At 40.1% G+C, this 72,089-nt stretch overlaps 3 protein-coding genes across 4 annotated transcripts; 1 reads left to right on the top strand and 2 right to left on the bottom strand.

The window, feature by feature from the left end:
- The first annotated feature begins 13,835 nt into the window (after positions 1–13,835).
- Positions 13,836–34,487, top strand: wnt4 (wingless-type MMTV integration site family, member 4). Of its 2 annotated transcripts, XM_026307903.1 has the most exons (7): positions 13,836–14,414; positions 30,208–30,289; positions 30,736–30,889; positions 31,095–31,226; positions 31,539–31,681; positions 32,332–32,728; positions 32,867–34,487. In XM_026307903.1, the coding sequence occupies exons 1-7, from the start codon at positions 14,338–14,340 to the stop codon at positions 32,917–32,919; spliced, it is 1,038 nt and encodes a 345-aa protein (XP_026163688.1). In that variant the 5' UTR covers positions 13,836–14,337; the 3' UTR covers positions 32,920–34,487. The 2 variants fall into 2 exon arrangements, with proteins under 2 accessions (XP_026163688.1, XP_026163687.1); XM_026307902.1 differs by having other exon boundaries at positions 32,332–34,487.
- Positions 34,488–43,054: 8,567 nt separating this feature from the next.
- Positions 43,055–53,851, bottom strand: cdc42 (cell division cycle 42). The gene is made up of 6 exons (XM_026306170.1): positions 53,755–53,851; positions 48,624–48,762; positions 48,157–48,229; positions 47,710–47,819; positions 47,304–47,501; positions 43,055–44,889 (listed from the first exon to the last, which is right to left on the bottom strand). The coding sequence occupies exons 2-6, from the start codon at positions 48,726–48,728 to the stop codon at positions 44,800–44,802; spliced, it is 576 nt and encodes a 191-aa protein (XP_026161955.1). The 5' UTR covers positions 48,729–48,762; positions 53,755–53,851; the 3' UTR covers positions 43,055–44,799.
- Positions 53,852–54,565: 714 nt separating this feature from the next.
- Positions 54,566–57,566, bottom strand: snrpe (small nuclear ribonucleoprotein polypeptide E). Its single transcript, XM_026305831.1, has 5 exons — positions 57,393–57,566; positions 56,603–56,629; positions 56,435–56,497; positions 55,419–55,497; positions 54,566–54,787 (listed from the first exon to the last, which is right to left on the bottom strand). The coding sequence occupies exons 1-5, from the start codon at positions 57,444–57,446 to the stop codon at positions 54,732–54,734; spliced, it is 279 nt and encodes a 92-aa protein (XP_026161616.1). The 5' UTR covers positions 57,447–57,566; the 3' UTR covers positions 54,566–54,731.
- Positions 57,567–72,089: the final 14,523 nt, after the last annotated feature.

Here is a 72,089-nt window from a genome sequence, read left to right as displayed (position 1 = left end):
ATTAACAAAGAAAATACATTAAAAACATTCTAAAAGTAATTATGAAGCATATTTAATCTTGACAATGTCATCAGCTGTTATTTTTAAAGAAAAGTTTTAGAATTGCCAGATTTTAGTCAGTAGTGATATAGACCTTATCAAAGTACAATATGTGGCTGTACACACATTTTCAGCCTCTTTTAACTCATTTATAGTTTTTGACAGGGACAGTGAAGAATCATACCAAGCAAGCGGAGAGGACCTGATACACAGACGCACAGGTAGGCTGCCTGGCACTGCTGTTCCATGCAAACAGTGCTAAGCAGAGATAAGCAGAGGCAGCAAGTGAACAAAATCCAGGCAGGCCAAAACAGTCAGGGAAAAAACTTAGGTGAAGTCAGAATTATGGTCAGAGACATGAAAGCAGTCTGAGCCAAACAATAAGGGGAGCAGGTGAGAGGCAGAGTTCAATGCAAAGCAAACAGGGCAACAAAGGAAACAGGAACAAACAGGTGGTAAGAATACTTGGGCTAAAGGCCAACTTAGACTTTTACGCAACTCTGCATAGGCATCAATACCTACTGTATGAAGCGAAACGGTTTATGGGTAAGCATAGGTCACTGATGTTTGCAGACGGTCCAGTGCCCACCTCACACATTGACAGGAGGTGTGTTGATCCAACTTCGTGCAGGGATGGAGAAGAAAGCAGAAGGTGAATTCACATGATAATGACAATGACTTTTTATATGAAAATAACTTAAGAACTTAAGAAAATTCGCAATTATCACGACAATTATTCCCACAATTCGTTGGCTGCCCTTTCAGTGAGTTTTAGCCATAGAGAACAGGATCTGTACTGTTGGAATCTGATTGTAACTCAGTTGTGTTGACTTTTAGACTAACAGAGGTCACAGAGAAACTTTCTGTGCCAGCTGATATCTCATTGATTTGTAAAGTCTACTATCATTCCAATGAGATGGCAAATACGTATACTAAGAGCAAAGTGGACATGTCAGTCAAAGCCTGTCACTACCCAGCAGGTTCCAGAGAAGAGGACCAGATGAGCAGAACAGATGAACATCAAACATTTTGTGCTATCTTTGATGTGTGGATTAAAGTAATTGATGCTGAATTTTATGGAATGGACTGTGTTCAGTGTATGGAATATTTTCTCCGGCTGTGTGGGGCTTCGCCCATAAGAATCTGGATGACTCATTACGACCCCCTCACACCCCTCTTCAATTCCAGCTCCGCTCAGACACCACCAGTCCTACTCTGGCACCTCTCCTTCTGCCCTGCTCAGGGTGATAAGCCCCAATTATGACCGCCCTCGTCCAGAGTTCACTCACAGTCAAACACATGCAAAACTACATGCAAGCAAGAATGTGCACACACACACACACACACACACACACACACACACAGTGAGAGAGAGGTCTGATAGTCAGGTGCCCCAGACAGCATTCCCCTGTGTGATTAAGCTTAGTGAGCCATCTCTTCTCTCCAACCTGTCGCCAGTAGCTCTGCTTGGCTTTAACACCCAGCCAGCCAGACACACAACACCACTGCCTGTGTCTATGTGTGTGTGTGTAAGGATGTATCCACAAATCCAGGCAGTGTGTCAAATTTCTCTTTCATATAGATCTACACTGTGTGTGTGTGTGTGTGTCTGTCTGCAACCCCTAAAGCTGTGTGGATTAGTGACAGGACCCCACCAGAGCATGACAAGGCTTTTGTCTCCAGAGCTCGGTGATTTTATGGCTGAGCACGCTCTTCTGTGTGTCATGAGTGTGTGTCTCTGCTGCCATGTGTCATTGTATTTGAAGGCATGTACCGGGAAAGTTACAGTGGTGTGAAAAAGTGTTGGCCCCGTTCCTGATTTCTTATTTTTTTGCATGTTTGTCACACTGTAATGTTTCAGATCATCAAACAAATTGAAATATTAGTCAAAGATAACACAAGTAAACACATCCTGCAGTTTTTAAATGAAGGATTAAGGAAAAACAAAATCCAAAACTACGTTGCCCTGTGTGAAAAAGTGTTTGCCCCCCCCCGGCCCCTGTTAAAACATAACTTAACTGTGGTTTATCACACCTGAGTTCAATTCCTCTGGCCACACCCAGGCCTGATTACTGCAACACCTGTTTGCAATCAAGAAATCACTTAAATAGGACCTGCCTGACAAAGTGAAGTAGACCACAAGATCCTCAAAAGCTAGACATCATGCTGAGATCCAACGAAATTCATTATCTACAAATGGCGAAAACATGGAACAGTGGAGAACCTTCCCAGGAGTGGCCGGCTGACCAAAATTACTCCAAGAGCGCAGCAACAGCTCATCCAAGAGGTCACAAAAGACCCCACAACAACATCCAAAGAACTGCAGGCTGTCTACCAAAAAATCCTGAAGGAGAATGTCCAGCCATCTGTTCGTGACCTTAAGCTGAAGCGAACTTGGGTTCTGGAGCAGGACAATGATCCAAAACACACCAGCAAGTCCACCTCCGAATGGCTGAAGAAAAACAAAATGAAGACTTTGGAGTGGCCTAGTCAAAGTCCTGACCTGAATCCTATTGAGATGCTGTGGCATGATCTTATAAAGGCGGTTCATGCTCGAAAACCCTCCAGTGTGGCTGAATTACAACAATTCTGCAAAGATGGGTGGGCCAAAATTTCTCCACAGTGCTGTAACAGACTCATTGCAAGTTATCGCAAACGCTTGATTGCAGTTGTTGCTGCTTAGGGTGGCCGAACCAGTTATTAGGTTTAGGGGGCAAACACTTTTTCACACAGGGCCATGTAGTTTTGGATTTTGTTTTCCCTTAAACCTTCATTTAAAAACTGCATGATGTGTTTACTTGTGTTATCTTTGACTAATATTTAAATTTCTTTGATGATCTGAAACAATAAAGTCACAAACATGCAAAAAAATAAGAAATCAGGGAGGGGGCCAACACTTTTTCACACCACTGTATTTGTTGTCTCTATTTCCTGGCCTTAGTTTCTTAATCGTAGTGTAGAGATTGGTTAACTGAAAGGGGAAGAGGGTTGTAGCTTGAAAGCAAACCTGTTGTGTGTGAGTGTGTGTGTGTGTGTGTGTGTGTGTGTGTGTCAGACACTAAGATGTGTAGAACTGAGATCTGTAGAACCAGAGGCTGAAGGAAGCTGTTGTGTGACCAGCAGTCATGGCAAACAATCTAGGGGCAGTGTGTGTTGAAACCCATATGTGAATGAAAGTGGTGGAGGCAACGTTTCCAACAACAATCCATCAAAACTGTATTGACAAACTTGTTTTGTCCCATTAGGCAGACCAGTTCCTTATCAACTGTCAATATCTGCTCTGGACTTGTCTTTATTTCAAGTCAAACAAGGAAATGGTATACATTACAAATGATCTCTCAACTTCACTGAGGGTGAAAAGAGTCACATGAGTACAATCCAGGTGCACAGCCTCCCTTCACAACATATTCACATTCAAAATTTTGACCTCACACAGCAAAGATCCCCAGCCCTAAATCCCTGTCTGCCATCTGATAGTCCAACACAGAGACACACAGGTGTACAGAGGAAATCCACCAGGACCAGCAGTATGTAGGAGGACAGTCACCCAAATGACCTCAAAGAGGATACATGAAAACTCTCCAAAGAGCTTCACAACATGCACGCTCTAGTGTGGAGTACACTGCATGTAGCTGCTGAGCAATCTCAGTGGATTACTTCAATCAACACAACTGCTGCTGAGACAGTTTTGTGGTATCCTTCTTCTTGACCATCGCTACTCCACTTCTAACCACCAGTCTCCCTGGGCTGATGTAGTCATCCATGGTCAAAAGGCAAATCCAGCAGAAGCTACTGTTCTCCTCGGCATCAGCCCAGAGGCAATCATTGCTTCTTCGAGCCTATCCCTCTCCAACCATTTTGCCCCTCTGGGGCATTGCTAACATTTATCCAGTGGACTTTACAGCAGCTTTGCCACCCAACAAACTGCATCTGTTCTCCAGCCTGACCCAAATTTACAGTGCGAGGAAAATGCGCCCATGCCCTCTCCACTGAATCCTGATCTCTGACCAGCACTCAGAAAACTCAACAGGTGGGCAGGAGGTCTTTTTCCCATTGTAAACTTTTAAAAGACGCTGTGGGTAAATGGCCAGGAACTTTCGTGTGTGCAAAGTGTAAGATGAACATTTCTTCATTCTCACGGTGCTCTTCTGCTGAGATTTTTTTTGTCATACTACAACTCCTTTAATTCACATGCCAACATTGCTCCCTTTGTGTCTCTGCAGACGTCTTCTACTGTGGTCGCCTCTCCTGATCCAGCAAGATCAGCAACTTCCGCTACTGCCTTCACTCTGCCCTCTTTTCCAATTCCAATTTCCTTTCCTGTTTCCAACTTTCACCATCCACTTGTTTCCCGCTACCACCTTGGTTATCGAAGACTCTTCTTCTTCTATCTGTCACAATCACCACAATTGTGCTGCAAATCAGACTGAATGACATCTTCCACCAACAATCCATAGTCCTCCAAAATGCGTTTGTTTCCCTGACAGACCTGCGTTGGACTCTGGTAAACTGGTGCTCATTTTTATTTCAACATCAAATTTAAGCAATATGAAACAAGACTTTAGAGCAAAAACAACAAATTCAAAAAACAGAGCAAACATTATAGAGGGTATTAAATCAAGGTAATATACTTACCTTACCTTACTTACCTTACTCAGAGCAAGAGCTGAATTTGATATTCACAGGACCAAACAATGATTACTATAGTGGTACCATACTGTGTGCTTCATTCTTGTATTTTAGACACACACCTATCTTTGTGCATGTATGTGCATTGTATGAGTGTGCATGCACATTGCAGACTGGGCAGTTAAAGAGGAGCACATTTGTGTTAAATCTGTTGGCAGGTCAGTCATGGTGACGGTGAGAGGTAACAATGTTAAGTGCCCTCAGAAAACAGAGAAATGAACCAAATAAAGTTTAGGGGTAAATGGGTGTGTTTATGTGTGAGGCAAAATGATACAGGGCTGGACGTTGGAGGGAAACCCACAGCTGTTGTTGTTTTCACACTGATACTGGTGGTTAATGCCTGGAATACTTGGACTAACCTTCAGCTGAAGGCAACTATCTGATTTCCTGTCCTCTGCAGAAATGTCTATAGGTGAACATATCCCTGGACCTGTCAATATGTTGAGCCACACACTTCACATATTGCAATACACTCCTTATCACCTCAAGGATGGCACAGCTGGAAAACTTAAACTTTCAGCACAAAGAGGCAGTGAGAAAACTGTTCACGTTACATCATCAGTCAAATATGTTTACTCTTGCAGCACAATAGATCTTATTCTCATTTAGTACACATCAAGTTATGCTGTGTTCACTTAGTGGCCACTTTATTAGGTACACCTGGGGGAGGGCTGCAGAACATACTTACAAGCTAATATAATTGTTTTGCCATGAAGTCTGCTTTTATTAACTTCCCAACCCAACTCTTACTTCTCAACATACCATAGCCCAGTACAACACCATCTTCACCTTTTAATATTTAGCCTCTGTAAAATAAGTATATAATTGAATTCACACATTTCAAAAATTGTTACCAAAACATGAATCTGAACATGTAAAGACAGATGTTATGGCAAACATGATGTATTGAGTTGCATTACATTTTTGCCTAATGATGTACCTACCTTACTGAAGCCATCAAGAATACAGGTATTTATAATGCAGAACAACTGCTACATACTGTAGTATACTATTGGATTAATATTGCTAATATACTGTTGGTTAGCCAACTCTATAGTAATGCACCATATTCATATCATAACGTATTTTTGTAGTGTTGCTGTACTGTGAAAACCACATAGCTCTAAAAGGTCGTGTTTTTTTTTTTTTTCATTATTGTGACAGTAGATTTTCCAGCTAACCCTAGTTTATTTTTCTTTAATCAAATTCAAAACCACAAGATGACATGGTTTTCTCTGGCAGAAAGGGAATGAAAGATTGTGATTTGAAAAGTAACTAGTAGCTATCAGTGTCAGCTGACAATTATTCATGTTGACAACAGTGTAATATTTGCTTCTTAAGGAAAAAGCTGTGTGAAACTGTAATATTATATTTTAGGACATAGAAAACTTATTGTTATGGGAACTATTCCAGAAGTAAGAATGCCATCCACCATAACAGAGTAACAGAGCTGCAGCCCCCATACAGCGGGGTCCCTGACAGCAGCTTTTATCTTTAGAATTAAATCCTATTAGATGAGCAGGGGAACATATGGGATTCTCTAGGCAATATGTAGGCTTCTTAAGGTTGGTCAGCGTGATGGGAGTAATTCAATATCACTATAATATAGAGTATTTTGCCTGCTCTACAACTTGCATCAAGCAAGGCCTGGTTATGGAATATTGAGTGAAATGGAAAAGGTTGCAAATTGTAAATACAGGTTAGTGAAGTAGATGAGCTAATGTTGGAAAGCTGAAGGGATGCGTGGGAGAGTACTGTTTCAGTAATCACAGCCACTAAAAAGGCTAAATTTGTCATTGTATCACATTTTCTGACAAGATTGTCTCCAGACAAAGTCATTTCCAGTGTCTAATTAGAATTTGATCAGATTCCACCACCCAAGTATGCTGCACTGCTTTTTGATTATTTTTGTATCAGATGTCTGAGCAGAGACATCATTCCACTGTGGTGTGGGATAATTTTCTCTACATCTATAAAACCTGCAGTGAAAGTTGCCTCATCCTGCCTGCGATCATAACGTGAGTAGTAGTATGAGCAGTATGAGATTCAGGGGAGAGCTGTAGTGTCCCTTCATGACCAAAACCCTGTTGCAGTGGCATTTCCACCCTTGACAAGAGGAGCATTCTGTGGGTGCTGATTTTTCCATCCTTTATGCCAGCTTGAGTGTGTGTGCATGTCATGTTGACGTGTGTGGTCAGTGCTGGCTTTTTGCTGAAAGCCAAAGCTCTTCCAAAGCCACAGACAAAGCCACAGCAGGTGGATGGGTAGCAGTGTGGAGAGGAGGAGTGGAGGGAGGTAGGTAGGGGGGTTACAGAGGGCTCAATGCCTCTCCTCATCACGCTTCTCGACTCTGAAGAAAAGGCTGATTAATCAGAGCCTAATAGGATGAAGGGGCCACACTCATCCTTTTACTGAGACTGGGCTGGCCTGCAGGACTCCAGCTGACTGACAGAACAACAGATGAGAAAAACTTTGCAGGATTTCTGGCATTCGTGCTTTAAAGCAACCAGATGTTGTTGACAAATTTTTAGATTATTCTCAGCTCTGTTTTACTTCTGATTAATTTCAATTGTTTTGACAAGATAACTAGCACTGTTTTGTCAAGATGAGATTTTAAACCCAGCAACTTGATTTCTCAAACCCTGATCGTAAGTTTCTTCTTTTAACAAGAAGAAGCAAGACTGATGAGACTGATAAGCATAAACCAGAAAAGTAAATATGCTTGTTGCAAAACCAAAACAATGAGCTAAAAGACACTAATGAACTCTTTACACATTTTTGATCTTCCAACTTTCTGTTGGTTTGTCATCATAAGCAATCCCTTTCACATCACACACACTCACATTTGATCTATGGTTGACATAAAAAAAAAATACTGATTAGTGCAGTTTTAAGTGCAGGAGTCGACAAAATCTACATGACACCAGCCCCTGTGACTATACTGTTATGAAAAGTATAAATCTCCTTTAACACCTTGAGAGGACTTTGGTCCATATAATTTCATGCTACTGCTGTCTTTACATCCATTAATCCCATGCAATCAGTAAATGGAAACTTTCAGAAATGTTACACATCTAAATCTGGAAAAAATTGTTAAAAAAAAAAAAAAAGATAAATGTTTCCATTGATGTCACTTGAGTGAACATTGAGTCTTTGATCGAACTGTCAGTGTTGAGTTGCACTGTGCAAAACTAGGCAAAATGTTTTGGAAGAAGAATGAGTTCAATACAGTAATATATATATCTGGTTGGGCAGCTTCAAGTTCATCTAATTATTTATTGTTACTCCGAGTAGTATTAGTTTATATAAAAATGTAGGACTGCATAATTATTGTCTAATACACAACATGCCACTTTACATCAAAATCTTTCTTCATTGAAACATTATATTTTCTGATGAAGCATCTCTCTTCCCTCACTGGCTGAGGGTGCCTGTGAAGGGGCCCATGGGTGCCCAAGTCCTTTCAACCAAGCTCAGTCTGGACCCTGCACACTTGCAAGGCCTCTGAGCCTGGTGCTGACTCTCCATTGTTTGTGTAAGTGTGTGTGTTTGTCTGGTGTATGTATGTGTGTGTATCCAAAGGGGTCTTTGGGGGCCTCCTCGGGTCCAGTGTCTCCTCTTTGTCTCCGGTTGGCCTGCTGTCAGAGAGTCTTTGTTATGACAGTTGGGCTGCTTTTATACAGACTAAATCACCACTCTCAGCTGTTCATTTACTGGCCTAACCCCTGACAGCCCCTGTGACACCTAACACACACACTCACACACACACGCACACATTCATTTATCACCGACATCGTCTTTTTCTACTTCATTTCACACCTCTACCCCTTTTACCAGAAAATGTATCAACATCCACCCTGTGAGAATCTCCTTTCTAAGCAGAATGAGAATAGAGCTTGAAATGAAAAGGAGTTTGAGAAGTAAGGCTAACAAAGCTAGGGAGGGGAGGGGGGAGGCCAGAGGGTGTTTGGCCTCTGACCTCTGTGTTGTGGCTGGGGCACTGAAGGGTCAGAGGACACAACAACCCAGGCTAATCAGTAACCATACTCTAGATACAACAGAAATAGAGTGAAAGACAAAGAGAAGTGCAACAAACCTCAGCCCTGTTTAAAACTAATTTATCTGTGTGACAGGAAACGAACCTGTGTTGTCAAAGCTGTAAAGTAGAAAGTATAGTTCTATTGTAAGCACAGCAATTAAACACAAACGTAACAGATTCCCTCTGGGGCCATTTAGTCACTATGGCAGTGAAAGCTAAGTTGTTATTATTTGGAAAAATTGAGTTTACAGTAAGCACATAAACTTTTTAAATTAAACTAAGCGACTATAAAACAGTAAATCAACCAAAGAAAATAGAATCAAGAAATTTGAAATATTTTGCTTACAACTTACATTTTAGTGGCACAAAATTGCTCTGACTGGGAAATTAATTTCAACTGTTTTGAGGGAAATCAGGCTTGAATATTCATCAGCATAATAAATTACTTAAAAGAGTCAGTGTGCAGGGAGAGAGACAGTGTCATGTCAACACAGCTTTCTACAGTCAGTATTGACCAGCATTGATCTATGTTGTGTTTGAAGAGAGAGGATGGGAAATGTACACATTTTGGCCAAGCGGCATCTGTCTTAACCAAACCCACCCATTAAAGTGGCCTTGATCTGGCTGTATAGTGTGGACCAAAGTTTGACTGATCACATCTGACTACAAAAACCAAACCACATGGACAAGATGACCAGAGTTTGCAGAAAGCAGGTTATGTGTGAAAGTACTTACTCCATACCCCAGAAATTGGTCATTTCATTTGCAGCTGAGTTACCTCACAGTTAGTTTATTTTCTACATCAACAGCTTTTTCATTTCAGCATGCAAACCTTGATTATATAATTTCTCATCTTATATTTTATGTTGTTAACTAACTTCACTCAACACGATTTGAAGATGCACTTGTGTGCACATGTTGCTGAACAATGAGAAATCTAGATAAGGAGTTTTAACGCTACAGTGTCTTAGTTTCTACTGGGCTACAGCAAGAATTAATAATACTAACCTAACAATAATTCTAATAAGATCATATTTGGAGTTCTGAAAGCATGGTTTGATGTTTACATGTACAAACACAAACCCTGATCGTAACTGTGCTTCAGTTTCCTAAGTTGCTATCTGTAACATAGGTTTACCTTTTCCCTCCTTGCCCACTTTTTCAAACATTTCTTCTCTTGCTGCATCCAGGCAGCAGGATGTACTGTATGAGCTCCAACTAAGGAGAGAGATTAGGAAACAGTGGGAAACAGAGTGAGAGAGGAAGACACTTGTCAGACTTGTCATAACTCCTCCAGAGGTCACACACTGTCTGAGTGTGTGTCTGTATCACTTTGTGTGTGTGTGTGACTGTGTGTCATCCAAGAGTAAATGTTAGAGGGCCAAGCAGCATTAGTGTTACCAGGGTGATGGCACAAGTGTGTAAAGCCAGGGGCAATATAAAACCTGTACTCTCCCAGAATGCCTTTGTGCTGGGCATGTGTGCCAGCTCCTGTTGCTATGGGGACTGGAAGGGGGGTTGTTAGGGTAACAAGTCCTGATTCACAGCTTTTCTCTCATTACCCCCTTCCGCTGTATTTCATGTGTCCAGTGAGAACACACACCGTCTATGCCTGTCCATCTCTCTGTCACACACAGTTATGGGCAGGATGTGTGTGACTGTGTGTGCGGGGGGGGGGGGTCTGTGTATAACAAGCCCAGATGTCTGGGGCTCCCTGAGTGTTAATCGTTTCTTTCACAGGCAGCAGTGTGTGTGTGTGTATGTGTGAGCAGTGGCACATGCTTACAGCAAATTCAGTTCAACAAGCTGAATGGGAGTTAGCAGCATGCACACACACACACACACGGAGATGGAGAGGAAGCAGTGAGTTGAAGCTGCTGTGTGTTAGAGCGAGTGCTCACATGTTTGGGTGTTTTGTGTGAATTACAGTCGATCCTGTGAGTAGAAGAGGATACTTCAGGATACATTCAGTCAAAAACTCTGCCTTTGCACAGGCAGCAATGTGACTGCTCAACACTGCACACTGTGAAATACATTTTCAGTGTTCCCCTGGTGGAAGAGAACAAAATAGGATTTTAGACTTTAATACTAATATTAGGTTCAGACAGATCAGTCCTGGTTTGTTATTAAAAAATAAAAAAATTAACTTTTTTACTTTAACAGAGACATTTTGATACAGATTTTTTAAACTGCACTCATAGTAAAAATGGATGGTATGCATTATATTATTATTATTATTATTACTACTAATGTTAATAATAATAAGGCTGTTGGCATAATTTACCAAGCAAACTTTATTTTGAAATGAACCTAAATATGTTAAATATAACAATTATTTACACTTGCTGCAGCATCAGCTATATAGGATGGTGATATTTTTTAATTATATAAGGGTAGTCTTAAAATCTGTGATTTTCTGCAGATGATCAAGCTCTTCTACTCATTTCCCCCCTCTGTTGGCCAGTCAGCAGCAGAGCTGGTGCAGGTGGCCTGTGGGAGGCCATCCTGATGCACTCATGAGATGTACTTCACTTTATTTCACTTCCTTATTGGATGCTGGAGCCTACAAAGAGGCAGACTGTGTGGCGACAGCTCTCATACTCACTCTGTAATGCGTGATGAGTTTTACACACACTCTGAGTTTGGAGCAGGTGCCATCTGTCTCACTGTAAAGCAGAAGCAGGTTCAGAAGGAGCAGACATTTGGAAGAACCTAACAACACAGAATATAGGTCAGCAGGTTCCCACACCAGCCCTGATCTGTGGTCCAGGAGCTTCGCCACTGTGGCTTTTACTGACTTCCTGCTCAGATGAGAATAAAACATTAGAGCCCCTTGTCAGATACAGTTTTCAATGTTTAGTTGATTCACTGCTTTTGGGCTCATATCCCACTTTTTTCCACTGCTGAATTCATTTAGTTTGGCTGCTGCAGCAAACTCTCCACAGGGATCAATACACATTTATCTTATCTTTATGCATCCAAAATCAGATGACTTGTACTACTCAATGCTACAGTGTGTGTGTGTATGTGTCTGTGTGTGTATGTCTGTGTTTGTGTGTGCGTGTCTGGCAGCCCGGAGCCACTCTGCACACAACTGGTGGTGCGGCTGCAGCGTCTCATCCCGGCAGGGTGTATTCTTAGCTCCCTAAAGCCCAATAAGTGAAATGAGATTAGCCCACACACACACACATACAGTACACACACGCACACACACCGCACACACACGCGCACACACACATAACCTGAACCATAACCACCACCACCCACACATGAACACACATGACTGAGCCCATGTGTGAAGAGTGGCTGTTGCTGCTGAAGTCTCCTGTTCCACAGCTCTGTGTTGTGACTATAAGCAGTCCTGCAGTCGGTTCTAAATTATGATATTTTCACATCTTATTTATTTGTTTGTGCATGCACATTAAAATTCATAAAGCGTTACATCTAATGACGTTGTGTCATAATTTCCTCAGTCTGTGTGTACTGGTCATACTTTGTGCTCTTTACTGTATCTTGAAATATAAAGCAGCCACATACAGTGAATATTGAAAGCTGAATATTGTATATGCATAGTTCATATTTCATTATATTACCTCCTATAGTACATTATAATAAGCCCATGTGGGATTAAGTTATGTTTTATAAATGTTGATGTGTTATGTATATTATTCTGTGTATATTACAACACAAACCTATACTCTTATAGTCTGCTATGAATACAGCCAATCTTTAAAATAATTAATGCAATAAATGTCACATCAAAATATTAAATATTGTCCACTATTAAAGAAATGTGTATCATGTTACTAGTATGCTGACATACTTGAAATACTATTGAATAATACTGCACATGCAATATTATACATGCGGTATAATATATATGTCTATTAAAGTACATAGTAATTCTTTACATTGAGTCCCCTCATTTAGCATTTATAAACAACATGTAAAGACATTTGTTAATGAGAGATTAATAAACATTTACAACCACATTGCATTGAGTTATAAACCATTTATTCAGTGTTTCCATACTGCTTAATTTCCCTGTGAGATCAATAATGGCCTGATGGGATTGCATCTTAAAAACAGAAAAGATAAATACAGATAAACTTCTGTTTCTTGTGGAGAATGAACATTCAAACCAAAACCAGCGACATGTTTCTTATGGCGGCAGCATTTTCAAAAGAAATACTCTACATGTTTGTGCATGTTTTTTATACACCTTTTCCCATAATTCACTCTGACATATTTGGTATATTTGGAAACTCTGAGATCCTCGCTGCTGTTAAAAATAAATTCATGTGGCTTTGAGAAAAAAAAAGGATATTCTGCAGTGATGGACTCATTGCAGCGTTGATTTCTGTACAATAAATAATAACTTTAAAAAATATATTTTAGTTGCGTAAATATTTTCTTAAATATCATCTTACACTTTTCAGTCCTCCGCCTCGCGCTTTTTCCTTGCCAGGACCAGGTGAGTCAGAGTCCTCGGTGGTGTTACGTGAGGCCAGCATGGCCGCCTCACCTTATTATCCTCCAACACTGTTTTCATCAATCAGTGCTGCGAAGTTGACGTTTGTCATATTATTGGGATTTGCTGCTTTCAAATGCAGACATTTTGCAGCCAAGCTTTAAATAGCCCGTTGACCGCAGAATATTTGGTTGAGTGTGTGACAGAGAGAGTGAGTGTTGTGAGTGCTGCCAAGAAGTGTGTGCGGTTTGAGGGGTGTGTGTTTGTGTGAACGAGAGCGTGTTTATGTGTGTGTTGGAGAGGAGCAGAGGGTGACTGGGGAGGGCATTAGTGAATGGCTGTGCTATTGCATCCTCCCAGGAGAACTTTAAAACACACACACACACAGGCCCTTCTACACACACTCTCTCTCTCTCTCTCTTTGACACACATATACACACACGCACACATGCACACACACAGTACCTTAAGCAGCGCACTAAACCCGCCTCCTTCATCCCCAAAAAACCCATCCCGCTGCCATACCTCTACATCCTCGCACCGCCCCTCCACTAAAGTCAGCACTCACACGCTCTCCTCTGCCAGACTCACCGAGAGAGGGTGGTGTGTGAGAAGGGCCCGTGCGTATTTACGCTCAGCCTGTGTGTGCATGTGTCGGGAGCAGCCACTGACAGGACAGCCCGGGACCCGGCATCGGCTGATGATCTCTCTATACTGGCTTTTATTTGACTGGCTCTCCATGCGCTCTCCCGGCTGGCGTTAACGCGCAGCTTGAGAAGAAAAACAAACAAGCTGATAAAGAAAGAAGAGTTTGATTCAGCCCGAACGGCTCAAGAGTTTTTAGCTGTATTTTTTGCATCCAATTTTTCCCCCCAACTTCCTTGACCCTTCTGAGCGCGAAGTGACAGAGGGAGGGACGGGAGAACCGGGCGGAGGGAAAAGTGAAGCTGCGCGCTCCCCCGGTGGGTGATCCTCTGGATGCGGGACGATGGATTAACAGCTTTCTCCAGACCGTGCCGCCGCTTGTTTTCACAGCCGACCCCCTGTACGCCTCGGGATTATTTCAAATCGCACCGTCCTCCCCTGCCTCCTTCTCGAGATGACCGAGGAATATGTTTTGCGGTGCGTCCTGATGCTCTGCTGTGTGCTCCTCTCGGCCAACGCGAGTAACTGGCTGTAAGTTTTTCAAGAGAGTGGACCACAAATGTCACTCTTTTTCATCCGCGCTCTTACATTCACCTGTCCTTCTATTCCTCCTCATCTTCACATCATCTTCTGTCCTCTCCCTTCAGCTCAGTGGACGCCCAGGTTAATTGTTAACTATCCACACACACACACACACACACACACACACACACACACACACACACACACTTTCTCCCTCCCAGACTTAATAATTTACCACCGTCTCTACACCCCCCCTGCAAAGACCCTGTCAAAACCACCAACAAACGAAAAGGCACATGTTCTTTTTGGAAAGGTTTTCATCTGGATGAAACTTCATATTCTTCTTTTAAAAAATCCATCGTATATTGCGCGCAAAAATACTTCATGTATCAAACTAAATGTTTAATGGTAGGTGGAAATGCGACAATAATATTCTTTAAAGCCTGCATCAAAACAGTTTATGTCAGATGTAAAGTCTCCTCTGCCTTGATATTAAACCCAAAGAGGAGCTGTTCTGATCAGCCCTAAATCAGAAAAGCTTGGAAATGATGTAGTACACCCATATAATATAATTAAGATTTGTTTGACTAGAGCCTTTAGAGGTTAATGTGCAAGTTTTCTTGCAAATAGCAAAATAAATAAATAAATAAAATCAAATAAACTTTTCTTTTTGGAAACCCTAATGAAGCCTCTGACCTGTACCCTTAAGAAAACACCCTTTAAAAATATTTTTAATCAAGAACTTACAGATGCTGCAGCCAAATAATCAGAACCTGAATACCATATGCATACAATGATATTAAAACACTTTAACCTCATAAAAGAAAACTGAATAAGATCACTACTAACTTACCTCACGCACTCTGCAGACAAACACAAAATTTTACAAGGGCAAAGGCAAATGTCAGCCCATATAGGAATATTATATTATTCAGATATTCCTTTAATGATGGTCTTCGGACAGTCGTACCCAAGGACTGTAGTTAAATCCCTGTCGAGGATAACATGCAGCGTGAGTCTGCAGTGCCACCTCTTCCTGGGGCCGGTTGGTTGGCTCGCAAGTGTGTGCCTGCTCTCTCGGCAGCCTGTGGGAGGTGGTTAGGTGGGTTTCTGCATTCCTCCGCTCCATTTTCTGCTGCCATTCATTCCTCTTAGCAAATTTACTGGCTGTGCTCATCATTTAGGGAAGACTTTCCTTTTCTCTACCGCAGAACTGAAGCTCCAGCAGAGCTGATATTGATAGGTATTATTATCTGACACAGCTCCCTCCTCTTATAATCCTCCTACAGGGACTAAATAGTCGGTGCCAAATAGTGACTTAATGTTGACTTTCAGATTCGTCTTTTTATATCATTATTTACCTACATTAATACCTTTGCAAGATTAATAACAGGATGTTTGTTGTATGTCTACATATGAATAGTCCTTTCGATGGCCTAACCAATATTGGTGACAGATTTTTGCGAATAAGTCAAATTAAAGCCTTGCCAAACACCACTGCCTACCTTGAACTCTGTCACTGAATGCAGGGTAATTGTGCTGTTTGGGCCTGAAGGCGTGGTGACAGCAGCACAGATCAGGCATGTACAGGCAGGCTGCCGAGCTGCCAGTCTGCTCGACGGGATTACACTGTTGGGGAAAATCTATGTGGGGCTGTGTGGACTTCAACAACAAACATTCATGCTTTAGCCTGACCTCCACACAGCAGGAGGTGCACTCAGGGTAAAAGGGATGGGAAGCGGTTAGGATAGGTTAGAATATTGCTGTTGTTAACACGTGGTGGTAGCTCGGATCATAAAACATGAAACAGCTAGGGCCTAACCCACTGTACAGAGCAGTGTACCACAACAAGGCCTTGGGGCTGTTTGTTGTAACTGTTAATATGTTTTTATACTGTACAACAGTCAAATGTACATTCCCCCATATTACTGCTGTTTGATTGCCTTTGCTTCTCACATGTTGACTAATGAAAGTCAATAGAAGAACTGGCACATAAAGTATTTCTATTGTATTTTGTCTTATCCAATATTTCAGTAACATGATGTGAGTAGAGTGTCCATAAGCATGACTAAAGTCTAGTCCATATTTTCTCTGTGCATGGCTCCATACATATTCAGTTCATTACCTGCCCAAGTCTACGAAGGTCTGCTCAGAACATGTGCAGATGTTTGTGTGCACGAGGACCATGCGCACTGTAATCACGCTCACTGCACATGTGCTTGACAAGTAAACTGGATGATCTTTTCATGCATCACATGTATGTACTGGATATTTCTTGTCCTTGGTCCTATTTTTTATAACAATTGAGCACACTGTTTTCTTTTTTGACTTTGTTCATTATGTTTACTAGTGCACCTATGTGGACCACCTCTGTGTACGCATAATCCCTGATATGAATACAGCAGCTACTGTCTGTGATCATCTGTGGGCAAGCCCAAACAGTGAATGGACCCTAAAGCTCTTTTTAATCCATTTTTACTGGCAACCAGCATAACGTAATAACGATAATGCATTGATGCACAGTGTGAAGGATTGCCAGAGCTACGTAACACTGCTAATTAGACAAGTTCTTCTACATAGCTCTGGGATCAGGTGTTGGAATGTGACCAGAGTGTTTGGGTATTTGTGTTTATATAATGTTTATCTAACAATACAATGTGATAGAATAAGTTATCTGAGTGCAGCCTTTTGGAACCAGCATCCTCAAGCTGCTGATTGAAGTGTAAACGGTTAATGCTAAGCATAATGGTCCAGCAAAGATTGCTGTTTTAATCTGATTTCTGTGATGGATGTGGTGTTGGGTTATACATGTGGATGTGTGCTCTTGGCTTTGAAATGTGTAGCAGACTTTTTAAGCCATACTCATTACAGACAGCAGACAAAACTGAAGTTTTGATGTGACAAAGCAACAGAACATATAATGCAACTGTTTTCACAGGGTGAGTAGATCCCCGTAAGACTAGGAAACTAATCTTAACTCAATGGAGCACCACTTTAAAAAGGTTTATGGGGTTAAAACTTAAAACTTGTCAGGTAACCTTTGCTTAAATATTATTTCATACTGAAACAAGTATGGCATAAGTTTAAAATAATACCCACTGCTCTTAAATATTGTGGGCCTGTGATAGAACTGTAGTCATTGTGTTTGCTGAGTCATATTCCCAAACACAAATTCTCAAACGCACATACACACACACACACGCGCACACACACACTGGTTACAGCTCCATGGTTGCCACTTTGTTTATGATCTGTATGGAGTTGATGTATTTAATTTATATAGTGAATATATCAGTCAATGAATCAAACATTCATTCAGCAGAAAATTAATGAGCAGCGGTTTTGATCCATCAAAAAATTGCTTCAGCTTCACAAATGTGAACATTTCTTTGTTTTCTTTTATGGTACACTGAATAAGTGGACCGGTAATAGGACAAAGCAACACACTGAAAAATTTTGATTTTTACATTTCTGACATATATAGACCAAATAATTAATCTGTTAATTAAAAAAATCAGCAGAATAATTGATAGTGAAAATATTTGTGCCCTGCATTCAAAGTTCTATTCAAGAACCGAACTGTCCTCCAAAATTAAATTATGATTGGAGTTTAGCTGACACATTTCTAAAAATATTAATTCCCTGACTATGACTCACCACAGCTAAACAGTTTTGAAGGCCTCTCAGCTGCTCTTTTGTCACATTTAACCACAGCCTGACCTGGACTGTTTGTTTACCTCACCTGTAGCTCTCCCTGTCACTGCCACTTTAGCCCATGAGCCAGGATGTGATAACTTTGCCAAATCTCTGTGGCTGCTGAGTCACGCTTAGTACCCGCTGCCGACCATTGACTTCAGTGGTACTTTTCATTAGTTTGTCTGCCATCACCTTCATCCTCCTCCTCTTCCTCTTCTTGGCTCTTGCCCTGCACTAACTGGTTCTGCTGCACCTGCACACTTCTCTCTGTCTTCTGTGCGTGTGTGTTTTGTGTGTATGATTCTTTTTTTATGAGTATGCAAGCTGGCATTTCCCTCAACAATGGCACACACTCAGTAATTACCACAGTGACTGTAGAAGAATGGTAGCTAGTTACAGTGCACCACACATGCTCCAGTTCCCACAGAGATGCACATCACACACATACACAGCTGAATACAAAATTTATAAAGGAAGCAGGAAAGCTGTGCATGAATATTTTTCTACTAAATTAAAGAATTTAGAAATGAAAAAAATCAAACTCACTTTAATCAGTGGAAGAAATGTCATTCTCATCTTTTTGTGTTATCTATCACATTTACGAATGAATGTTTGAGTGCCTGTATTAGATGTATTCAAGAGCTGGTGAGATATTTCTCTTAAAACAAAAATATCAACTTCATGATGGCACTAGATGAAATTTGGGGAGCCCCATCATCCACTGGCCACCATAAATGTACAAATCTTCACCCTAATCCATCTAATAGTTCTTGAGATATTTCAGTATTGGACTTATTCATGACAACTGATGGAGGACTAGGTTCAGATATTTATTCCCAGTGGATGAATGATGATAACTTTGGTGGTCCTCTGACTTATGATACGTTTTGATTTATGACCAAACACCTGAGAAGCTACTGGTGTTTCCATTTCCATTTCTGTTTCAATTATTATTTATATTGAAAATGAACCAAGTGACTTTCTGTCCTGAGGCAGCAGGTGGTTTAGTGGTTAGCACTGTTGCCTCTCAGCAAAATGGTTCTTGGTTTGAAACCCGACAGGGACCTTTCTGTGTGGAGTTTGCATGTTCTCCCTGTGCTTGCGTGGGTTTACTCCAGCTACTCCGGTTTCCTCCCACAGTCCAAAAACATGCATGTTAGGTTGACTGGTGACTCTAAATTGCCCATAGGAGTGAGTGTATGTCTGTGTGGTTGTTCATCTCTATGCCCTAAAATGGACTGGTGACCTGTCCAGTGTGTACCCCTGCCTTTCACCCAAAGAGAGCTGGGATAGGCTCCAGCAGATCCCTGTGACCTTAAATAGGAATAAGTAATAATAAAAATGGCCTCAAGTTTGTACTACATGTGCTACTGTCAGCATGAAGCAATAGTAAAAAATCAATGGTTAATATGGCAGTTATTCAACCTTCATTTATATGTTTGTAAAATGTAGTATATAAGGCACACACACTGGCCTTTCATTCTGTGTGCCCCTCTCAGTGCCTTCCTGTTTCTTTGTGTAAGTACTGTATGTGAACCTAAGGTATATGCATAAGTCCTGGACAACATGGTGAAGTGCTGAAGAGATGGCAGCTGATGGGTGACCAGCAAAAAGCAGAGTCCATTTCCTTTCCATTGTGGTAAACATCACACTACTTTTACACACAGTCAGAAATGTAAATGTGGTAAAACTGTAGTATGTTATTTCTACCCATCTTTTCTTAAATGCATGCAGTTATCATGACATCTGGAGCAGTAGGGAATCACTCAGGATGACCTGATTACAGCCAGGACAGGTTGGGGCGGATGAGGAAACACTGGGGTCACTAAAGGACAAGAGAGAAATGGAATGTTTTAGTGATATACTGGTGACTCAGAATACCGGGGTGTAAACAACTGATTGCTGATCATTTCTGAATGTCTACAGTGGGTGACTGTTGCTCAGGAGGTACAGCAGATCAACCATAAACGCAGGGGTTGGTGGTTTGATCCTTGGCTTCACTAGTCCACATGTCAAAATGTCCTTGGGCAAGACCCTGGTCGCTGTGTGAATGGGTGAATGGTCAAATAGTGTAAAATGTGCACTTACTTAAGATTCTATAAGACACACTACTTCTCAAAACATATATACGCATATTAGGTTCAGTGTGACTTACTCTACTGCAAAATCAAAAAATTTTGTAGTGCTTCAGGACTTTCCTTAACATCTTTGTGTATGTAGGCTTTCTTCACTAGCACATTAAAGCAGTGATTTATGCTTGTAAATGTGTGGCATACTGCAAATAGGAACTGCTAACAGCCAAAGCAAGTCAGGCTTAAAAGTCGGGGCTCAACTTGTAACCCACAGCTAGCTCACTGAATCCCAGCAACATTATCGCTTGAGAGCGGCAGACTTTGACCATCTCTAAACTAAGGGTTCCTGTTATCAAGTCAAAAGCTTTTAAGAATCATGGAAATATCATCTTTTGGACCATTAGCAAAGTCTAAGCATATTTAAGATAATGTTCACTGGTTGACTTTAGGCTACTACACTACATTGCAAAAGTAAGGGATTCTGTTCAGTTGTGATGGTAAGGTACCAGATAGATAAGAATCATCTTGTTGCAGCCCAAAATAGATTTTACCGTGCACACAGCAAGTTCTTTATGCATACAAACCTGTGTATGAGACAGTTTACACACATGTGCTAACTATGTAAACAGTAAGAAAGAGCAGTAAATGGTTCAAGTCCAAACCTGCCCAATGTGCATGATTTTGACTTTAAAAACAAGCTTATCTTTTTATCCATCCAAACTGAATGTGGAAATAAAAATTCACCTTTGACAGTGTAGAAGAACACATTCTTTTCATTTTATAGTTACAGATTTATGAACTGTTGTAACAAACAGCATTTAGGTTGCAAACTGGAAACTGTTACACTAAATTTCCTCAGGGAACTGGGAACTTTCTGTCAGCACTCTCTTATTGCAGCCCATCAAATAGACCAATCCATTTCACATTTCTTTGCACCTTTTATATATTGTATATATTGTACAGTCTCTCCACTCTCTAAATTTTAGCAAGATGAATGTACCTGGATTGAAGTGGCCTGATGGACAAAAACACATCTTAAAACATACTGTTCTCCATAATTTGAAAAGTTACACATGTACATATGTACTATGATGTTCTTTTTTCACTGAAAAGCCATTTACTCTTATGACCTCGGGCTTAACAGACAGCGACATTCTTGGTCCCATGAGGATGATTCAGTATACTGTTGTGAGCTACTGACTTTTCTTTTAGTGCCACCATAAGGCTGATATTTATGGGTTCTACGGAAATGCCCTAACACTTTTTTGATAAATTGCCAATCAACATTGTTCATGTTTTGTTCATGTGGTTCCATAGTCAAGACAAAATTTCAGATTGTCCATTAACTTTTTAGATTGTCTAATACGTTTTAGCTGAAAAGTCACAATATGTTCAACTTTTTATTTAATGTTTTCATCTCTAGGGTGTAAAAACCAGCAGTTCACTTAGATAAATTCTTTTGTCTCTAGCTGGAGAAGACTTTAAAAAAAATGTGGCATAGCTGAATAATAAAATGCAATAGGTTTATCAAGCAGTACAAAACAACTTCCAAAAAACTATAAAAGCAGACGTGCACAGATGTTGACACACAGTGTTGCTCAAGCACCTGCATCAAATTTCAACTAAAAAAGTGTGCTGTCACAATGCCGACAACTGCATCTGAGTTCTAATTTTGCAGGATTGTATGATCGACTGTTATTTGTCGGTCTTTACCACAACAACAACAATCGCACACAGACAGAGCACCCTGCAGCCTGGCTGCAGACAGATAATGATACCTGAAAATCTTCACACTCTGTCCGTATCTTATTGCATATGATCCACTGTGGCTCTGTGCATCTTCACATCTGTCCACTATCTGCAGTTGGTTTAGAGCCAGTCAATCCTCATCCTTATGTATTTGCATTTTTATAAATATATAGTGGAAAAAAAGAAATTAATTTATTAAAATGTAAAATAAACAGCAGTAGGTAGCATCTACCTTAGTTATTAAAGTAGTCTTTGTTGGTATTTGTTAGAGACTTTGAGATTGAGGTTACTTTGTGTTGTAGACTATAATATAAAAAATAATAAACTGATAATAAAATATAAACTAAACTAGTAATAAAAAATAAAATAGTAATAAAATAATACAAGCTGCAATAGAGATGTGTAAGTAACCCTCAGATTGTAACATTGCTAAATTATATAAGCATTACTCAAGTGTACCTGTTTCTGTGTCATATATTGTTATACATCACATAAATATGGATTGCATTGTTAATAGTCCATGGGATTATATTTGAATATCAGAAACATTAGACTACCTGTCATCCCTTTGTTGTGGAACACTAACAGAGCTGCACCCATGGGCTGTTAAATGCTCTGACATGTCAAGCAAAAGATCCAGATTGATCCACATCTTCACTGACTGCTATGGATTATTATTAAAGGTGCGTTAGACTATTGATTTAGACCTGCTTAAAACAAGGAAATGCAATTATAGCATTCTTGCACTGTTTATAATAATACATGTTCATAAGTGTAGTGCATAACATAACAAACTTAACCATTCATCTAATCTTAATATAGTTACAATCTCAATTCTTATCACAGACTCACAATTTATGCTGTTATCCATAGATAACTTTTTTTTTTAATATAAATAACTGTTGGTGAGAGGGGGTGCATTCCCCCTCCCCACCCCCACCAAAAAAAAAAATGTCTGTGCACAGCCTGAAAAATCTGTCAGACTTAAATGCCTCTTAACCCCACTGCCTACGTGTCTAACCACAGAGGGACAGAGAGAGGATAACAGCTGAGCTTAGTAAGGCTCGGAGCTCCAAAACCTATAGAACAATAAACTCAGAAAACAGAGCTTCTCCTGTAAGTGTGTCATTTGATGGAGACGCACAGTGACACATGGCTTTATTGCCCCTTCAGACCGGTCGATTAACAAGTTGCATTGGTCGTCGGAGTCTGAGATTGACACTGAATGAGATGCTCTTCATCCATATTGTACCCTTTCTCAAACAAATGCAGTCAAACAGAGTGACAGGAAATGTACATGCTTAATACACTACAACTTGTACTGAGCATACAAGTCAGAGACTCCTGCACAGACACTAATAGAATAACAGGCATACTAACAATAATCATTGTTGCTAGGAGAGAACTACACTGTATTTTAGCTCAGACGCACAACTAAACAACTTGGAGCTACAGGTGTGTAAGCAAATTATGACCACATGTTTGTAGAGGCAGATCAAGACAACTAGTTCAGTAGAAGAACCCTCACCTGTTCCTGCTTCTGCGAGAATCCAGGGAACATCCTGAAGAACATCTGGCAGTCAATGGGATTTTTGACATTATGAATTTGCAGATATCTCTGATACCAATGGCACCTATAGTTTTTAAAGGGCTGTGATATAGCAAGGTGAGAAATGGGGTGATGGGCAACTAGTGGATCAGGACTTTTAACAATTGAAGAGGTTAAAAACTGGAGCGCTGACACTGGCATGTGACTTTAAAAATAATTCTTTATTCTCAATTCAGCCTGTTCTCCCACCTGGCCACACATTTCAGCATGTTTTAGACAGTAGACTTTCTCAGAATCTGATATGATCAACCATCTCACCACATTGGCATGACACATTCTGTAGCAGCTCAACCCCTCTGGTTAGCTTACTAACACTTTACCTAAACTCAGATATAGTCACAGGTACACAGGCCAGGAATCAGCTACACCCTAGTCCTGCTTTTAGAAACAATCAGCTGTTCACAGCTATATTGTTTCACAAGAGCTACAACCCTCCACCATGGCCACCAGAGTGTTTCTTACATCACCTGAAAGACATTACATTGGTGTTAAAACAAGCTGAAGACTTTTGGATGAGGCCTGTAGCCCTAGCCTTTGGGTGCCACAGCACTAACACCAGGCAGGAGGTTAATTTCATGGCTTTTACTGCCTCTTTTCTCAAATGTGTGTGAAAGTGTGTTTTTCTGTGTGTGTGTATGTGTGTGTGTGTGAGGGTTGTGGTGTTGACACAGCGTGTTATTTTTAGGGGGAAATGAGCTCTAGTGGAGCCAGCGGCATATAAATACACCCAGACACACGCGTGGGCACACACACACACACACACACACACAAACACATATACACACACACACACACACACATAGTGCAGTAGCATGAGCTGCTGGCTGCTCTGTAAACGTGTTAATCGAACTCTTTAGGTAGTTTTCATTTTCACCTCTGTCCTTTAACTCTTTCTCCTTTATCACTTTTCTGCCCCGCTTCTTTATCTGCCACTGAATTTATAAAAGCAAAGCTATTTTGAGTGTTATGACTCAAAATAAGAGCCACAAAGTCTAAGAATACAATAACCCTCATATCCACCCATTATTACTGCCACCACCACCACCACCCTAAGGTTCCTGAGCTGATGGCTGAACGTCAGCTGTGCTTTTTTATATTTTGTTTCATAAGCATTTGATTCATGCATTTTTGCTTGTTCAGAGCAGGACAGGTGTTCACTGGCATGGGATTTGTGATCAATATGAGGATTAGTGTATTTATTATTATTAGTATTTATTATTTTAGGTCACTGGTGTCAGCCTTACCTGACTTGTGCGACAGCTCATAAACAGCATGATGCACATGCATTTGAAGGCACTGCAAACCCAAATAGTTGATGTTTTAGGCTGTTGTCTTACCCACCTGCAGCTTTCTATAAAGACAGATCAAATTATACCATCTTATTATGTAACACTGTCACTTTAGACCAAACCCATAGTTGGTTTAAATCTATGAATATAGGTTTATTTATTTATTTTTTCTTTCTTCTATCTGTATTTTAGGAACTTAGCCAGATTAATGTGCAAGGAACAGAGGTATCCTTTCAGAAAACACACTGAACAGACATAAAAACAGAGACTCCCCAGTGAGGATCATTTTTATACCCCTGCACTGTCCATCTAGAGGGCATAAGGCTGTCAAGTCTAGTAAGGTGTCTTATAAGGTAAACTGAGAGAGCAGTGCCCTCTACAGGTCACTATATGTTCTGCATACTGTAGGTGTCCACTGCAGAAGGGGTGAGGTGGGTTAGCTCAGGTCACACTCACACTTGTCTTTATAACTGCATGTTGGCTCTCCACTAGCAGTACTGAATATAAGGTTTCATTGTTAGTGTTTGTGTAACTGGTTGTGTACATTGCACTTCACTTGTCAGTACATGAACTAAACAATTTAGCAGTAATAAGCTGTATCTTTTAGAGACCTGTGCACTGTGCCTCAGTAGAAAAGACATTTCTTAGACTCTTTCTTGCATTTCCCATCCATTCTATATTTACCTCTTACTGTGTACCTCTGCTGTGTGCTCAGTGCTGGAAAGGCAAATATAGGGATATTTTCATATAAATACACATTAGAGAGTGTGGTACAGTATGTGTGCATTTGTATCATTTTGTGTGCGTTCTGTGTATGCAGGAACACTAAAATGTTTACTGAAGCACTGTAGATACGTCCATCATCCTCCACCCAAACCCACCCTCACCGCAAATGTCTCTGCCTAAACTACAAAGGAAATATGACAGCTGTGGTTCAGAGATCTTACAGTTCTGTATCTTTTGCTTGTTAGCTAATTTACAGCTTAGATTTTAATGCAGGCCCATATGTCTCTTTAAATGATTTTGTAAAAAGCACATTTACCCCCTTTGCTTTCAAAAGACTGACAAGCAAAAGCAAAAGAAATGTATGACTTCATTGTTGTCTTGACCATGATAAAATGTACATACCATGCAAAGGATGACTTAAGACCTCTTTTAAGTCATTGGAAACCACTTTTCAGTTCAGCGTGCTAAATATTGAAGTGGGACAGCAAATAAAACTTATTTTCATTATATAATATTCAGTCAAGTTCAGAAAATATCAAGAAAAAAAAAATGTAATCAAAATAAAATCAAATAAAAGTCATAAAAGGTCAGAGCCCAAGGAGACGTCAATAAGATGCATGATTTGTCTGCCAAGAGCTCACAGTCAATTTAACACCATACAAAAGAAAAAAAAGAATCAGTTACTCTTCATGTTTAAGAAGCTGCAACGGGCAAAACCCTGTAGCATCTTAAGTTGATAAATGACTTTAGGAAACTGTTTGACATTTTGGGAAATATGCTTGTTGGCTTTCCTGCTGAGAGTTAGAGGAGACGACCTCATATCTCATTTCTGTCTGCTCAGTATGAACTGGAGGAAGTCACTGCTCCCCCGGAGACATAGTCCAGCACAAAAGCACAATTTGCACAGTCAGAGCCGAGCATGCTAAGCTAAACTAAAGCCATGGTATAAATGTACATACCAAAAACATCAAAGCATTCATTTAATGTTCATTCCGGTCCTTGAATACTAATACTAAAAACATTTAGGAGATTTTGGATCATTTATGAGTGGATATTTAAATGAACTCATACATGAATCTGCTCATCTGTTTAGTGCTGCAATGAAATGCTTATTTTGATATCTTTCATTTTTTTACTGAAATTGCATATTGATAATGAAAGTGGTTATTTTTTGGATTGTAGTCTTAACATTGGTCTTTATTTCCTGTTCACAGATAACAACCTGCGTCATATGTCCATGTTCTGTTTAGAGTTATCTTTTATTTTCAGTTCCAACCTCCCATAAGGTCGTGGGGGGTCTTCAGTGGGAGGTGCTGAGCATTCCACCTGGACTGTGGTGCGTTCACAGGCGGCTGCGTATTTGTGTTGCATTACACATTGCAGCCATCACAACACCACTGGCTCCACTGGGCTTAGGCCCCCGGGATTTAAGCACGCAACCACCAGAGGCATGAGAGACATGGGGAGGAATGAGGATGAGATGTACGATGGTGTGTGTGTGTGTGTGTGTGTGTGTGTGTCTGTGTGTGTGTTGCTGCATCCTTCTAAGGGTTGATTCCTCTGTCTTCTTGTTGAGGTGTTTTGTTAACCTCGACTGGGAAGTGAAGGGTATGTACAGCAGACTGAACAGATAAAGCAAGGCAGGGTGAAAATGCAAACTCACCCAAGGCCTGTGCTGGACTTTTCCCACACAATTACAGTCACATACACGAACACATATCCACAAAATCACCTGAATAACAGCTTATCCGATGTTTATTAAATGTTTCCAAGGTGCATTCGAGGCCAGTGGGATGCCATTCAGCTATTTGCCTCTTTGTGCGTGTGGTGCTGCCTGTCACAGGAGCAGCTTTCTCTTGTCGTCTTGTGTTTTCCCCACGAGTTGTTTTTATCACTGATGGGCTGATGGTCTCCCTGCTGGATATGCCTCCACCCAAATGTAGCACCCTTTCCAAGACTTGTGCTAAACAACAAAGAGAGATCAAACGCCGCACATGGCTTTGATGAAAGTCTCGCAACTGCAATGGAGCAGGGCAAAGCTGAGCTGGACTGGATCCACATGGCGAGGGTGGGTTCAGGACCTGTTGATACGGGAAGAGAAATATCTCACAGAGAGCAGGAGGACAAACAGTGGGGTCCAGGGTTACCCAAACAGTGTACTGCAACCCAATTCACCAAATAGTTCTCTACTAATGTCATGTAAATGTAGGCATGCTTACCGCTGTTATTATTCTACAGTTTCATATCAGTGTCCTTCGAGGTGAAATGACCTTCAGAGACTTTTTCATTGTCCTGGTTGAGGTATTTCTTTGACCAGAACGTTTTAGTGTGTAACACTTATAGGAGGATAAAACACATTTACCCTCATACGAATGAAAAATTGAATTTATAAAAAACAAAAACACACTCTAAAAAACACGGGAATTTTATTACATAGTCAGGCATGAAGAGTGGCTCATGTTGTCAAATAGCTAGACATTGCTGTGCAACTGGTATTACTGAGTCAATCTGCTGATTTCATGAGTTGACATCATCCACATCCAATAGGTCCATTGCTTTTAGCTCCATTTTGGGCTGAACCAACTCTTGAGGAAAATATCTCTCCAAATATACCAATTGATCTGTGATTTCGAGCTTGTTTTTTAACTGTTTTCTGTCTGCTGCCTGATGCTGAGGAGGTAAGATACAGTGAGGGAGTGCTATGAGAGAAGTGACAATGAACCAAACTCACTGTAAATGTTATTAAGACTGTGGGGAGTTGCAGATTAAGCTGATGATTATCTGTAGGTTCATCACTATGCGAGGCCTCTTTCAAATTGAAATATTTTGTTAGACTGTCTGTTTTAAGCAAGAGAAGCAAGAGTATCTTGGCATGTGAAGGGGAATTCAGAATGCCACTGTCCTGTACTAGAGGCGTTGCTTTATTGTTCATGCAGGTTGAAACTACAGCAATGCCTAACATAGTTAATTCACTGCTAATATAGATACTGATCAGTACAGTTTTAATCAAAATATAGGGGTTTTGTGACATCAAAACACTGCGGACTCTCTGATGAAGGACAAGACCGTGATGGTGCTTCAGCTTTATGAGAGAGTGATGTCACCCCCTCATAGGGTGGATGTGAGCAGATGTGGCTGAGATGTGGTGGAGTGGCAGAGAGCGGGGTTATCATGGCGATGAGTGGTAAATGCTAACACTGTCTGGATGGAAAGAGTAGAAGGCCATCAAAGAGACAGAGGCAGAGAGAGATTATCTACACTGTTGAGAGGAGATGGGGGGTGAACAGAAAGGAGGACCCGTGTGACTTCTGAAAGGATGATACACCAATTATACAGTTCTAACTAAAATTAAACATTATGAAGTCATGCTAAACTTATAGTACCTCTGCCTTTTATATGAGAGTTAACAAAGCTGAGCTGCAGCCAGCTGCACAACTATACATACTAAAATAAATAATCAGGATGTCATTCAGCTGTTGGTATACCTATTAATCCTGTACACTGGTATAAAACATGGGTAGCATTACTCTGTGTTGAGCATTATAGCTTTCTCAATAATCTGACTAGCAGAATTCTCTGCAATCTGGATCTGTGCCACAGTCTGGTTGAGACGGGCAAACAGGGCTTTACAGAGGTATGTGTGGTCTTGGGAACTCATAACGCAGGACTCATAAAATGAGCTTGAGAAACCTTAAGGAAAAACATGCCTACTTGTACAGAATAATAGCTAAAAAGTTAATTTTGTTGGACTTTTCCCTTATTAAGGGTCATCTTGATATTCAGACTATATCCACTATATGTAGGTGTCTGGAAATGGAGGTGATTCCTTCATAGAAAATAGTTACTCTAGGGTATCACATTTATTATATTCCTCCCTGTCCATTCAAAAAGCAAAAAGAGGACTCTAGACTCCAGCTTTGGGTGGTAATAGAGGGGTATATAGTTCCCTTTGGTTAATTTCCCCCACTTGCAGTCTTTATCCTAAATACACAAGTAATTTTTATAAAAAATGAACTACTCATTTGTGTGCAAAAATGTTTTCCAACAAGGATTCATAAAGGAAAGGTAAGAAGGAAAATAATTATAGACATAACACTTTTAGACACAACATGTGCGTAAATGACGTCTTAGGACACCTTGCGTAGTGTAGACAGTACATAATCAGAGTTGCTTCCTTTGTGGGAGACTCACTGCCAACCTATGCAAAAGCCTATTTCTGTAAGGTGCAGCTGGGAAAGGAGATATGAGAGTGAAGTGAGGTGAGGTGGATGTGTGAGGGTCGGGGCATCCAGACCAGTGCCATTTTCTCACACATCTTAGATTTGTGTGTGTGCGTGGTTATGTGTGCATGTGTAAGTATGTGTGTCTATCTCCCTGACCTGTCTGGCCCGGAGGTGGTATGTACGATAAGCCACTTTTCCTCCTCTCAGTGTCCTCGCAGTCAGACATTTACCCAAAACATTCCCACAACGTCATGGGAACAACTCCTCCCTACACCTGCTTCATCTGAATAGTTCCATCTTTGTTTGGAAAGCAAACCTTGAATATGACAGTAATGTCTTCCTTTCCTTCATGTGATGTAAACACTGTTTTTTTCATTTCAAGGTAGAAAAAAGGCACATTAAACAGGTCCTGATGTTTTGCATTTTTCTTTCCGTCAGATACCTAGCCAAACTGTCATCAGTGGGAAGCATCAGGGATGAGGAGACGTGTGAGAGGTTACGAGGTCTCATCCAGAGACAGGTACACATCTCTAATGACTGACTATAATCCTTCAGTAATCATAAGCCTAAGGCTTTTTTCACACAGTGTCACATAACTTGGGGAAACCTGAGTTTTCATGACATGGTAATTCATAACAGAGTTGAGGTAGTTGTAGTTGTAACAGACGCAATGGGGAAAAAACTGGATGAAAACCATTGTGCTTCAGATATACACAATTTTTCAATAACAAGGACACTTTTTTGATTGTTTTTTTTTTATGTTGTTATTTTTTATAGTTGTCCAGCAACTTTCATATTTACAAAGACTTGCTTGATAACTTCCTAAAAACCAGGGCAGTGAAAATGCAAAAACAATTACACAAAGGAATCACAGTGAATTTGATAGTATTGTATTAAAGTCTACATTCAGTATTTTGGCTTGCATGTATTTGTGGCTGACATAGCTCCTGTGTGTCACATTTCCAGGTTCAGATCTGTAAGCGCAGTGTGGAAGTGATGGATGCTGTGCGTCGTGGTGCCCAGCTGGCCATAGATGAGTGCCAGTTCCAGTTTCGCAACCGTCGCTGGAACTGCTCCACTCTAGAGACCATGCCTGTGTTTGGCAAAGTGGTCACCCAGGGTAAGATTATAGACTGCAGTGATTCCTTGCAAGCACCTGAACAGAGAAGAGACCCTTCTCTGTTTGAAGAGATCACTTCAAACTGTTTCCCAAGTTGGTTTTGATGTCATATCATTTTTTTTTCCAATCAGAATGAACACTCTTCAGTAACATAATGAAATAGTATTACTCTATGTGTCTGTGTTTGTGTATGTGTGTGTGCTAGGCACCCGTGAGGCTGCCTTTGTGTATGCCATCTCAGCAGCCAGTGTGGCGTTTGCGGTCACAAGGGCCTGCAGCAGTGGAGAGTTGGAAAAATGTGGCTGTGACCACAATGTACATGGAATGAGTCCAGAGGGTAGGTTTCTCTCTCTCTCTCTCTCTCTCTCTCTCTCTCTCTCTGTCTCTTTCACATACATGCACAAAGGAAACAGAAGGACCAACTGATCCAGTGCATTCTAATAAAATAAATTTAAAGGTTACAAATGTAATGCTTGAAATGCTTATTTTATTTTGAAAAGGCCAGACAGATATCATTGGCAGTATATAAACATCATTTTACTTGCATATGTATTAAAGTGTAAAAAAAAAAAGAAGTAAGTAATAATGAAGTGGTAGTGTTGCAAATGACATCTATACAACCACTTCCTCTCTTAATATCATGTCTTAGGTTTTCAGTGGTCTGGCTGCAGTGACAACATTGCATATGGAGTGGCCTTTTCTCAGTCCTTTGTGGATGTCAGAGAGAGGAGTAAAGGCCAGTCCTCCAGTCGGGCTCTCATGAACCTACACAACAATGAGGCTGGCAGGAAGGTAACTCACCGCTCTCAATCTGAAATGTCAGTTTGCACTTCTGTAGTACATAGCAAGAGAAAAGCCTGGTCAAGTATCTTGTCATATGAGACAGAGTCAAGTCATTTGACATTAGTACATGTCAAGTTTTAAGTTATTCAAGGTAGGTCTAGATAAAGCCAAGTCATTTCAGATAAGGCTAAATCAAGTCATTCAAGAAAAGTGAAAAGAAAGAGAAAGCTCAGGTCATATCACTTCTTTTTAAGGGAAATTCAAGTCAAGATAGAAACCATTTATAATTAAATTGCAAGTCAGTTGCAAGTCAAAACTCTGAATGTTGTCCATTAAAAGCCATTACATAGGTTTAATTAATAATTAAATATGTGGCTTTACAAGACCTGCTTCCAGCTTACAACTTGACACTTGAAAGTTTCAAGGGATTCTAAATCTCTCATCAGTTATGTCACAATCAAGTCCCTTTATTTTTGTGTGACATTCAATTCCCAGTTTACTTGTCTGGTTGCAGTATAATACTTTGTTGTAGCTGTTGACATGAACACCATAAAATGGATCTGACAGCCACATGATGTAGCCATTAGGAATACTGTGAACTATTGTCAGATTTTGTCAGTGTCTGTCAGCTAACCACTGTTTCTTCGGTATCTCTGCAGGCCATCCTGTCCCACATGCGTGTGGAGTGCAAATGTCATGGTGTGTCAGGTTCCTGTGAGGTTAAGACCTGCTGGAAAGCCATGCCTCCTTTCCGCAAGGTGGGCAACATCATCAAGGAGAAGTTTGACGGTGCCACTGAAGTTGAGCAGCGCAAGGTGGGCACCACCAAAGTCCTAGTGCCTCGCAACTCCCAGTTTAAACCTCACACAGATGAAGACCTGGTTTACCTGGACCCCAGTCCAGATTTCTGCGACTATGATCCACGCACACCAGGTATGCTGGGCACAGTGGGCCGCCAGTGTAACAGAACCTCAAAGGCCATTGATGGCTGCGAGCTGATGTGCTGTGGCCGAGGTTTCCAGACACAGGAGGTGGAGGTGGTGGACAGATGCAGCTGTAAGTTCCACTGGTGCTGTTATGTCAAATGCAAACAGTGCCGCAAAATGGTGGAGATGCACACTTGCCGGTGATGCAAGTGGGGGGAATAGAGGGCACTGCTGATGAACTAAACAAACTCCCCTCTTTCCTATTCAGCAAAGACAGTGGGATCAAGGAGGACTTGTGAGGCTCACTCTTCTCCTGCTTGAAACCACCCCACCTTCCTACTGCTTGTCAGTGGAAATGCACTGAGTGGCTGAAAGGTGAAAGGTCAGCCATATTCATTTTATGCCACCATAATGGATATTAGTAGATTATGCATGGAATTTCCTACAATGCTACAAAGACAGTTTGCTTCTTCTCAAGTAGAGAGCATCATTTGCTTTCTGTCTCCCTCCCTCACTCACATTCAGTTTGTCATTGATGCTTCTCTTGTTTTTGTAATGTTTAACTTATTTGTTGAGACTGAGGAGATAGACAGGAGTGGACCTAGAGGGAGGGGACAAATGAGTGGAGATAAGGGACAAACTGGACCCATGGGTGGATGGTGGATGCAATTAAGGAGTTAGGGTGAGATCAAGAAGATGGTTGTTTGGCCTCTGTCTTTGCTGCTGCTGCTGCTTTGGGGACTCATTTGGAGTGTTGGATGTCATAAAGGGAGACACCAAGCCTGTCAAAGAATGGACATTAATAACAAAGAGGAACGCGTCACAGATGGACTTTCTGTGATGTGCGAATGTACATGGGCTGTGCTGCGCTGAGGTTCAGTTGCTGTCGAGTCATTTATGTTAGCCCCAGCAATGCCATGATGCTGCACCACTCACGCACACTCACTGACTTTCTGTCTGATGGAGGATGATGATGGCAGGTTAAAGCCACTGCCAGCATGTTCCTGTCTTTTCTGTCAGCTAGTAGCACTGACAGGCAACAGGCATCAGACACACATATACACAGCAGACATTGATCCAGACCCACACCTATATTCACCCTGAGCTGCTACCTGTAAGTGGAAACCCGAAAACTTCTCCGTCTCCAGATCAGGTTTAAAATGATTTGTTGCCATTTCAGATCATATTGTGAAAATCTCACTTGCTCATTTGGACTGACATTGATCTTTGTCTTGACCTGACCTAACAAGGTAGCTTTAACTTACTGCCAAATGCTAGTTGGCTTAATCATGAGTAGACAGACAGACATGCATGCACACACATACACACATGCACACACAAAGGGGTCTGCCAGAGTGTTGCCGAGCATGTTCACCATGCATGATGACTGAAGCACTTTTTCTCCAAGCGCACATACAGCCTTCGCCCCACAGCAAAGACCATCCAACCACATATTCAATTTTCCATGTTCCCTCACACACACACACAGACACACACACACACACACACACAGTTTCCCATGCCACTGTCAGGACCACCACCACGAGTCAAGCTTTCCTATAAATATGTGCTATCATTATAAAGACATACTGTAAATCTGTAAAGACTTATACACTGAAGAAGACTATACTGCCTATGAATGTATGTTAATATGGAATATATGCTGTGTCAAAAAAGTCTGTTGTCACGTTTTTCAAAACTACGTGTTTTGTGTGTAGACTGTAATAACACGCAATAGACAAAGTCCCTTTAAAACAAGGTAGAACTGGGTGTGGGTGTGTGTGTGTGTGTGCGTTTGTGACAGAAAGAATGCCACAACAACAATGTTGTCTAGAAGGAAAGAAGAGAAACAGAGAACATAAAAATGAAAAGTGAAATCAAGCCCTGAATCACACACACAAACACACACACACAGCCCTGATGTTTCAATAAAACAACTGTCTTTCATCTGTGTTATTATGCAGCCACGGTGTTCACAGTGTACCATTGTATGTGTGTGTCTATACATATATATATATATATATATATATATATATATATATATATATATCCATCCATCCATTCTATATCCATCTATACCCACTTATTCCTAATTAGGGTCATGATGATCTGCTGGAGCCTATCCCAGCAGATAGGCAGGGTAAAAGGCAGGGGTACACCCTGGACAGGTCACCAGTATACATACATATATATATATATATATATATATATATATATATATATATATATATATACACAAATGGGAAGAACAAGGTCCAAGCCATCAACACCCTGCCGGTCATCAGATACCCCGCTGGCATAATAAGCTGGCCAAAAGAGGACATAGGAGCCACTGGTGTCAAGACAAGGAAGCACCTCACAATGCATGGGGGGTTTCACCCCAAATCCAGCACCCTGAGACTGTACACTAAGAGGAAGAAAGGAGGCTGAGGACTGGTGAGCGTCAGAGTCATCATTCGAGATGAAACAGCAAAGACCCATGAGTACATCATGAAGATGGCCCCGAGTGATGCAATACTTAATGAATATCTCAGGCAACAGAAGCCCCATGCAGAGGAAGAGAAGCAAGAACCATTATGGCAGGACAAACTCCTGCATAGTATGTACCACCAACAGATAGAAGAAATGGCTGATGTCGAAAAGTCCCACCAGTGGCTGGAAAAAGCTGGACTGAAAGACAGCACAGAGGCACTAATAGTAGCAGCACAAGAACAGGCCCTGAGCACAAGATCGATAGAGGCCGGGGTCTACCACACCAGGCAGGACCCCAGGTGCAGGCTGTGCAAAGATGCCCCTGAGACAATCCAGCCATAACAGCAGGTTGTAAGATGCTAGCAGCCAGGGACACGGAACGCCATAAACAAGTGGCCGGCATAGTGTACAGGAATATCTGTGCCAAGTATGGGCTGGAGGTCCCAAGGTCAAAATGGGACACACCTCCAAAGATGGTGGAGAATGACCGAGCTAAGATCCTGTGGGACTTCCAGATACAGACTGACAAACAGCAGTCCGGATGGCCAACCAACCAGACGTAGTGGTGGACAAACAGCAGAAGAAGGCCATAGTGGTAGATGTAGCAATCCCAAGTGATAGCAACATCAGAAAGAAGGAACATGAGAAGCTTGAAAACTACCAGGGGCTGAAAGAAGACCTAGAAAACATGTGGAAGGTAAAAGCAAAAGTGGTCCCCTTGGCAACCGGTACCCTTGGGGCTGTGGCCCCAGACTGGGAGAGTGGTTCCAACAGATCCCGGGAACAACATCAGAGCTCTCAGTTCAGAAGAGTGCAGTGCTAGGAACAGCTAAGATACTGCGAAGAACCCTCAAACTCCCAGGCCTCTGGTAAAGGACCTGAGATTGAGGAAGACACACACACCACCCATAGGGGTGAGAAGGGAAATTTATATACAAAAATTTCCCATCTCATCCCTATGGGTGGTGTGTATATATAATATATATATATATATATATATATGTATAGCAGCTCTATCTATCTATCAATCTATCTATCTATCTATCTATCTATACACATATATATACTGTTCACACCCCAAAAGGCCTTCCTCGCACCTCTGATACCTTGTACAAACGCAATTATATATGTCTTATATATTACTACATATAGTGTATTAACCAGAGGTAGATGGATGTGTTTCCCTGGGTGCTGGGAACCTCGTGGTCTGGATTTGGGAAGAACCAGAGCGGCCGCTCAGGTTTCAGCAGCCGCCTGATTGGTTTTGGGCTGAACCGGGAACAGGGGCAGGAACAACGAGCTAGAACAGGGATTACAGTGAAATGCAGACCACATGGCACAAGATTTTTCCCTCCTTCTGTCTCTATCAATATCATACTGCCCTCCTTATTCCAGCTTTTTCGTTCTTTCTCTTGCAATATCTTTGACTTATGCTGGTTCCAGTTTACCCCCCTCTGCGGAAAGTGTAACTCTAACCGCCCTTGGTCTACAACGGCGGGGATCTGTCCTTCATTAAGCCACCATGATGCCCTAGATGAGGTGGGTGGTGGTGGCCACACTGATTGGGAATGTCTGTGTGTGTGTGTGTGTGCGTGTGTGTGTGTGTGTGTGTGTGTACTCAGTCTGTCAGACAGCCAGATGTACAGTCAGTCAGAGAGCTGTAATGCCTCATGTGGTTTGCTGCAGTTGTGGCCCAGACAAGAGGCTGACAGTAGGGTTTTACCACTTGGTGTGTGTGTGTGTGTGTGTGTGTGTGTGTGTGTGTGTGTGTGTGTGTGTGTGTGCAAATTAAGATGCAACAAATAATTTTGAAGGCTAATACAAATATCTGTGGAATTAAACTAGCTGATATTTTGTGCAAATACTTGGCATTCATGCAGGTCCTTTTCAAAGGAAAACCTCCCAGAATGGACTCAGCAACAGACAAGGCTTTGAGACACAGACATCTGATAGAATTTCTAACTGCCTCACTTTCATGTCTGTCATTTGTCAGCACCTACAGTACTGACTTTATGACTCTCTACATGTGCTATTGTTCCACTACTTTTTTAACATTTACCCTTATCCTGTCAGCATCACACAACATGCAACTTTCATCATCAATTTGTGGATTTAAAAATTACATAGCATTAATAGATTACCTGAACTTACTTTTTCTACTTTAGAGTGGAACTACAGCCAGAGGATACTAAACAACCTAAGGAGCACAAATCTCTTTCTAATTGAATTAACATACCAAACCTAAGTGAATATTATCTCTTTCATGACCAAATGCATTCTTTGTCTTGACAGTTATCTTTATGCAATGCAATACAATCTGAGCAGGCTGTGAAGTGATCAGTCCTGTAATCAATATAGAAAAATTAAACACAAATTAAACTGCCTACCACTTCATTTCAGATGGTTTATCCTGAAGACAATATATTGAATAAATAGAAGGTAAAGAAAACAATTTGGTTGACATGTTGTCTAATTATTAGGTGTTATTCACCTCGAATTACACATCAGGAACCTCTACAGGCATTAGTTAGTTAGCATTATTAGTTTTCATGTGTGTACTGAGTGTGAGGGGTTAATAGTCCAGGTTGTCTAGATATTAATGCCACTTGCTCAGAGAACTCAGGAGAAGGCTGGCTTTAGCCCAGGGCCCAGCCCTCCCAGGCCTCTCTCAAACTCCCAGATCTCTTCAGCATACTTCTCATATTAAAAGAAAACAAGTTACACAAATGAGACAGATGGTTCTTGTTTGTGATGACAGTTGCAATTCTTTCTCCTCCAGCCCTCTCACCCTCATCTTCCCTCTCAGCTTTCTTCTGGTGTCTCTGCTGTTTTTTGCCCAGAAACAGCCACGTTGTACAACACAAGTGGAACGAGTGTACAGAATCGAGCTGGTGGGCACTGAGACATGGATACCAGGCTCCACATATGACATGGCTACATACTGCTGCAGTGGAATTTCTATTTCTTCACTGTATTTTGTTTTGACACAGTCTGTACCCACATGCACTCATCAGGTGAATCAAGAAGGTGGGTAAAGTGGGAGTATTTTAATCCTTGCTTTTCACAATCTCTTCATATACCACATCTTCTATGACTTTTATTCTCATGCTGCTATTTTGCGTTATCAAAACATGTGACACCAATTACAACCATGAGAAAGAAACTAAATCTAGGTCTAATGTACAGACCTTTCATTTTCTTTTCTTTACAGTGAAATTGAACCAGGACTGTTTTTCACAACTGTCCTTACAAAGTGAGTGAACTTCTCATTGTAGTGAATTCCAAGCACCCATCTCCAGGCCATTCAGGCTCAGCATGGAGAGATCAGATAAGAGAGAGGAACACTACAGGAGTGAAAGTGACAATAGAGCGCTGCTCTCCCACATGTGTATACACACACACACACACACACACACACACACACACACAGATGGTGGATCAGGCTGTTGATAAGGGTTTAGCTGCCATAGCTTCATTTCTGGATGCTGGTATGGAGGATCACTGTGAACTTACCTGTCCACATACACACACACACACACACACACACACTCACTTACACACACTTTATTGGTGGTTTCACATGTTTCACCTATATGTCTGTCATCAGTGAGATTCCAGCTGAACTTTCCCTTAACACCTGGACACAGAACATGCACACCTGAAGAGCTGTGTCTGTCTATAGGTGTGTGTGTGTGCATGCGGGTAAAAGGGGCTGGAGCGTGTGCATTACATGTATCTGTTAGCGAACAGCATCCTGCCGTGTCAAAACTAGCCTTACATTGGCCAGTGGTAGCATCCTAGGTGTCAGACATGTACTCAACAGCCACCTCAGATTATGGTGGGATATACAGTACAGCTACACAGATGTTATAGAAAATGGAAAAAGACATCATGGATGGTCAGTCACATCAGCTCTATGTTCACAGAAGTAAAAAATGAAAAAGAACACCATCCCCTCTGGGAAATATGTTTGCCTTGCTGAATCTGGTACAGGGTGAAATCAATAAATTGTCATTCTGGAGAGAGTCATGTTGGTGACACAGATTATGGCTTCCTTTACATATAAAAGCAACAAGAATGGATTAGAAAAGAACATGTCCAGAAGCCCTGAGTCCTGATCTTAATCCAGGTTAACATCTATGGATGGGGCTGTTTCCAGTATTTTTACCCATAGTATTTTCATCTCTTATGTTGCAGCAAAAGTCAGAAGGACAATAAGTTATAGGTGTGTCTTCAGGCAGCTGAAAGGATTTAATTAATTAAAGCTTCACACACAGCAGAGCAGCTGTGGACAACAGTTTCTGTTGTTCTGATGGCACATTCAGCCATACAGTTCACAATTCATATTAATGCATGGACAAGTACTTACTGATTTACAGATGTTCCTGCTTTAAACACATTACTATTATGCTTTTGATGCAGCTTTTAAAGCAAAAGTGAATTAATAATAATAATAACAAAAAGTGGAATATAAATAGTGGAAATCAGGAGGAATAGCTAATCTGTGTCACCACCTGTAAATCACAATAATGAGCCAGTTATATCTCATTATATTGTAGGCAAACAAATTTTATACATTAATCACACACTGATGTGATGTGAGGAAAAACAGAAGAAGGTAGTACACTAGTCAGATGTACTTTACTAGCATGATTTACAATGTTAGACCTAAAGATGACCCCTCTGCCTTTTCTCTTACTCTAGTGCCTCCTGCTACCTGCTGGAGACCAAACCTGCACCTCTACACCACAGCCAACATCCACATGAAAGCCGTACTCTGTTCCATGTGCTGGCAGGAGCTCTGGACACTGGAACAACAGAGACTGTGAAAGGTCCAGTACTGGCACGGCTAAACGGGCTGTGTCCTAGCTACAACCAGCTATAATTTACTTTCACTACACACACACACACACACATAGCAGACATGCCATCATACTGTATATAGCTGACATGCCTGATACTGTTTTAGTACTCAGCTCTGATGTACTGCTAAAATCCTGTGTGCTTTTCATCACCAGTCAGTATCTGTGCAGATCAGGGGCAATTCTAGGACCAGACTTTTAGGGGTGCTCAGCCCCCAAGGAGAATGTGCATTTATAAAGGGCTTTATGCCCAGTGCTCTATCTGGTGACTAAACCCCACTCTCTGCCCTTGTATTCTGTCCTCCTCTCTCCCTGTCTGTGCTGTCAACCAAATGGCAAACTTAACATCCAATCACAGAATCTGTAATCTTATAAAAGGCATAAATTGAACCATACAGATTTATATTACTCTAATTGAATATGGGATTGTTACGGATAATGCAGTCAGGTAGTGTCATTTTGACCTCACTTTCCTACCTGAACCTGTTTTTTTCCTACCTGTAATGTAAACATAAAACTGAAATTTTGTTTATTTGTTATGGAAGGATAACAATTGTAGTGTTTTAAAATACTGCACAGGTTTGGTATTTTATCTCCACTTAAACTAAAATAATAAAAAGCATCAGTTTCGTTAGCTCATTACTTGGCAAGTGCACAGCTAAGTCAGCTAACGTTGTCTGACAATATTCACACCATGGAACTGTAACCTCACACTTTCTAAGTCACAGTAATAACGACCCAGTGTTCACAGTCAGAACAGGCAGCAACTGTATTTGCTTTTCAATTTGCTTGTGAATTTAATCCCCACCATGACATCCACTGCTACCCCCTTCTTCTCCTACACTGCTTGGGTAAGGTTACTACAATGTGTTTGTGAAATTAGTTACTAATAAGCCAAATGATTCATTATTAATGTAAATGAATTATTTTTAATTCATTAATACATTTAATATAAATTAATTATTAATTAATCATAATTTATTATAAATGTTTATTATAATTTTTAGGGGTTCTGAGATGAAATTTAGGTGTGCTTGAGCATCGCCTATAAAGGGTCTAAAATCACCCCTCACAAATGCGGTTGAAACATGCACACAGGCAGCTCCCAACCAGCACAGTGTGTGTGTGTGTGTGCATGCATGTTTTTTATGTTTCTCAGGTGTCCTGCTGCATTACCTGATGATTACATTTTCACGTCTAACTGCGCATCCCTCCCAGAGGAGATGTTCGGCCAGGCTCCAAGGTGATTGGACAACGCCCAGAGGACAAAACATTGATTTGTCAAACATGATGAAGACCAATGGAGGGCAGGTGGTGGGTCTCTGCACGTGTGTGGATGCAGAGGGCTGAGGAGTATCTGCATGTGTGTGTGTGTGTACACCAGCATTTCAGCAGACAGGAATGCCCTTCGTTCAGCCTGTGTGATAATTAATGGCTGTCAGCGTCTCTTTAGCAGAAGAAGGCGCTGACAGCCAGCACTCCAGAAACGCAGGGAATGTGTGAACGCCTTACAGGGGTGGATGAGGGAGCCAAGGGTAGGGCGGGGTGTAGTGCAACATCCTTACCAACTCTCTGTGGCAGATGATCCAGGTCACCGAATCTGGGATATCACCCTCATTTGCTGCCATTTGAGGAATTTCTGGACATCTGTGTGAAAGTGATACTGATCTCACCTACAGCAATACACTGTTAAGACAGTACAATATGTGTACGTGTGTGTAAAACAGGGGACAGGTGTAGCTTGACAGACTAATCAAATTCTAATCCAACTTTCACTGCTGTAGCCGGTGTTCATTAATACAATTGCTGTTGATTACATTACATTTATATCTGTTGATTAATTGCTGTTCAAATTTCATTATTCATACAAGGGCTTACAATTTCAGAAAGAATCTTATTGTCCACCACAAAGACATGGAAGATTTTACTTTGCAGTGCCTTACTAACAGAGTGAAAAATATTTGATTACACATTTTATTCCAAATGGAAGATAAAACTATTTTGAGCATAAAGTGTGTCACAATCAGGATTGATTGGCTGACTAGTAGAACGTGAGCCTTGATGATAACTGAGACTAAAATGTAGTCTCAGTTAAATTTCATAAAGCTGCAAGATTCACAAAGCAGACTTTAAAAAGACTTTGATATATTGGTAATTTCACTGCTTAAGCTGTGCTTACGGCTTAGGCTGAAAGTAGTTGTTAAAACAATGAATTAGTTCTGACTGGTCAGAAATCAGATATGAATCAAATACAGGACCACATATGGAAGTGCCTCAGATCTGATGTGAAAAATTAAATTTGGTTTGTTTAGAGGAAAAATTAGATCTGAGTCAACTGCATGAAAAAACAAAAAAAAAAACAAAAACAAAAAAAAAAACAAGGATAAAGAGAAGAATTACAAGCGTTGGATGGGCAGCAAACAAAGGAGTCAGCAGCACTGGAGATTATGAACTATGTAAGGAAATATCAGATAACAGTAGGTGGACGCTACTTATTTTACAGTCTTCAGTTTAAACCAATTCACATTTGGATTCATCAGTCATCAAATCATCTGTATCCTAATATGGATAACATAATTGTCCATGTACTGAAACAGGGCCTTAGATGACTTTAAGTAGTCAGTTTTCATTTTCCAATGCACACTACACATCTCTGTAGACCTGTTAATGTAACGTTTCATATCTATATTCCCTCAAATCTTATGTAATATTTACATTCACTGCTTTATTGTCACTACTTGTATTTAGCTTCTTTTTACAGTTATCTTCCTCTGTGGCAGATCTTCACCTTACCTAACTGTGGCCCATGTACATTAAATGCAAACAATGTAAACCACCCTAATAAACAGTCTGTAGCACAGAAATAAACACCCTTCAGTGTTTGGTGAACAGCATCACATTATGTTCCATTTCCAAATATTAGTTTCACTTTGGTCTGTGAAGGGTGGTAATGTTTGGGTGGACAGCACCTCCTGCTGGTCAAATATGCTGTGACATGCTCATCCAGCTGTGACAGTCCTAATAGATTCAGTAGATCTATCCTGTGACACACCTGAATTATCATAGTTGAATTACCATAACGCTGCCAGTTACAATAAAAAGGAATGCCAAGGAAAACATAGTAAAGGCAATTAAGGTATAAGTTTAATATTTTTGAAAAGAATGCATATACAAAGAACAAAGACTTTAAGACAAAGCATTTGGTTTTGCACCAAAACAACAACAGGGTTATAATAATTATACTGACTTGGGCTGGATGTCAACCCAACTCTAAGCCACCAGTAAAAAAAACAAACAAACAAAAAAAAAAGAACCAACCAACAATCTTTGCCAAACAGTCTCTCTGCCATTGGTGGTTTTTATTCAGCTAAACCAATCAGAGGTTATCTTGGTATAAACTGGCAGGTAAGAGTTCAGATGAATTCCAACCCCTAAATGTAAAAGGAGTGAAAGTAACCTTTTTTATATATATTTATATATATAAAATAAAAAAAACACAAACAAAAAATGAAGAAAAAAAAAAGTTTTGGTAAAAACACCTGGAGCCTACTGTGCCAGCTTACATTATAATTACATCTGTTAAACCTATCATTTAGACAGAGACCAAGGCTCAGCTATATGCAGCACTATACATCTTGAAAGGGTACAACAGACCGGGCAGCCCTTCACAGCTCAGACATACAGCCTGGACACAACACACTACAGGAAGGCACCAAATTCTGACCTGGCACAGAAATCTGGTGGAAATTTGTGTTCACTAATCAGTTCTTTAAATATCAACCTCTAGCCAAGGAACATGTGTTGAACACCTATGTGTCTGCTGTACCTGTTCTAAGTGTAAGGTGATGATAATGCAGGATTCTGCTTTACCCTTCCTTGGTCCCTGGTAATGCATGAAGAACACACTGCTTGTTCTGCTAACACTGTTTAAGTTCCCTGCATATAAAAGGCCAATTCCTGTGGTTGACTAGCCAACCCATTAACGCTAGATGCCTTTAGCTTTTCAAGTGGTTACCACGCTCCAAATGGACTTCAACGTTGCACTGTAAAAAAAAATCTGCACTAAGAAGACTGGGTACTAGATGGCAATATTTACCACTTTATTTTCCTCAAAGAGGGCAGTCTAGTTCTAACCGCACTGCCCTCAGTTACAGAGTGCTGCAGATCTACAGTGTACTTAGTGGTTGTGGGTGTGTCTATCTGGAAATTGGAATAAATATCTCAGACTTGTCACGTGTTGGAGGAGAAAAAAGGTGTTGTCAAACAAAAACAAAACAACACTACTGTTAGCATTTCTTCTGGTAGTGCTGAGTAAGAAGGTAGAAACTGGGAGATGTGTGCCTGTCCACAGAGGGGACAGAGCATGAGCAGCCACCAATCAGGCCGCTGGGGCAGGGTTGTTATCCATGAAACCTTTACTCTGGCTGAAGACCACTAAAAGGCTGGGCATCTAAAGGCTGATTAGGCCACAACACTGACTGAACTGAGCTCAACAGAATCAATTCTACTTGAAGCTTGGTTTCTGGATCACCGGGGGCTGTGTCACCTCGCCCCGAGCCAAAAGCAGCCTGTTAGCCAAGGTTAGGTTCATCATGTGTCCCAAACTCAGACTTGGGGGTGAAGCTTCTTGTTATTGCAGAGATTTATCTGAAACTTGGTAGGCTGTGTTCGTTCCAGTCCTCCCTGTGAAGGACATGCTGTCAACCAGCCTTAGCAGAGCAAGGGAAAGGGGTGGTGGGAATGGAGGAGGGAGGAGGGAAGGCATGTGTGTGTGCATGTATTTAAGATGTACGTCTTGTGTGTCTGTGTCTGTGTGTGTGTGTGGGGGGGGGGTATATGTGTGTGCTTTGAAAAAGGTAGGAGCCTCTCATAGCAGCACACATTTGCGTTTCTTCTTGGGTTCTGGGGGCTCCAATGCAGCCAATATCGCTTCATCAAATACATTCTTTAGGCCTTTCTGTGAACACAAACACACAAACACACTGGCTCAATGAGGGGGTAATGCAAACACACACACGGGTCAAAGAAAAAAAAACATTGAGGGGAAACAGTATCAGCCCTGGGAGGAAAAATAACAGGTACAGCAACTCAAAACATTATTTAGTGGAGAGTCATAAAAACAGAACGTGAGAACCAAAAATACGTGACACATATGAACAATATTAAGGAAATCCAATCAGATCCGCAATGAACTACTCAAAGGAATATTCTGTTTTCATAAATGTGGTCGCTTCGGTTGGTTGTGCAGGACAGATTAGGTATAGTGTCAATAACAAATCACATGCATTTTGAGTGCAAAGTGCAGCTAACAACAAAAGCAGGTCAAACAAGAAAGTGGAGGGAGAAGAGCATATACACTGACATTACTACACTACATAAAAATGTAATCTGAGCATTTTCATTCTACGCCTACTGTTTTTTACATTGACTACAGTGGCTCTGCTCTTTGGAGAAAATCAGTCAAAAGACATTTGACAATAATAATCACCACAAATTCATTCTATGGTGAATGGTTCAGAGCTGCTTACACCATGGGTCCAGTCGAGCAGTAACCAGAGCTGCTCTGACCCAGCCCCTAAGTGCACTAACCCTACTACATTCTTTTCTGACAAAGCACTGGAAAAAGAACGGAGCCAGAGAGAGGAGAGCAAGTTCATCTTCCTTTATTAATTCATTTCATAGGTCATTCACACTTATAGCTTTTTATTAAATGGACTTCCAATACAGCTGGATTTGCACCAAAGTAGTGACACATTAGCGTCATATATAGAGAAAGTTAGAAAGTATAAGAAACTACAATTTAAAAACACCATAAATGTAGCTGAGCTTTAACTTAACAAGAAATTACCAAACAGGAACAACTGTATCTGGTGGTTAGGAAATGGTTAACACTCTATATATGACGTTAGTGTTTAAAAGCCCTATGTACAACCATAGTCAGTCTCCAAGTTCTGTTAATCAGTACAAAAAATACTTGAGCATCCCAAAGGCAAGCTCTGTTCAGTGTTGAGATCAGTCTCAGAGTAGAACCATGTAAAGCCACCAAAGCCATCCAAACCCTCTCCACTTTGCTACCACAGGACAGAGGGGAAGGGCAATGACATCCTGCATCCTTTGTGAGATATGGCTCTAATATTAGCCAGGGACCACAATAATGAACACTGGCCCAGAGGAGGAAAACTAAGAATGATACAATGGTGACAAGCAAGCTTTATAATGTAAAAGCAGACAAAACATATTCCAGAGAAAAAACATAAAGTATGTTAGCACACCAAACAAAGCAAATGTCAGCAGTTACAGGCTAAAAAGGCAGTCATTGAAGCACACCATAACACAAAGATTAGTTTGTGATGCACTTTCAATATGTCGCAGTAGTTTGAGTCTGGACCAGTAACAGACTGATGGTTTGGTTAGTCAGATGACTGAGACTGGTCGAGATTTCAAAAGCAGCACATGTAAATCAAGATGAGGAAAGGAGAGATATGGGGTCAAGGAATGAAAAAGACTGACAACAGTGGCAATCAGAGGAGGAAGAGATGAGAGCAGTGGCCCAGAGAAAGTTTAAAATATACAGCATTTCCTCTTTCTCTGCGTCTCAGGAGGCTCTAGGGCAGCTAGGATAGCTTCGTCAAACACATTCTTCAGCCCTCGCTACAATGGCAGGAGAAGGAAGAAAACAGCACAATTAACACAGCAAGCACAGAGAGATAGATGGGGAGGATCAGAGGAACATGGCAGAATACGTAGGAAGGTATTTGTGTAAAATACACACAAAGGTATGACACAGGACGACTGTGTGACAGAGATGCACGATACAAAGATGAAGAGTGAAGTGCAGTGATGCTTTGGCCAAACAGTGGGCTGAAAGTGAGGGGAAGACCCAATGCTAAGATCCTCAAGAGGAAATAGGAAATGACATCAGCAGCTATGCATGCCAAGGGAGAGGGGGAGGAGGAAGGAAGGAGCAGAAGAGAGGAGGGGGCTACAACACAGCTCTATCAACAGTATTGTTCTCTGCCAGAGTGAGGCCTAACTCATCTGTTCTCTTGAGTCACATCCCCTCTACTCACTTCCCTCCTCAGGTTTCTAACAGTGACACACTGGTGCCAAACACACGTACCTGACAATTCAATTTCTGATGCTTTACTATTAGGAACACCACTGTGCTCATGGGTTAGAAAAGTCATTGAAACCAACTGGCATGCAGAGAAAAAACTCAACCATAACATGCACAGGCCAGGGGAAGACAAACATGTTCCTCTTTCCTCCACTTTCTTATTCTTAGCTTTGCCATTGAGGTTTGAATCACACGTGTATGTGACGTGCATATGTGTTGCTGAAAAACCTATATTCAGATAAGCTGTTTATTACCTGCGTGAGGGCTGAGCACTCCACATATTTCACAGCCTTGAGGTCTCTTGCCAGCTTCTCTGCTGTTTCTGGAGTGATGGGCTTTTGCTTGTTCTTGGCCAACTTCTCTATAGTGGAGGGGTCATCCCGCAGGTCAATCTGAGTCCCAACTAGCAGGAAAGGGGTCTTTGGACAGTGGTGGGTGATCTCTGGAACCCACTGGATACACAAACACTGGGTTATGCAATGATGCTACTACAATGGACAGCAGATTTATGGACATTTGGCATCTCGGATGAAGTTTTGTGCAGATTTGACTATTCAGGGTATGTCTGTTATCGTTTTAGATATTATGAAATTAAAAGCAAAAGCACAAAGCATCCACATTCCACAACAGAGAAGGGAAAACAGTGATAAGCAGACTTGCCTTTTCTTTGACATTTTCAAAGGAGGAAGGGGACACAACAGAGAAACAGACGAGAAAGACATCTGTCTGGGGATAACTCAGAGGTCGTAACCTGTCATAGTCTTCCTGACCTGGAGAAACCACATACAAACGTGTTCAATTTGCACAGTATGCCAATCCAGATGCCAGCACTGATACATTAGACCAAGCAGGGTTTCTATCAGCAAAACAAGGCTCAGCACCTCAGTCTAAAATAAAACTGCCATCAGCACCCACCCAATAGTTAGTCCGTGGATAGAATGCAAAGGAAGACAACTCAACTTTTCCGTGGTTTACATTTAAGTTCATAGAAGCATTTTACAGTACAAGATGTCCATAATCACAGCTTAAGATGTAATGGTTGCATAGACTGGACACTTTGGATGAACAGAAATAAACAAGTGTAGGTTAGAAAAAGATAGGACATACCTGCTGTATCAAACAAGCCCAGAGTGTAAGGCTCACCGCCAATCATTACAGTTACAGCATAGTTATCAAACACCTACAACACACAGAGACCAAAACCACATGTTCAATGACACAGCCTGCAATTTAGTTTATAACTAATTACTGGTTCATAGTGAATATCAAACCAAAACCAATAATGTTCCAAATTGAACATCCTGTTCTGAATTTTGAGAAAACAATTAAGTACTTAACAAGGATTTAGACTAACTCTCGTATCAGTCTTCTATTTAAGTAACTACTGCCAGATAACCAAAGGGAAATTGCCAGAATCATATCAATACAGTGGAACTGGCTTACTCCAAATGTAGCTACAAAGGTGGGACATCACCTGCCAACTGTGAGCATATAGTGGTTAAAATACAAATTCTATTTATATTTCCATAAACTTAAGTCCTGTCCATCAATGTAACAGCTGCTCACACACTTACCGTAGGTACATATTCAGAGGGAAACTTGTTTGTGGTGTAAGAGATGAGCAGGCATGTTTTACCCACAGCACCGTCACCAACTACAACACACTTGATGGTCTGCATAGCTGTGTTTTACAGTCTTACACTCATTCAAGATCTGAAAGAGAAAAACAAAACAAACAAAACTTGATTAGATAATGTCACTGTAAAATCATACAAACATCAAAAGCAAAGGTACAAATGAGTGCCTACAAAGCACAACCCTTGGGTCTTTAGGTATTATTTAACAAAACTAATAAACTAATCAGTAAATGTTTCTTTTTTTGTTGTTGTTTTTTTAAATTTGGCATTCTCATATTCAACTTCATTATTAAACGTCAGAACAATTTCTATTTTCTAAAATCTACAATGTATCTAAAGCAAATATGAAATACTTTGAATTGGATTATCAATTTTGAATCGGATTATCAATTTTGAATCAAAGCATGACTGGCATCAATTACAGCATTGCATCTTTGTAAATTACAGGTCTAAATTTTCACTATTATAGTGTGTGTGGACTTTCTGTATGAGACACAGGACACAGAAAAGAAAGCACAGGCTAGGGACTAACAAATCTAATGCAGAGCACCAGATGGCATTTTCATTAGTTGCCAAGAACAAACTGTTGTTTAAAACACTTCTCAAAGTAAATATAAACTTGAAGTCTGGCCTAAATCAGAAAATGAATGCAATCTAATTTGTGTGCAAAAATCTCATTATCTACTTGACTAGACTGTTTATGGGGAGACAACCCTGCCCAGTGAATGATTAATAGCTGGACCTCCACCACCATGGGTTCAGTGTATGGGTTTAGATGTGGTTTTATTAAATTACAGAATCTGTTAAATAAGAAGCAGACCACTTGACCCAGTGACATTTCTATGAAATGTATTTTGACTTTTGACATTGGAATTGGGACAAAACTACCTGTGTATAACAAAACAGCCGCAACAGAAAGTAAGGCAAAGCATTCACGATGTGACAACGTTCTGATCCAAATATCAAAACTATTAAAAAGGCACCTCATCATTTACACTAGCTACTTAGATGCACCAGGGTAAACCTGACATTAAACTGCAACAGGCCTTTTTCACAGCAGACATTTAGACTTTTAGTAGGAAAAGCACAGGTGTTACAACATTGACTATGGCTCTGTTTTATTCTTTTGTCCCAATAACCTACGACGGTATTATAGTCTGCCAGCATGCACAGCATCAGATGTAGTTGACAGTCTGACAATTGAGACAATTTTGCTCATTGATTTTTTTTCCTGTCATTTTCCCAGCAAAAATGCCAAACATGATCTGGTTCTACCTTCTCAGCTGAGAGTATCAGCTGCTCCTCATCATATACAATAGTAAAATGAGTGTTTTAACTTGTTATATAGCACCAACAGTAATGTAAAGATGATACATTTGGAAATTATGCGAGACATTTTTCAACACCTTACAACAGTTTATAGACCAAATGATTATTCAAGAAATTGATCTGCACATGAATTTGTAACGGCCCCCTACGGTGACATCCCAAAATGCGCTTAATAAAAACCCTGGTTTTCACCAACCTTGAATTTGTGTTTGCATTAGTGGAGTCGTATAGTCGTGACACCACACTAGCCTACATGTACTATGTAGACCACAGTATTCCCCTATTTCCACAAGTTAAAATATGTCAGCACTAAGCCACTGCAGAGCTCTGCACCACTGTGTGGGGGTGGGGTTGACTTTAAGAGAAGCAGTGGGGACAAAACCAAATGTTTCAGTGTGAGAATGGGTTTAAAGAGGGTATAAAGTACAGGTGGATTTACTGCAGAAACTTATACAACAGTAGTGACAAAAACATATTAATCCCTTTGTAACGTTGACTGGCATGATGTGCCATTAGATAGATAGACCATTAGATACCATTTGGTCAGATGTTTACTGGAAACGACAGTCCAAATGGTTCGGTTCACTATTTTCCTGCACGGAAATGGGAGAGGATGCCATTATAAAACTCTTTTTAAAAAAAAAAAAAAAAAAAAAAAAAAACATATTCAGTACTCTTACTAGAAATGTTGGTTCCAAAATCCCCCCCCAAAAAATTCCCCAAATATTATGCTGCCTACTATTAACCATATTTTCTCTATGGTGTGGTTCAATAGGGTAGCTTGCTTCTAGTGATGTCTTCCTAAAAGTAATGCTCATGGAAGCAATCCAGACAGGCACAGAGGCACAGACTACACAGCTTAACTAAACCTACTGGTAGTCAACCTGGTACTATAGACCTTTTTCATTTTTCAAGTCTCAGATGTTACCCCAATTATAGGCTCGACTGTGCAGCTATGGACAAATACAGATGCAATAACATTAAAGCATGCCACTAAATCAAATTAAACAGGCCACTGCACAGTGGACCAGCATGTTAAGGGAAACTCACTATGTTCAGTCCAAAAAATTTTTACATCTTTTCAGTACCAATACTGGAAAACTGTATTGCTCATTTAAGGAATTGCTTTGACATTGTTATGGGTTATTTCTATAGTATCTGCTGATGAATTATGTTAAAATCAAAAGTATTTGTAGTTGCTCTGAACAGCTACATTGGAAGATATCGTGAAAAGCTGGCTGCCACAGAGAGGTGGGAGATGTGGATACAGTTTATATTCAGGGATACTGGGGCCCATTTTCAGTCAGTCAATCCAGAAATACAATCATTGTATTGTACTCAGTTGTAGATTGCCACAGACAGCTGAGTCAAGAGTTCAATCTCTGACTCCTTTCTTCACTGTGTGTGAAGATGTGAATGTTGGGGTGTCATTTTAGAATGCTGCAGAAATCGATGTACATTGATCCTTAAAATCTGACATTAGAAATATATGATATGGTGGGAGGGGAGCAATCTTATTGGACAAGCAGTTTGGATAGAATATAAAAACTTTGTTGTCTGAAAATGCTGTAGCCTCTATAATAAACCTTCATCAGCATTACAGAATAGGGCTAGGAGATATAGACTAAAAAGTATATTAGGGCTGCAACAACTAAAAGATACTGATACTGATTTACTGATAAAAATCATTTATTGAAACAGATGGCAACAAATGTATTTATCGATTAGTTGGATCTAGTGATATAGCTGTTTGCAATGGCACAGTGTCACGATGAGCAGCTGCAGAGAGGAAAATAGCAGAAGCAGAGAAAAGTGAAGGTCATGTTTTCCACAATTAAACGATTTTTACACTTATGTGGACAGCGGTGATGCCTTCATGTTCTAGTTTTCCTGTTATGTAGTGAGACAATCAGTCATCCAGTAAAATGTTTACAGTTCTCATGTCAATTGACACAGTAACTTGCGTATACAGTGAGCAGAAAGACTTATCTGATGCCAGTCCACACTGACTCTAAAACACATGACACTTAACCTGCATATTTTTTAGGTTTTATGTCTGTAGAACACCCAGTGTGGTGTACAGATCACCCAGCACCTGGACTTGTAATCAAGTAATACAATATAATAGAACCAATGTAAACTCAATAACTTCAGACATACGATTTGTAATTGCATATCATTATGAAGTTAATACTGGATTTCTTTTGTTTGGTGGTTTGCAGGTAAGGCGTCACCAGCATGCCACTGTGTCACATAAACTGTGGTTACTCTGCTAACTGGGCAATTAAACAGACTTATGTTTCAAATCTTGAACACCCTTCACACTATATTATATACATACTTCTAATTTGTGCTCCTAATTCAGAGCTTTCCCAAAATGTTTACATGTCAAGTGACCACATGTCGATATGATTGCCAAACTTTAAACAGACTCTTACTAGCTTGGGTATTTGGGTGACCTACAACATACCAACACAAAACCCCAAAGTAAGCTGTGCCGCTGGCACCAACTAAACCTATTGTTGAGTAGGGCAAACCCTGCCATTGTTCAAAAGAACAATTTTACCACTGGCCATTGCAAGAACAGTTAGCTATAATGCATTGTGATGACTGTTAACATTACATCAGTGTAAGAGTGTAACTCTAAGCTAAACACTTTGGTAGGCCAATGGCCATGGACAACAGAGGGTGGCTGCAGATGCAATAATGCTACCAGACTTAATCCATGCATTTGTGTTTGTAGGCCAGCAAGCACTCTGAGAACAGGCCAGATTAAAGACTAATAGTGAAAGCAACTGAGACACATAATAACATCGGAACAAAATCGAATTTGACAACATTTCCTCTATAACTAGTTATGGTTTCCTCTCAGGTTCATCTGAAAGAAAGACTGACCATTTCAAACGTGACATACAACTTAAAACACCTCAAATGAAAAGGTAACACCCGCAAGCATTAGCTATTTTAGAGCATTAAGACCAAAGATAAGTGGTCCAAAAATTGACAGTTACATTGCCGTGCTCACAACGTATGACATGCAGCAGCCTACACGTATAACGATTGTTAACTAACTACATAACGTAAAAAAACAAATCTTTTCAAGATGACTCCGGAGAAACGGCTACCACTAAACGCTAACGTTAGCTTGAATACCCTAGCCTTAATTATTGTATTTCGGCCACATCCTCGGCCTCAATCTGGCCTAATTTCCTGTCGGTTGTTTAACCTGGCGACAAAACGGTCCGTCTTTTTTTTAATCTTTTTGCAGTATTGTCTAACGTTACCTTGCAGCCATCAACCCATTGCGCTGTAACTATACAATAATCCGAGAAACTGCTTATACTAATGTAGCGTTTTTATGCCTTTTTATTCAGCTTGATAACGAGCTAACTGCTAGCTATTAAGTAGTTGCGTTTTTTAATGTGTATTAGCTTTGCTTAAAGGCGAAGAAATTATCATTACTCTAAAATCGTCACCAAATCCGATGATGGTTGCTACACAGCCAAGGATTTATTTACTAGTCGGCCCAGCGTTGTATACAGTCTGTTTGCTTTGCTAAGTACAGTAACTACTGCCCAACTACCTTGCTAGCTAAATAGCTGCACTAACCTTAGCGGATGCTGTTACTGAATGACATATCTAATTGCCCATTCTAACTGGTGTATCACAGATGACGCTGACAACGACTAAAAATCAACCATTTTTATATCGCAACAAAACTAAATTAAATTCTCCTTACCTTATCCTCTATTTGTGTCTTTACGCCGGGCGTTGGCAGCTCCGCGCTAGGGGCTTCCCAGTCAACAGAACAGGGACACGTTGTGTTACGTCCTAAAGTACTACGCAATTACGTTCATCAATTTCTCTACCTCCAGGCTACTTTTATCGAACTACGGCCAAAAGCTTCCACAACATGCAGGGCGTAACATTTCAGGTAGCCTGCTGGACAGTAAATACGTGTGATTTGTTGTATCAATTTGAAAAAGTTTCTCAGTATCTGAAAATAAACTATAATGTTTGTAAACTCAGCGTTTGGTGTTGACAATTAGAATTGTGCTTCACCCACTTTGTACCAGAAATTGCACTGCAGATATCCATTCATGCGCAAATGAATGGGTTTTAAAGCTTGGGCAAATATGACAGATAGCACAAGGCAGTGGGTACAGAGAATGTCCAACTTGAACGTGTGGTTGAATTCAGCTCTACATATTCTGTAGCATTTTTCCTAAATCTGTTTGGTTAAATGCAGCGATTCACAAACATTTCACTTGCATTTTATTGTAGCAAAGTTACAGTAGCACCTCCTCACTGTTTCACCTTAAATGTAACACTATACCAAAGGTCAAAGCAAAAACAAGTCTATTATTCCTGCTTTATCAAGCAAGTATATTTTGTCCAATTAAACTGTATTTGAAGCTGCAAATTTGACCTAGATAGCTGCACAGCAATACCGAGGTCTGCCACTAGATGAAAGTGTAACACAATGAACCAAACAAATGCGAGTTACATTTGCAGGGGAATGGGTTAAAATAAGGACAACAGCATTTAAAAAAAAAAAAACCAAAACACACACTTTATTCTAAATGTGACAGATAGAAACAATTAGAATATTCATGTTATATAAGCACAAACATATTCAAAACCAATTTCAAAAACAAAAGAAGGAAAAAAAATATTTTTCCAGGCAGGGTCAAATATGTAGGTATGTCCATTGCCCTAGTTAGACACACTCTGCAGCAAGGTAATGTTGTCTCCTTTCAACATGATCCTCCCTGGAAGACATGACATAGAATGAAAGAGGGAAAGTGGAGGTGGATCATAAGAGTTAGATGACATGGAAATAAATACAAAGTGTCAGTTCACTTTTGATCAGTGTCTGCTCACCAAGATGGCTAAAGATGGCAGGGAAGTGTACTGGTGTAGTGTCAGTGTTATGTTGTAAGTACCAGTTTGAATATAAGCATGAAAAGTGAAAGTCTTTTTGCCTTATGGAAAGAAATCTCAATGGAATATTCTTATGCTGATAACAGCCTAAATTAAACATGTTAGCTCTTGGTTTTCTCCATTTTACACACAAACATCTCAGCAGGACAGAAAGATTAAAGGTCATTAACTTAGTTAACTTGGCTTAGTTCTCTGAGGTATCAATAATTCATGCACAATAAAACACGAACTAAATGTTTTTAACACTACCCCTGCCTGATGCAATGTTGCTCTTTTTAATATTACACTTGTACGCATAACTGTAATATATACCAATAACATATACACATATAAAAATTCAAGATGTCTGTGAACAAAAGGTTCAAGAGCATTATAACCAAGGTCAGTAATGGCAAAGGTTAATACAGAGACCTACAAAAGCTACAAAAACAGGTGTCAAAGTGAAGGGTGCACTCTTACCCAGTGGCTTTCTGCCTTTCGTCTTCATATGGACTTCCTCTGCATCATCTAGAACCAGGTTCATGTACTCATCAAAACCCTAAGACACAGAAGGAACATTCTGACAAATTGCAGGAACACTTCCACATGTTTTTAGGGGCCTTGTTCTTACCAAATTCACCAACTGCACAAACTCCTTGTAAAGTGTACTGGCTTCTCAGAAGCGATGTTGCATATAACAGAGGATATGAATCACATCAAATCATTTGAAGCTCTACACTGAAGCTTGTATTGCTGTTCAGAGAATCTATGACGGATGATGATGATACCAAGTAATGTGTATATAATGATAATTCAGTTTCTAAAAAAAGCATAGAGATGTGAGAATCCTAATATGATTCTGCAGTAGAGTGTGAGTATCATTTGCACTGTGGTAGGGGCAGATTGTTTATGATTTAGCTGCTCTTACTTATTTTTACCAGAAATTCTCACTCGTAAACACTGGTAAATTGGGCTAAGAGAGACAAATTCTGCTGATATAACAGGCTGCAAAGCTTCAGTGCTTCCTTGTTTCACTAGTAGTACTTTTCAGGTATCAGCTCAGTTTCAATAAACTGAGTAAGGTTCTAAACAAGATATCTTCACTTACTGCAGTGCTTTTAAACTTCAGTGTGCAAAGGGTAATTTCATAAGGCATGTCCCTATCATTAATTTATTCAACCTAGAGCCTGCCCAAAGACAAAGGCACAAAGCAGGCACTATGGAATTAACATAATTTACATGTGCACTCATCTCATTTCAGTAGTGCATGAGCTTCTTTTATATGTTTCATTGCTCTGTGCCAAATTTTCCACAGGACCATTCAAGCTACATACTGTACTTCTCCCACAAGTACCCTAAACTGTTTAGTAGCCACATGTTAATCAAATGAATACAGGAAATAAAAGACATTAAAGAATGTCACTTTAAAAAAATAAAATCTAACCCCACACCTTAAAAAAAAAAAAAAAAAAAAAAAGCAAAAATGAAAAACTTACAATAATGCAGCCCTCTATCCGCATGTTCACCTGTTCATACAACCAGACTTGGATCCGTGAGCGCTGAGAACAGAAGGATCAAAAAGGTAAAATTCCAACAACTCTAAATACAACACAAAACAAACGAGAATAAATTATATATAAAATAAGACCAAACTAAATACTTACATTTTGTAGATACCTGAAAATTAGGTTCTGACACAAACAATTAAGGAAATCCAATGCTCTTAAGACAACCCTGTAACAACAGACTTAGAGAAAGCCAGATGAAGTGCGCTGCTATAGAAGTGTGTAAGCCTACACATTTTCTTCAGAAACTTACCACTTTATCAAGATCATTTACTTTGGAGAAATTGTAACTGCAGTTTCAAAGAGTTATTTTTATTATCTGCATCTACAAATCATACCATTGATCAATCGATTACTGGTGTATAATATATTATGGAAAACTACTACTACTGTTTTCAAACTGCTTGTTTTGTCCAACAGCGCCCCCCCCCACCAAATACCACAGCGACCTAAAACATAGAATCGCCAGAGTAATTTTTAAAATTGTTTTAGCATAACGTGTAATGTTAGCTGTTATGTGGCTTGTTAAATACTAGAAACACGTATAGCATTAAGCAGACGTTTCCATGAGAAATCTCCACCAAATACAGACCTGGTCTAAGGCGTGCTAACGCTAACAAGTTAAGGTTACTAGTCTTACTGCGACTTTGCATACACACTAGTCCTTTTAATTCATGTCCGTAATATAAACTAGAACTGCGTACTTAAATCAAAAGACACCCTTTCCCGAATTACCTATTTGTTATGCCCCCAGCTCTGTTAAAACTCTTCGCGTCTTTTATCTAAAATGAATGAGTAGCTAGCTAACGAGAAAATGTTAGCTTAGCTGCTAACGTATTGTAGCATCTTATCAAACCGCTTCTCTCGTCCACCAAAATAAAAAGGATACAATGGGCTGCACCATAACCTTCTGGACCTTCTGTCCTTGTCCTCTGTATGCCATTGCTCAAAGTAATTACCAGCGTTCGGTATATAAGGAAAAATGTGCACCTTTTGAATAGAGTACACCTTAACGAAACACTCACGTTGTGAACGTTTTTAATGGCGGGTTTGATTTCCTTCCGCATCTTCTTCTTCGTTTCAATGGTCAGTTGACGCCAAGAGCAGCATTATCGCCACCTACTGTACGCTTCAAAGTCCTTGTATTTAGTTATTCTTGCATCTTCGTGTGGGTGGTGTGTGTGTTTTAAAACTGATGGGAATGACATGTTCTATATTGACAAACATGACCATAACTTTTAATTGTCTCTGTATTTTTGCATGTTTTTATTAAAAAATTTAATGAGCTGTAAATAATTTTTATATTGACTTTATAATCAAATCAATGCCACAAATTTAAAAATACTTGAAAATTAATGACAATTTATTACAAGTGAAAAATTTTTTAAAAATCCTTTAGTTTGAAAATCATCTCTTCATCTCAAATCATAATCCAACCATTATCTATATCCACTTATTCCTATGTAGGGTCAAGGGGATGTGCTGGAATCTATCCCAGTTCTCTTTGGGTGGAAGGCAGGGGTACATCCTCGTACACCCTGGACATCACAGGGCCACATAGAGACAAACAACCACACAGACTGTCATTCACTCCTAAGGTCAACTATGAATCACCAATCAACCTGACAGACGAAACCAGAGTGCCAGGAGAAAACCTACACAACCACAGGATAACATGCAAGCTCCACATAGAAAGGCCCATGCTGGGTTTCAAACCAGGAATGTTCATGCTGTGAGGCTACAGTGATAACCACCAAGCCACGATGCTGCCCTGAATTTTTTTATCCATCCATCCATCCATTATCTGTACCCGCTTATTCCTAACCAGGATCACGGGGATCTGCTGGAGCCTATCCCAGCTCTCTTTGGGTGAAAGGCACGGGTACACCTTGGACAGGTCACCAATCCATCACAGTGAATTTTTTTATATATTCCAAAATAAAGAGATGTCCAACTCTAGAGGGTGCTGTTGTCATATCGAACATTAGATCAAGCACTGAAGCTGAACTTTGTCAGATCCATAAGGAGTTTCTTTGTACCATGTGAAGAAAAAAAGAAATTTCTCATGATCTGGCACTTCTCTTTGATACATAGATACATAGATATTAGCATTACTAGTTTCTAGAAAAATCATCTTCTTATTCTTACATCTTCTTCTAAGCTTCAATCTTAAAAATGACACATGCATAACACACCTCCAACTTTTCAGCCAAGAACAACACCTTTACATCTACTGGCAGATACACTGTGACAATCTGCATCTAACCATAATTGGCCAAGGTATTCCCTCTGATATTTATAGATGGTATTATATAAAGCAAGGCAATTGGCAATTTGTACACAATATACCTGTAACATGATGAGCTGAGACTGGGAGGGCAGCCTTGAGTGTGCAGTTAACAATAGTATTAATAACACACAACACAGGCTTGTCTCCCTGTGCAAAGGAGAAAGTGTGACAGAAATTAGCAGCCGAGGACAGACAAGAGTCCGCAAGTGGGATGAAAAAAAAGATGCAAGGAGCCTCAATGGCGCAGGCTGAGGTGTCGCCTTTCAGGGCAGGGTCCCCTCAGCCACATCTTAAAAGGCAGGGCTGTGGGGCTTGTGGTAGCTTGTGTCGCTCATCGGGCATCGCTGTCAAGTGCCACATGCTTGTCTTTGTACTATGAGAACTGGAATGGGCTGCTGACTGTCAATACCACGCGCCTGCTCACATTCTCAAGGAAGCCTGAGAGAAGGGAGACACTGCAGACACTGGCACTCCACACTGTAGAGGCCCTGAAGTCAAAATAACAGCAAGGAAGCTGGTGTTTACATGCACAGTTCAGTTGTGGTGCCTTAAACTGCAGTCATGGTGTTACACACAGTCAAGATCATATGTATATCGCCTGACGTCTGTCAGAAAAGGGAACTGTGTTCATAATAAAACTCAGAAGGATTAATTACAAAATACAAGACTACATGAGTTACTACACAACATGAGTTCAAATAATACCTGTCCCCATAACACATGGTACTGTATGCCACTTCTGAATAACACAAACAATAACAAAAGACTCTACTGCAATATTCTATAAATAGGAAGGTCAGACACACACGCATACCCAAACAGGATACCCTACCAAGACTATCCAAGTGTGTTTTCTATATTTTCTTATTTCCACGCCTGTCTTTCCTACATTCCTTAATTTTCCTCGTCAGAATCAGCCAAAGGAATTGCCCTGGTTAGATCAACCTCCTCTCGACATCACTTCCTGTTCCTGTTAGTGGTGATTGTTCTGAGGGAAAGGGAAGGCAGACGGGATGGGAAAAGCGGAAAAGGGAGGGAGTGGGGGGGGCAGGGGAGGGAGGTGTTGGCGGTGGTTCTTTGTTCCCCATGTCTGGCTCACCTGCCTGACCCCCACCTGATGGGCCTGACCCCTGCAGGTCTGGTACAGTCAGCCAGACCACCCACTGACTGCCTGTTTCCTGCCTCGCTGACTGAAAGGATATCAACAGTGTGCTTGGAACACAGTTTGAGTTAGGCTGCTAGTTTGAAATCATTTTGTGTGTGTTGGGGGCGTGGGTATAGTGGCTCTTGGGTGCAAAACACAACAGCAAAAGAGAAAAAAACATTTCTCAAAAGACAACAGCACAAGAGAAAAGACAATATTCCACAAAACACAACAACATTTCACATAACACAACAGTAAAAGATGGAACACAGTGACATTTCACAAAATTATGTTCTGCCCAATTACAAACAAGAACTGTCGTCCCTACTTTTTTTTTTAATTGTCATTATTTCTTATGAAATGTTGTGTTTTCTTGTTTGCTAAAGTGCAAAAATGTAGTTTTGCACCTTAGGGCCACCACAGGTAGGGGTCTGAATAGTTGAATACTTACTGAAGGTTACTTTTAAATATACCACGTGCAACCTTTGCCTTGAGGCACAATGAATTGTGTTACTTTTGTCCTAGGGTAAAACATCATTCATCTTGATGTATTGCATTGTATTGGGCAACTGATGCTGATGCATTGTAAGGACAGATATTACATGTTTGCCATGTTTGTCATTGCTTTCCTACATTTACCTTCGCTGTGGTTGCTCAGTCCCCTATACTCTGTTGGCTGCTAGCTTATCTTAGTGGCCACAACTGAGCTCAAAACACTGACTCAAGTGTAATTAATCGCTTGGCTTGGGGAAATATATGGTATATTGGTATGAATATACTGCTCTCAACAGATTTCAAGTCATTGAAAGAGATTCATTGTTTCAAATGCTTGCTTAGTGTGGCCAGTCTGTTTTTTAGTTTTTTAAGTACCTTATGACTGCAAACATAACCAAACATAAGCTACATATTGCCATATAACAAACATGCAATGTGGGGTTTCTAATGAAAAATATTTGGAGTGTGTTCTATAGTGCATGAAGAAAGGCTTACCTAAAAAGTATGATGAGTGTCTTTACCTGGGGCCTTAGAAACAGACAAGCAAAGCCATGGACATATATAGACACACACAAGAAGTCCCATTCATAGAAAAATTGCCTGGACACTGACAAAGCAGCCAGGAGGCTCTTCAAAAAATAAAAATAAAAATCCATGTGGACAAAGTGATACAATGAAAGAATATGAATAAAAATAAAAAGAATACATTTATATTTTTGGCATCTGAAGAGCCTCCTTGCTACAATGTGCAGGCAGTTTTCCTATGCATGTCATTTATAGTTATGCCAGTGACTGCCAGCCTAATGACGCAAAATAATTATGATTTCTATAGAGCAACACTAACCACTAGTGTCTGGTGTGTTTTATTCCTGCATCTTTCTTTTTTATATAAGTCTACAGGCCAGCAGTTCTAAAACCCTAAAACATGTCACATCACCAAGATTCATCACTGTCCTTTTCTTCAGTACAAATAATCATAAATCTTCAAAAAGCAATCATTTTCTTACATTTACTCAGATCATCAGACTAACACGGCACGCTTTTTACTTCTCACTGCAGAGTAAACTCATCTTAGTAAATAGTGAATAGAAAATGAATGAACGATCAGAAACACAGCATCAGTTTTAGTAAGGCCACGTAATGCTGATGTCTGTATATGTGCATGATTTGAAGAGACATGAACATAGTATCACTTTAAAGATACTGAATATTGGTATATGATATTTATTTAAAAAAAGGCATTAGGACCAGATTTTACATATTTATACCTTACCAGACACCACTGTTTCTGTGCATAAGCCCAAAAATTATGTTGGCCTACCTAAAATAAAAAAATGCTAGTGTTCAGTCTTTTGATTACACTTTGAACACTGGTCTCTTTCAAATAATAAAACTAATTTATAACTAAATCATAACTAAAAAGTATAAGACCAAACAACTAAGGCTGCAGAGGCACAACCATGGTACAAATTTGCTTTGCTTTATCTATTCTTTATCTCTTTATCTCTTTTGATATAATAAAGAGAATATAAGGCCTGTAATAGTACATTTTGATTGGATGACTCTTTGGAGTCATTGCCATAAGTCTGAGCCAATTCTGTGTTAGAGATGTTGATAATGGCATACAAATTTATTTAGAAGGGAAATATAGGATTAGGAGACGTACAGTCATACTGACTTTATAGTGTTCCACAATATTGCTTGAGCCAGCGCTTACTTTTCTCTCCAGATTCTTTCAAAAGGACAATGTGACTTTGATAAGTTTGAGTCAGAGCCAGTGGTTTGGTTATATCATGCAGATGCACCATTCACACTGTTCTCTCCACTCAGTCATCAGGTCTTTATCGGACAAGCATGATCACTGACATGTTTATGCCATACATTCAAAATAGACAATCACTTAGCTTCTGTGGAGGGTGGAGTGGTTTTTTTCTTGCTCTAACCTGTGAAATAGGACACAAATTACTTTACTGAAGCATGTGAAATCATGTTTTTATTTTGTGTGCCCAAACTTTACCAAATATGGAGTTTATCTAATGTGAGTCATTACAGAAACATCTCACAGAACTACTCCAATTTACTGTCTTTGTCAATCAGGCTGCAAAACCAGGATATGGTTTGTGGTGTGGCACCTTGCAGCATACGCCTCTTTACTCTTTTTCTATTCAGAAAAACACGTACAGAAGTTTTCAACCCCCTAATCACGACACTGATGTCTTGTGAGAATGCAACAAAATTCTCTATTAAAAACTATATGACCTACTACTCAGCCAAATTAATCTATCCAGAAGTTCACAGTAATGTATAGTGTAGCTTTGGTAATGCAAATGCTGCTTACTGTGGTTGCTGTTCAGGGGAATCCATGCAAATTTAAACCTATGTCTGATGTGGTTAGCAAACCTGTTTGTTTAGGTGGTGATTGTGTGTGTTTCTAGTACATGTTTGACCTCTGACCTTTGTTTCTTGAATGGGTATTGCCAGAATCAGTGAAAATTAATAAATGACATCTACATGGGGATTACCAGCCCTCAGCACAGCAGAAAGAGGGAAAAAAAAATTTCCAACTTGTTCACACTTTCTCTATTAAACAATTCACTGAATGGCCGCTGCCTCGGACTTGCTCACATGGCTCTTATCTTGTTTTAACAGCACCGCCGAGATGCACAATACATTTATTTTCCCTCCAATTAACACTGTGAATAATATGCAGGTCCGATAAGGGCTTTTTGTTTCAATCAGTGTTTGTGAAACCGAGGAAATGTGGAGGCATTTTTCATTGTGATGTTGTTTGGCTGTAACACTAGGGATCTGATGAACATGTCGGCCAAAGCTGCTCCAGAAGTGGCAGGGGTCAGTAAGCAGAGGTACTGGGGGAGGGAGGAGAGGTGGGGAGTGGAGGAGGAGGAAAGGCTCACTGAAATTGCAGATACAGATCATGTTACAGCCATAATATTAGATATTAATCAACTGTTATTTCAAACCACTTTTTTAACACTCTCTTTGGTGTGTACATGTTGTTCAGGGCAGGAAAGTAACATTCTTATAGCCATACCATGTTCATTAAGATAACATCTGTAAAGGCAGTCATTAGGCTGAGGGGTGGACATGGTTTGTGTGCTGTTTGATATGTTCCGTGACACCAAAAACACCATCAGATCATCTGTGCCCACAGGTTATGATGAACCACAGTTATTTTTTAATGTTAGGTGACCTCTAGTGAGTATGATGGGAGCAAAGGAGGAATTCAGGTGACATAGCACAGAGTGACAAAGTCCAGTTAACAGGAGATTCAGGGCTTGGATGGATGAGGCAAAAGACACAGGAATATTCACCCAGGTGATTTTTGTTTGTTTCAGAGCATGTTCCATAACCATTCCACAATCTGCACAATCTGTTTTTTTAATACCTTGTATTACTATTATTATTAATATTATTTCATGTGTATGTACTTTAATAAAACCTTAATCTTTTCCATGACACAACCAAGTAGGTTTTGTGATCAAAATATAAATGTGCTTGCGTGTTTATTATCACTATCATAATGACTAATGCCTAGAACGGCTGCATTTATATCATTCTGTTCAGAAAATAAGTAATCAGCCACAATTCTGATAAACGGTAAACTGTTTTAGTCATTTACAATTTAGTCATTTAGAAACTGCACCAATCTGTGTAAACTATAGTTCTAATTATGCATAATTCACCCCACAGTGGTGACACAGACAAAGGTTCACACCACATGCAATATATTTTCTAAAAAAACAGAACATTCAAACAATTTAAGCACTGATGGCATGTCAACAGATAGTTTGGATAATGAATGTAATATTATTCATTTTCAACTCATAAAACAGTTTTCATAATTCAGTTAAATTGTAGATAAAGTGAGTGTACTGTTCAAAACAAAACAGAAAAGAACAAGCACTTTTCTTTAAGTACTGTGCTAAAGGTTTTACAAAGGGTAGGACTGCTTTAGGTTGTTGCCTTTTCATTGTCTGTAAATCTATTGTCTGAGTAGTGTGCATTATGGGAGAAATTCCACTGAATATAGTGGTTTAGTTTGGCGTGTGAGATAAAGAAACATAATTTGAATAAAGATGGGCCAGCAGTAAGTCAGATTATGTCAAACCGCTGTGGTTGAAGTTGTAGTGAGCTGTCAGTTGCTTCAACATAGGTCAAATTCAGAAAGTAAACTTGCAGGCTGTCTTCAGATCTTAAAAAGAACTGACTTCAATTTCCATAAACCTTAGAAGGTATTAAAAAGTCTGACAGAAATGTGGCATAAATGCAAATAATTGCATGCTCTTTGTAAATAACTTTAAATCAAAGTTTGAAATAGTTTGTATAAAAATACATTCATTATATGGTATTTTTAAAATTCTTAAAAAGTCTTACATTTAAACTACAGAAACCCTGCTTTGAGATGGTACTGAGCTGTTTATAAGGTCCTTTTGTTTTATTTTTTATTCTTATTAATTTGTTTTGTTTCTAAATGATTCATTTCTTATTTTTTCTATTTATCTGTACTTTTAATCTTGGTGCTGTTATAACACCCACATCTGCCCGTGGGCATCAATAAAAGCTTATCTTATCTTATTAAAGAAAAAAACATGTCATTTCTGTTTTATGATCAGTTTTTATTGGCTACATGTTCACACTTTTGTATTCATTACAATGAATTTAGAGTTGGTGCGGTGGTTAGCACTGTCTACCGTCTCACAGCAGGAAGGTTCCGGGTTTGAGTCCTGTTCAACCCTAGGGCCTTTCTGGAGTTTCCATGTTCTCTCTGTGCCTGTTTGGGTTTTCCATGGGTACTCCAGCTGTCCAAAAATAATGACAAATAGGTGACTCTAAACTGAATTGAATGTGAGTGTTTGTCAGTTTATGTGTCAGCCCTGTGATGGACTGGTAATCTGGACAGGGTGTATCCCACCTCTCACCCCATGTCAGCTGGAATTGGCTCCAGCCTCCCTCAATTCTGGATGAACCAGGATAAGTGGTAGAAGATGGATTTAGGAATTCATGTATGCAAAACATATATGTACAATTTTCACTATCTATGCTACCTATGTAGGGTAGTTTAATTTACTATAACAATTTTTTTATGTTTCTTTCTTATATTTCTTTAGTGTCATTTGTCTTTTAACTCTTAAATAAGTAGTGTTGAAGATTTCTCACTATGAATGTTTTTGATCAGTATTGCTCTGATAGCACCGTATCTAGTGATCCAATTTTTAAAATTCTCTGTGTATGTGTATAGCATTTGCCTTGCTTTGCTGATTTCCTTAATGTTCACTTAGGTTGAAGCACAGAACATTTTGAAGCTTGCTACATATCACATACAAAATACACTACAATATTATTCATGGTGATCATCGTCTTTATACAGACTGACTTGCACATCTGGATGCCTCACCCAATAAAAAAAAAACAGAACTAGAATAATTGCTATCAATAATTAAAGATTGGATATAGAGTGTTTTTGTGCCAGTTTTGTAATTATTATGGGTTGTAACTTAAACAATACCCTTTCTGTCACATATTCAGTGTCCACTTAACCCACGTTCTATATTTTTTCATACCATTCATTGTGTTTGCCCAGTACAATTGATTTCTCATGTCAGTGTGTCTCATTCTTCACCTGAACCAGCTGGTTCTCATTCACTCCTTCCCTCCTTTCCCCTGTCACCTGATTCCTGCCTGTCAAATGCCAACCCTCCACTCACTGTACAGTAAATGTCTGCTGACCTGCCCTTCCCCTTTGCCAGATGCATGTCTGGAATCTAGTATATCTCTTTTGCCTGAATACACACACAGAATGAAAACTTTTTTTAAAAATGCTAGTTTCTCACTACTAACTCACTAACTACTGTACCCAGTATTTATTCAGGAACATACTAATTTAAAGCAATGTAAGTACTCAATAAGTCTTTTACTGATATCCTGTATACCCTATATTACACAGTAGTAGGCTGTAATATAAGCATAGTTAAGTGTGAAAAATCAACCTACATATATTTGGTTGTAGCAAAAATGTTTATTCATAAATTTAATCAATAAATCAATAAAAAGCTTCATGTAAAAACATTACCATTGTTAAATTGTTTAAAAATAAGGTGTGAGCTAAAAGCAAAATCAGGATCTGTGTGCTCTGTGCTGTGATGACATGGCTTACTGATGTTATCTGTCAAAATACAGCCATTGTACAGCCATCTTTTAGTCCTTTCACTGAATAAAACGCTCACGTCTGCTATGCTTTGGAAGTGTGTGCTACTTGACTTGCTGACAGGAAAGAAGTTCAGCAGAGGGGATGATTGTCATTCTGAGCAATTCTTTCAATCAACAGGACATTTATGACATGACTTGTCAGTGCACAACAGTGGCTAAATATGTTGCCATACCTGCATTAGTCTTGCAAAAAAGGCACAGGCACAGTGGTGCTTCTGTTTTCTCTGCTTCATGTTGCCAACCTCACATTTCACTGCAAGTGGACAAATTGCTGCTGGAGATGTGTGAGCTTCCAACGTTGAAAATACTGGGCAATATGCTGCTTCAGGAGATCAGGGCAGTTATAGTGGACACTGGAATCTCGATATCACCAGACATTGTATTTACTGGATGCAAAACTCTCACTTTCGTGCAGACACTGTATGCTTTTTTCCTGTGTGGTCTGTCAGTGTGGTATTTGAGATCTGCGATCAGGCTGCATGGAGTGTCTGATATATTTTAAGTTTTGGAAATTTCCAGGATGAGTGCTATTTATCTTTAAACAGTGATTTTAGTTGTGTTCAAGAAGTTGATTTCTTTCTATATGCTAAAATGTCTTTATATAAAGTATCACAAAAGTGTGTCTAAGTGTTTTCTACTCCCCAGCTGAGGGCACATCTTTGTGTGTTTGTAAACAAGAAAGGTAAAGACATTCATTAAACTTCTTTTCTAGAATTAGATGAGAAAATTGCTACCTATCTCTCTCTCTCTCTCTCTCTAACCCTTTTACACACTTTTTTTGGTATAAATTAAACAAACAAACTATGTTTATAAGCTTTATAGCTTTAGTGCTACTGGTAGCTAGAACCAGGCAAGCTCCAATGGGCCAAGACACTCAAACCCAATGGCAAATAGAAATACTGGACAGGTTTTGCCCTGAAACACTGTGAAACAAATGAGCTTGCCCTTGGTAACGTTCTTTGAATATGTTCAATGGTTTTTACATAATGGTTGTGTTTAACTAACCACCCCGCAATAATTTCTAGTGGGATAAATGCACGTAACCATCCTTGAAATAATAATGAAAGAGAGGGCTGAAAATTACCTATTTTCAATACATATTTAGCATGTAACAAGAAATAAATAAAACATTGAAAAAGGGGACACAGGATTACATACAAAACAAATATTAGCCTTTAGCTACTACTCATACATGATCAATTTTGGTTAATGCATTTATCTTAGGTTGTTTTAGTCATTCAGCATATTATAACACTTAAAGAGAAAAGCCTTTTGTGCCTTTCTGCAGGTATTGTAAATATGCAAAGAGAAAAAAAAATCCAGTGCTGTATAAAGAGCAGCTGTGGGATGAGAAGCAGGAAGATTCTTCAGCGTACAGAGACAGGTTTGTCACATCCAAGCACCAGTCCCACAGGCCTCCTGTGGATTACTGTGTCTTCACTCAGGTCCCAACTCATGATCTACATTTGCCTCATCCCTGTCTTATATGTGTGCCATCAGATGATAGGTCATCCATAGTTTGTGGACACATGGAGGCTGCTACAGTGTCAGCAAATGGCTGTTTCTGCACAGATTGTAATTCACTCAGGACAATGCCTGTTGTCCTCATAACTGCTTGTCTCCAAGGACCATGAAACACGAGGGCCATGTTTCATATTACCAGAATCGAGAACTGGGCTAAAACTAATCTCCCTCTCTGCGATGCCTACAAGGGCTTTATTTCATTGCAGAGAACTATTTTATCTTGCTTCCTGTTTTTATCTCTTCGTGAAACTGACACCTGTACACACACACACACACACACACACATTGGCACCAGATCCCAATGAAGTGCCTAAATATGGTGAACAAAAGGTCTGCAGGGGAGTGAAAGGAGAAGCGGAACAAAAAACAAATAAGTAATGAAATTATAACAATACAGAGAGAGGGGGAGATAGAGAGACAGAGAAAGAGAGAGAAAGAGTAGGGTTGCCACAATGGTGAGGAACAATCGCGCCGCGTCAATGGAAAAAGAGAGGTGGGGGGAGAGAGGGCTATCTGGACAATAGAGCCGGTGACAGGAGCACAATGGTTGCAGTGTTTTCAATTAGACATTATCTCATAGACAGAGTGGCAGGTCTCATTGTGGAAGGGGGCTATTTCAGGGCTGCCTTTGTGTGGGACAGTGCCATAGTCCCCCACCCCTCCTTGATCCTCAACTCCCCGAATGTCCCCCCCATCCATTCGCACCCTCGCCCCCGCAGAGGCCGTGTTATCTTGTGCATGGATGTGTGTGTTTGTGTATGTATGTGTGTGTCCGTAGACAGGGAGCAGGCCTTTTATGTGGCTTGTTGTTTGCTTTCCATCAGCAGAGGGCAAAGTGTAGCTGGCTACATGGGCCAGGGCTGCAGAGACATGGAAGGAGAAAGGCCGGAGAAAACAGGAGGTGAGATGTTGATGGATGTTGGTAGGTGGAAGTACCTGACCCCCATCCAGCTGACTGTACAGATTCACAGTGGAGTCGTACTCGCTGACAGCACTCCGAGCATCTCCTGTCCAGTGTCTTTCTGAAGAATATTGTGCACATCGTTATCGACTCAATCGGGTCATTGTGGTCTTCGTATCTCTGCAAGCTAATGTTTGCAAAAAGCAGGCCTCGCCTTCGACATGCTTCCGCAGTGTTGTTTTGCTGCATGCAGCGGATGAGGGGTCGGAAAAGAAGGTGTTGCGGTGTGACTGCTTCTCAGAAATAATGCGAACTTTGCTTATCGAAGGGGAGCATCTATAACGTGTTGACACGCTCACAAAAACAGTTGTTTCGACAAGTCTCATTCAGCCGCCCCGTGCGGTTTGGCATAAGTCGGTGTGTGCGTTGTCACTTTGCTTTTTTTTTTTTTTTTTTTTGCATGTTGGTAAAGATACCTTGCACTGTCTAAATGCACACATAAGCAGATCTGTGCTGTTGCTGTGATATTGTGTCAGCTAAGCAGAATAATCTTATGAGGTTTTTCCACTGTTGGTGTTTATCTCAAAGTGTTGTCAGTCAGGCAGGGGCCCTCCCTTCCTCTGATGTGCATGGTACATTCCATATTAAGATTGGATGCCATGGGTCACATTATTGGTGGTCAAGAGGGTTGCTATAAAACTATAATAATCGCTGGGTTGTAAGAGGTTCAATCTCACTATAAAAAGCAAGTTGTCTCATGTACTTATGAAAGTTTCATTTTCAACAACCTTGTACAAGCTTAAGGTCATGATGAAGTGTACGAAAAAAGAATTCAAAACTTTTCATAGTTTGTTGTATAGTGACTCTTGATTAAAAACAGTTGTGTGTTGGCATTATTTGCTGCTGTTCAACACAAAAACCTTCCACTATTCACCAGTCAATGCCACCATTAGCTGCCTGTTGATATTCATGTTTGACATCACTGTGTTCAGTATGTGTGATCATTTATATAAAAGAACCTCCTAAGGTTATACAAAAATACTAATTCCTGCATCATTAAATATGAAAACAGAAGAACCTGAAACCACCTTTGAGAGTGGAGAGGTGGTAATGTCATCAAAAACCACTAAATAAGTAAATGACAGATAAAGTAAGGAACATTCTGAAACCCTGTGAAAAGCCACTTGATGAAGACATTAAAGCAAACATTAAAAACATTTGTTATGCCTTTGGGATATTTGATTAAATATTTAGAACAATTTGAACCATTTTAAGGCTTGAGGAGATCCCTGTGACTAAAAAAGCGGGTACAGATGGTGGATGGATGGATAGATGGATGGAACATTTTACTTTTGACATTACTGTAGAAGATTTAGTTTGGAATAAACAAGACACAAATTTCTTTGCAAATTCATATAGAAAAAAATCTGTGTACTGTAACCCAACTGTTTTTGGAAAAAGCAAAACCATTATAATCTTAATAAGTTGGGACAATATTACAGGAATATAAAAGAAAAGCAGAAACATATTTGGCGATTTTACAAAACAATATCACAGATTTTCCTGTATCACCATTAAAAGGTGTAGAAATGGCAACAGAAATAAATACACACCAATGGGTAACAGGTATCATAGCTCAGTTTTTACTTTTATGTTACACACCATTTTTTTGTCTGAATGGTCTCTTTTACCGGTCCATATCTGTTTTTTGAGTATAGGTTTTCAGATATTGATCTGACAAAATGTATAATTACTAGTTATTGTGGCCATGTCTGCCTATGTGGCCAGTGCCCCTGAAGGCAATGACCCAAAACCTCTCCCTTGCAGTGGCTATAGGCCTACTTCTCTGTTTCGTCCAGTGTTTCTCATGTCTATTTCCGTGCTTTGAACCAGTTCTGTGACCCAACAAGCTCTGTGTCTTTGTGAATGTGTTTTTTTTGGAATGTGTAGGATTTTAGTCAAAAGGGTCCAACAACAGCACTGTCTGTAGAGAAATGAAGTGATGCAGTGTTTGAATGGAGGGAAAACATGATGGAAAACCTTCATACAACATTCAGTAGGTGGCACTTTGCATGGCAGAGCATGGCATGCAGGATGTAGCAAAATTCCTCATCACTTCACACAAGAAGGTCATTTGAAAAATATCAGTGATAGAATGTTTCAACTTACTCAATTATTTCATTTGATTTCATAATGTCATATCACCTGAAAGTGCAATACCTACTGATGTTTAAACTTCAAATTTGATATAATATTTGCAGATGTTTTCATAGTTGGCACACTCCATCATCTCAGCATATTTGCTGGATATCATCTTGGATGCCAGGTTGTTGTTGTTTGGTGTGTGTATGAGTACAGAGGCAGGTCGGGTGTACAATCAGCAGCTTCAGATAGAGCAGATGTCTATCTAATGGCAGAGTGGAGATGTAGCAGCTGAGTGACCTGATTCCAATCTCTACCATCAGGGTCTGACAACCCCAGAAAAAAGGGGCAAACTGTGACACAGGAAGACAGTGTGGGTAAGTGACTTCAGTTGAGGTTGGAGTTGTTATGACATGTTGCATGTAGGTGTCTTTGACCTGCTCATACACAACAAACCTCCAGCAACTGCCACTGCAACCAAACGGGTTTGTGTTGGTGGGCATACAGAAAACACATATTTGCTCTAATAACATATTTTCTGTTATTTGTTGTACACCACAGTAACATTTCTGATGAATTGTCAAACATTGCAAACAGACTATAATAAGCATAAAACTTTCCCCATGATTAAACCATTACATGTAGAGAAGTGTGTTTTTATACAGTGATACAAATAACTTTACAGACACCCTGTAATTAACTCCAAATGGATTTTTTGTATGATAAATGTATTTTGTGTTTTGCATTCAGTACATTTATGTTGCCTTTTCCAGTCATACGTGATGAGCACCATTTTGTGTAACCTGCATCATGTATAATTACTCATTATCCCCACATTTTTCTCTCATTTGTATACTATGTA

The sequence above is a fragment of the Mastacembelus armatus genome, chromosome 5, assembly GCF_900324485.2.
Source record: "Mastacembelus armatus chromosome 5, fMasArm1.2, whole genome shotgun sequence".
Classification (NCBI taxonomy): Eukaryota; Metazoa; Chordata; class Actinopteri; order Synbranchiformes; family Mastacembelidae; genus Mastacembelus; species Mastacembelus armatus.
This window is presented reverse-complemented; position numbering and strand designations above follow the sequence as displayed.

What these genes read in the sequence shown, in the direction of transcription:
- cdc42 (XM_026306170.1), bottom strand. Translation starts at nt 48,728, where the DNA reads ATGCAGACCATCAAGTGTGTTGTAGTTGGTGACGGTGCTGTGGGTAAA. An exon ending in CCTCTGAATATGTACCTACG is followed by an intron (nt 48,230 to 48,623) that starts GTAAGTGTGTGA and finishes TGTGTGTTGTAG; the next exon opens with GTGTTTGATAACTATGCTGT. An exon ending in TTGAAAATGTCAAAGAAAAG is followed by an intron (nt 47,502 to 47,709) that starts GCAAGTCTGCTT and finishes TTGTGTATCCAG; the next exon opens with TGGGTTCCAGAGATCACCCA.
- snrpe (XM_026305831.1), bottom strand. Translation starts at nt 57,446, where the DNA reads ATGGCATACAGAGGACAAGGACAGAAGGTCCAGAAGGTTATGGTGCAG. An exon ending in AGGTTATGGTGCAGCCCATT is followed by an intron (nt 56,630 to 57,392) that starts GTATCCTTTTTA and finishes TGTTTGTGTCAG; the next exon opens with AACCTAATTTTCAGGTATCT. An exon ending in GGATAGAGGGCTGCATTATT is followed by an intron (nt 55,498 to 56,434) that starts GTAAGTTTTTCA and finishes TCTGTGTCTTAG; the next exon opens with GGTTTTGATGAGTACATGAA.
- wnt4 (XM_026307902.1), top strand. Translation starts at nt 14,338, where the DNA reads ATGACCGAGGAATATGTTTTGCGGTGCGTCCTGATGCTCTGCTGTGTG. An exon ending in GCCAACGCGAGTAACTGGCT is followed by an intron (nt 14,415 to 30,207) that starts GTAAGTTTTTCA and finishes TCTTTCCGTCAG; the next exon opens with ATACCTAGCCAAACTGTCAT. An exon ending in ACAATGAGGCTGGCAGGAAG is followed by an intron (nt 31,682 to 32,331) that starts GTAACTCACCGC and finishes GTATCTCTGCAG; the next exon opens with GCCATCCTGTCCCACATGCG.